This window comes from Sitodiplosis mosellana, unplaced genomic scaffold, assembly GCF_009176505.1.
Source record: "Sitodiplosis mosellana isolate CC-2019 unplaced genomic scaffold, AAFC_SMos_1.0 Smas_scaffold_6166, whole genome shotgun sequence".
In the NCBI taxonomy this organism is placed as follows: domain Eukaryota; kingdom Metazoa; phylum Arthropoda; class Insecta; order Diptera; family Cecidomyiidae; genus Sitodiplosis; species Sitodiplosis mosellana.
The window spans coordinates 1,528,659-1,600,747 of NW_022601407.1; the positions used below are offsets into that span (position 1 = coordinate 1,528,659).

Sequence of the window (72,089 nt, forward strand, 5' to 3'; positions counted from 1 at the left end):
GAGAGAGACGGGAAGAAAGGAGAGAGAAGAAGCAATACGCGCGCGAGGGCCAACGAGAATATTCTGATTTTCGTCTCCATCCATTCGAGTTGTACAGGCAAAATGAGATAAAAATGCAATAAAATCTGGAAAACATGCGTGGGTTGACGATGAATGAATCCAATCATTCAGTTTATGTTCCATTCTTTCTCGTTCAAATCTTTCATGTTCATCGCATCATTTTGAAATGCCGACTCGTATAAATTTGTTTCTTCATTTGCCATTCTTATTGATATTTTATATATGAATGGGTTTTCTTTTCTATATATTCTTCTCCACTCCCTATCAACGATGGGCCACATAAATTATATGGTTTTTGTCTATGGAATTATAACAAAAGCTCCCATCCAACGACAGAAAGAGAGCTTACAAAAAAGAAAAAAAATAAGTGGAAGGCAAACTTGCAATGAAATAACCAAAACTATCGGAAGTATAGTAACTACGATAAATATATTTATTAATGAAAAACAATGATTTTTCCCTTTTTATCTTTCTCTCTCTTTCTCCCATTCATATTTATCATATGTTTCATTTTAATTTCGCTTCGCATTTCGATTTTTGTGAAATGGTTATAGACACGGCGTGGGAATTGAAATCAACACCCGAATACTCCATATCGGAAATGAAATGAAACATATATATATATATATATATATCAAATACGCTAAATAATATAAACATCAAGCATTTCCCATCCTCTTTAAAGGATTTTCTTCCGCTCAGACTATCATCGAAGGGAATTCTTTCGTGGAAATGAAAGAACGAGGAGAACGGTTGCATTCTTGACAACTTGGACATTTTGATGTACACACACATATAAAAACGTATGGCGGATTGAAAAACGTCAGCAATGAACTAAACTATCACTTGGTGTAGCAAGTTCATTGAATATGTGAACGGGTGGCAATATTCGATGACTTCAAAATCATATGGAAAACCACACAAGTGTTCACAGTGCAAACTCACGATTTTTTCGAAATATTTCTTTGGAAAACAAATCGTGGATGAAGCCTAGGCTTTGCAGAGCCCGAATATCAACAATAAAAGAAAATAAATGAATATAATTCCCAAACAAATAATGTATATAAAATGTATGGCGTTTCCAATCTCACCACTGTTCACCACAATCAGTCAAAGCATTAATGTGAATGACGCATGACAAAGTGACTTTGACAGCACATGCATATGAATTGTTGTCATGTTTACAGTCGGAAATGTCAATGCAAAATCTCCAGTATCCAGTTTCACTCTACTTTAACTCAATTATTTTCAATTATCAGCCTTATTAAAAATAAATAAATATTAATAATTGATTTTTATTCAATCGACACGTGCAAATCTGTGTGTTCTGTAAAGTCTAATAAATATTTAAAGTTCAAATTAAATACTACATTTGTGATCCATTTTACTTCCTCCACGACTTATGCTGTTTCTCTTTTTGAATGAAAAATCATTTGGTCTTATACTTCATACTTCGAGTCAGTAGAATATTCATGTAAAGCTTTTGATCAATGGAAGTAAATAAACTAACGCTATTTGTTTATTCCCTCGGGAAGCGGCAAACATTCAAAAGCGTTCTGGTTTTTTTTTAATTGAAATGGTGGGAAGTCTATACGCCGACAAATTACATCGAATGAAAATGAAAAACATTTTAAAAATCATATTTCAAAAGTGGCCCCTGCATTTCACATTCCCAAGAAGAACTCTAAATAATGAATCTAAAATATTGAACACATCGTTAATGTAACGTTGATTGAGTTTGCAATAAGTACTTCAATAAGCATATATGGTATGCTGAGAGGGAGGAAAAAACGCCCACACAAAAGCCAAAACCGTATATAATTTCGTGGCAATCTAGTCTAGATGGTTTCATGGATGCTACTTTCTTTCGTGCGTTGTGCCAAGCAATTTTACAAAATGAAACGGCAGTACCTTGGGCAAAACTCCGATGGACATTAACTGCTCTTACAAAGATTAAGTGCATTAATTGTTTATTCAAGCAAACTCTATGGTATTTACTCTCTCTATGGTAAATGCGTTTACAAACTCTATGGTAAATGCGCTTATAGTCTTTAGATTTCAAACGGAGTCATTGCAATGATGCAATAAAAAAAATTACATCTCCAATTCAAATGAATTTTCATCGATACCGAATATTGCTCACAGAGAACGGAATTAGTACGATTTACATACACCAATGGTAATTTATCAAATTACAACCATTACTATTGGCGAAAGTTGTAATATTGTATGTATTGTAGGTGCTCTGCTGTGCAATATTACTATGGAAAACTCTCGGAAAAGCGCTACTGTGGGTAATCGGAAAATCAAGGAAAATTGAGACCAGTCTCAATCGATCGGGCGATAAATTTCATGTGAGGTAGCAACCCAGATGGTTTTTTGGCTTGAAAATCGCCCTTCGGGTTGCTACCCTACATGAAATTTTCCGCCCGATCGATTGAGACTGGTCTGAATTTTTCCCGATTTTCCGATTTCCCATAGTGGCGCTTTTCCGAGAGTTTTCCATGGTAATATTGCACAGCAGAGCACATACAATACATACAATATTACTACTTTCGCCAATAGTAATGGTTGTAATTTGATAAATTACCATTGGTGTATGTAAATCGTACTAATTCACTTTTCAGTGAGTGTCCAATGTCCATAGACATTTTGGGCTTTTTATAGATTCAAAATCACCGAAAACATATTGGTTCCATTTGATTTTTGTTGAGAATGAATGAAATGTAGGCAATGATCACTTGCAAATGTTATAATGATTGAACGAGATACAAAGAAAGAAAAACTGTATTTTGTGCAACTGATTATCACTAGACTAATGTGGTTCATTCCATAATTGGTGTTATGTATCAAACGGTATGTTTTCATAACAATGTAAAATATCATTCGTGATGATGTGATGATGATGATGATGGGGAGGAATAAATTAACGCAAGTTTATTTATTACATAAAAAGGAGGCATGTACAAAAGTTGAAATACTGGCGAAGAGAAATAAAAAAGTTATGAACACCCTGACAAATTCGATCCTGAATATGATGCATGTTTGTTCATTTTTGCTACATTCAAACTAAACAAATGTACAAAAGAGGAAAAGAGTGCTTGTTATTAATGATTCAAATATTCGAAAAGAGAATGACGTTCGAAATCATTCATTGCGAAAACTTGTGGGCTGTCCATTTAAAGTGGAGTGTTAAGAAACAAAACTTTTATGCGAGAGAGAAACGGTTCATCATCAACATGAGTTCATGGAAAATGAAATAAAAACTCGAAAACCATAATCTTTACTTGAGTCATAGACCAGTAATAACAAGTACATACTTGGATTATTTTATGATTTACAATGACTTTCACCGGACTCTTGCATGCAAAGAGCAAATGTTTTCTCTTTGAACTTATTTAGTTCATTTTGTTTTCCATCACAAATCCGAAACAAAAATGCATTTTTTAAAAACCGGATGAAATGAAAATTATAATGACAGGATATTCATATGCGTTAATTTTGACGGTCAAAGCTGGAATTACTTTTCCCCTAGGGTATGACAGAAAAAAAAATAAATTCTTTTTTTATCCTACAGTGTATTGTTTGGAGAATTTCATCATTTCAGAAGGGAAATAAAATGTAAAAAAATTGCGTATTTTGTGAATTCAACATAAAAGCCCATTTCATTACTTAACTTCAATCAATTTATTGAGGAGAAAACCATGATTGAGGTCAAAAATAGTCGCTTTATTTCTGGAATAAATGATGAGTACTCATCACACTTTCCAAATTCTACGAAGGAGAGTGAAGACACTGCCAGGTTCATAATTTATTGTGATTGACAGCAATGAGTGTTTTTTCTGCTATAAAAGCTCGAGAGGCATTGATATTCGATGGCATATTGATTACGTGGAAAAGTTGCGATTCTGATGTATAATACCATTCATCAATTTGTTATCATTCAATGATTGGAAGAAAAAAAAATGACTTATGGTAGCCAGCCAATGTTGAACCTCATTAGGAAATTCATCTTTGTGCTGTTATGGTGTCTTTTCTTTGAATTAAATAATGTAAATCAGTGTATTTGGATACGTAAAGTAGTTGAAATTTAATCGGATGATATCCGACTGTTTCTACAATGAGAAAAAAAACGAAATCCTCACAGTGTGCATAGTGGTAGTAATCGTGCAAAACGAGCTGTGATGAAAACGGAATGCGAAAATTTATATGGATTCCATTTAAGAAGAATTTCTCAGAAATGAGCTTTTTTGACGCGTCGTAAGGCATGAATCAAACGACCAGTGTAATTTGAATCGTTATCGGAATGAAACGCTCGGTTCAGTGTGTTTTTCTTTCTTCTTTTTTGCTGTGATAGTTTGTATGTCGCAATTGTTACCATAATAATATGATTTCGCTGTGAAAACTAACATTTTGTAGCATTATATGACCCCCTGAGCGCAACGCTCTGTTTGGTACCTTTTCTATAGAGGTTCATTTATCTCTTCGTGGGATTATGCTTGGAATAATGTGTGCATGTGTGTACATGATTACACAAGATGCCCCCCAAGCAATCATGTCATGTCAAAGTATTGTGTGAGTTACAAGCAACAAATAGCGCTTTTGGTAGCCATTCTTAGATACGATCCGGTTCATTTAAGCAACCATCTCTTTAAATGCACCACATGTACTACGAACAATAAACGCTTAAATGTGCACGAATCCATGGCATGGAATCCTGTTTGATTTTAGGTGTGCGCTAAATAAGCGGGTGTAAATTGCTGGTAAGTACCATACAGATTGTTGAATGCTGCAAATATATTTGCATAAAACACAAATATTATTCAGAACCCTCTGGCAGTTTTTTTTTAGCTAATTTTCAAACAACATGAAGAATATTGTGTTCGGTTCGTTTGCAAGTCAAATACATGGTCTGATAATGCTTAACCGCGTGGCTTAGAGTTTAAATAAAAAAAACATGAAATATTCAATAGTGCCAATGAACGCAAAATTCACGTGGCAAGAACGGTGTTGCAACAGGCGGTATTTCATTAATAAATAAAAGAGCAATCGAGTTAAGTAAAAACAAAAATCAAAATATAAAGAGACTGAATGGTTCGAAAAAGGGACAGCGGGAGAGAGAGAGATTGAGAAATGCAAACAATCTATGCTAATAAAACTTTTACTCTCCTACTGATGGAACTTATTCAATTAGCATTATGTCCATTTACAATACAAAAAGTGAAGTTTATTTTTGAACAATTAAAAAAAAAACATTTAATATTTAAGCAGATTGAAACGATTAGCGTGGATAAACTCATTGCATCGAGAACGATGAATTGTATTGTGTCGTTGAGAATAAAAATGGGATTGGCCGAAACTGCCCGTTTACATGTCAATCATTTAATGTGTTTCTGATAGAAAAAAAAAACGAGACAAATGTTTCAAGCAAATCTGAAGATCTTGAAATGTTTTAAAATATCCGTTTTCTATCTTCTTTCTACCAGGGACACAAAAATTATTTGCAAATAAACGTGCGGTTTCCGCTAATTACATTTTTATTCTCAACGATACAATTTAATTGACGAAATGGAATGTAATAGAAAAATTACACAATACCGCAGAATGGCAATTCTTTTCTTTCCACTGTGGAAGACTATTGAGTTCATATATTTATTTTGTAGAGTGCTGCTGCCAACGAACAAGCTGTTTCCAAGCTAATTTGTATGTGAGTGTGTATGCCTCTGGTTGTGTGACGTGGTAAAATGTTGACGCTTCGAAAGATGTGTGACTGATATTTGCTTAAAGATGCAGCACAAAAGGCTAGTATTCGCTTCATCAAATAAGCATTATTCCCATTTCTACGACAAAAGTCACTTTTTCGAATCGGCTGACATAACACCGCGGCACAAATGGAGAAGCGAATTAACACTTTGTTAACTCCGTGTTTAACTGTTTGTTTGTTTATAAATTGAAATCGAAGCCTGGAATTTGGATACGAAACCTGGTGAATTATATCGAATACATTGCACTACAATTACGCGACCGATGTAAATGTTATTCGTTTTGTCACTCATTGATTTAAAATGTAAATACAACCAACCAATGATTAAATCAGGACGGTTAAATGACTTAACTGACAAAATATTGGCTATTTTTTTCCTCTCTAACATTGTATATGCAAAAATCAATAGCACAGAGTTGTCATTTGAAGATTGTTTTGTCAATTACGTGGCAACAGCAAAGAAAAGGATCAATGGCCAATAGTAATTTGAGTAAAACCTATAAAAGTCATTTCGATTGATTTGGTCCAGTTTGAACAACCAAAAGTTTGGAAATGCTATGGAATTGGTGAATATGGTCAAAATTCATGTTCTGTTTCACATTCATGTAAGCGAAATAAGTGTGTCGTCACTGTCAACATTCGTTGGGATGATGGTTAATTGCCATATTTAATAGTTGCCTTCACGATGCATTGAATTACGCTTTCACATGGATTGCATAGATGACAACTCACTACAGACATGTTTCCTTTGCCGAACCTGTCTCAAAATTGATTGAAATAATTGTGTTGGTGTATGTGTTTGTGTATGTGTGTGTTTGCGTGTCTGTATGTATACGTGTGTACGTGTATGAGGTGTAGATAGTACGTTTATAGGTTTTTTTTCTGCAATTTATTCACCAATACGTAATTGTGAGCAGTGTCTTTTTTTGGTTTTGGTTTTTCCGTAGCTTCATTCCTTATATAATGTACTGTAAATGGGTGAATGGCCATGTTCAGGCCGATCTTGAGTAAATTTTCATTGTTCTTTTTCTGTTTTCATTATTTCATTGTTCCTTGACATGCTCGCTTAATTTAATCCGTTTTTTCCTTTATTTCAAACCATTTGAAGTATACCCTATATTTTTTTTTTAGAAAATAACATCAACTTGGGATTAAAATTCATTCATTCAATTCTTTTGTATCTGTCCTAAATATGTTCCTGTGTCCAATATCTTCATTTTCGGTTTCGGATTTGAGGCATCCCCGTTCGCGTCAGTACTTTTTATGTTTTACATTCGCCCGTCTTTTTTTTATTGTTTCTTTATGATTTATTCATATCCTTATTTGTGTATGTGTGTTTTTTTCCCTTGTTATTCTTTTATAGCTTTTACTTTATCAATGATATTCGCATTAATTTGCCCAGCAATACTCGGGCCCCTTCTTTGTTTTTTTTTTTTAAAGTTCTATCGTTTATATTCTCCATTTTTACTTCATTTTTACACGCTGAGATCAATTCAAATTAAAATTCATTGTTCCTTTTTTAAATATTTTTTTTTGTCTGTTGCTCTTATTCCACAACATTTTTTTTTGGTTTTGTTCTGTTTTCTTTGAGTTAGATTTTATTTTCAGTTGAGTTCCTTGTGGTTGTTATTTTATTTCATTTCATTGTCTGTTTGTTGCTTTTATATATTGATTCAAATTATTTTAATAGAACTTACGTATCTAATTTATATTAGATTCTAGCTAACGACCCCTCGCCCACCTTAGTAAAGCATCTGCCAGTACGTCCAAATGTGCTTTTGTCTGCAAATAAATAAATTCATAGTTTATGAGGAGAAACAACATTTTTATGTATTTTTTTTATGTTCTGTGAACATTGTTCACTCAACGAAATGGTACGTGCATTTTATCATGAATTTAGGTGGGACACAATCTAATTAATACACAATGAGTAATTAATACACAAGAATGCAAATGACAAACATTTTGGTGCACTGAATGTGAATCAAGCACATTGTTTGGAATTTTTGTAAAATAGTTCGTAGTACATTGTTTTTGTACTACTCTTCTTGTTATTTTAAATTTGTTCCATGTCCATTCAATGTGCTTGCATTTCAAATTAGCTCTATTATTAAATTTGATCTGAGTCTGAGGTCAAATTTAAAAAAAGAAGCGATTGTTTATTTATTCATTCTTATTGGTCTATTTGCGTGCAATGAATCCGTTGTTCAGAATTGGATCTCTTCAAATGACCGAATGGTTTTGAAAGTATAGAACAAAATGTGTTTGAAGCGTGAATCGTGGTTAAAACGTAAATTGATGAAATCTAGGGGCTAGGAACAAGTTGTGAGATTCACATAGATTCGCATATATTCATGCGCTCGTTGTACACTCACTGCGCTGCGAATGTCTCGTATACACAATCACACGAATTCACAAATATTCGTACGGATTCGTCTCAAGCGCTTGTGTTCTTACCCCCTAGGATAAAATGCCTGTACAGCTGCACACCGAAATGATATTATAAAAGGCCAAGGGCAAATCAGTCAGAATCTGACGAAGAAATATGCTGCTTTTATCATAGACGTATGAAGGTTTTTATTTTTGATTGCTTATTGTTAAAAGTATATTCATTGCCGACGAATAAATAATTCGAAAAAATGTTGTTCTTCTGATTTAATGTGATTTGAACAGAACTTCTACATGAAAACACAGCAACAAATGCTAATTTTTGTTTACTCATAATGAATATACAGATATTTTGATATGAACGAATGAATTAATCGATCGAAGCGGTGAGACGTTTCACCGCTTTGAAAAAGAAAAATAAATGCGTGAGTGTGTTTCTTTTTATAAAAGCTTCGAAATATACGCATTGGAATAAGTATATATCTTGAAACCGGCTGAAAATGGAGCTTCCAAACCTGATGATTGAATGTAAATGCGCATTATGTGAAAATACACGTTGGTATGTTACATTATTGTTTGGGTTTTCATGTGAAACATGAGTAGCACGATGAATGTACTTGAATGCGGGATTATTGTGATGTTTGTTCCTCAAATGTCTTAATTAGCTGAAAGAAACAATGCTACAGGAAAAAAGTGTGCACATCAATTAAATATATAAACAGATCCGATCCAAAAGCCGAACCGATTTGTACAAGGTCCAATCTGGTAGCAGCATAGTTAGTGCTGAACAAAAACATATCCATGTGTGGATTTAAGCCACCAATGGGAATATATGTAATCAGCAAGAACGAAGAAAAGAAGAAGAGTAACGATTTTCCATCAGTTTGTTCATTCATATTTTGCTTCGGTATTATTTATGAATGTGATAAACAAGTTTTTCTTCGTTCGGAGTTGTGTTTGCCGGTTGTGTGCGAAAGCGCGCTCAATCGCGAGAAGCACAAAGAACACTGCGTGTGTTATCCATGTGCAATAAACTAAGCGATTTTGCATTTACGTCATCGTTAAACAAGCCTCTGTTGTTCCATTAGATATGAATAGCTATATATACGTATCACAGTAAATATTCGCTATGGAAAAATATCTCCCTCGTCATATCTACAGTGGTGGCGTGAACGAGCAGCGTTTCGGTTTGTTCCGTTCCGTTCCGCTTTGTTCTCTTATTTTTGTCAACTACATTTAATTTCATTTAGTGCTCTTTCACATTATTATTATATGTTATTATACCTTTTCATGTTCGCCAAAACCACAATGATATTCCATATAAAAGGGTATATATAGTATATACATGTATACATATTTTAAAAAACATACGCATACCGTTACGCACATATTGACGCATAGTTAAAATAACACGTAACGCAATTCAGAGGAAAAACAAATCGGTACACAAACTCATGTTTGTTTCGGCTTTAAGATTGATTTTATTGGATTGTTGTACTACACACAATTTGCCATTTTACATTCTCTCTCTCTCTCTCTCTCTCTCTCTCTCTCTCTCGTGCGTCATTTGGTTGCTAATTTATATGAGCAGGCTCAATCAACCAAAATCAATTCATCGAACATGTAAATTGAACACTCACACCACGAGCATGTACGTACAGCAAATAGCGAAAGTTTTGGAATGTTGTGGGAAAATCACTTACCGTTTTGTAGAACATGCACGCCTGCCGTTCCTCGTCTTCGCCGTCAGGACAGTCGATGAAGCCGTCACACAAAACATGATCGTCTATACATCGATATCGGCCCTGTCGATCCGGTGTTGGGCATGCAAATCGCTCCATTCCATCCATCGCTGGCGGACATTCTGTGTGTATGTGTGTGTGTGTTGTTTGAGAAGGCAAAATCAAGATGATGAGAGCAAACATTACAAATTAAATCCATATTCAATATGAAACAGTTCGGATACACAACATAAAATATTAAAAACACATCTCGCGTTGTACTACTGTGTCCAAAAAGTAAGGTGACATTGCATTTAAAATTTAGCGCGCTGGGGAATTTGAAAAAATCCTTTTATTTTTAGGTTGGTAGGACTGTCTTTGACATCCCTGCCAAATTACACGTCAAAATATTCATTAGTGTTTGAGATACGCTTCGTTTTGTGGACTGCTAAAAGCAGAGTTTGACTTATCCGCCAGATATATGCTATGGCATAAAAAATATATGCGCATATTTTTTGGTACATTTGATTTTGTGACTAACTTACCATGTAAATTCATATGGATACCACGAATTTGGGACAAAAAATCGTGATATCCACATGAATTTACATGGTAAGTTAGTCACAAAATCAAATGTACCAAAAAATATGCGCATATTTTTTTTATGCCATAGCATATATCTGGCGGATAAGTCAAACTCTGGCTAAAAGTGAATTTCTCGTTTTTTGCGATGTCGAAATTTGTTGATCAGAGAATTTGCATTAAATTTTGTTTGCGGAATCAATTTTCTGCTGCGGATTCGTTGAGGATGGTGCAGAAAGCCTTTGGTGATGAGGCTATGTCGAAAAAAAATGTTTACAAGTGGTATAGTGAGTTCCAAGCAGGCCGTGAATGTGTCGAAGACGAAGAGCGTGCTGGGCGACCATCAACCTCAACCGACGAAGCTCACGTCCAAAAAATGAAAGATTTGGTGTTGGAAAACCGTCGATTAACGATTAGAGACCTTGCTGATGATATTGGCATATCGAAAGGCTCAGTCAATACCATTTTGAAGGATGTTTTGGGCCTCAAACGCGTCAAATCTCGACTGGTACCGAAATCATTGAATTTTTTGGAAAAAAGGTGTCGAGTTGACGTGTGTGAAACAATGCTTTCTGACTACATTGACAAGACGAAATGCATGATCACTGGAGACGAGACTTGGATCTATGCTTACGACCCCGAAACAACCGACCAATCGAGCGAATATCGTGCCAAAGGTGAGCCGAGACCAAAAAAACCGCGCCAAAGTCGCTCAAAAATCAAGGTCATGTTGACTGTTTTCTTCGATTATCGGGGTGTTGTGCATTATGAGTTCCTTCCCCCGGGTCAAACAGTCAACAAGGAATATTATTTGAGTGTTATGCGTCGTTTGCGTAACGCTATCCGCCAAAAGAGGCCGGAATTGTGGAAAGACAACTCTTGGTTTTTGCACCATGATAATGCATCGTCTCACAATGCGATCATTCTTCGTGAACATTTCGCCAAAAAACTCGACTCATATCGTTCCACAACCACCGTATTCACCTGATTTGGCACCGTGCGACTTCTGGCTGTTCAACAAGCTCAAAAGACCGCTCCGGGGACACCGTTTTGAGACGATAGAGCAGATTGAAGCCGCAGCGAAGACGGAGCTGAGGGCCATCCCTGAAGTCGACTTTTTCAACTGTTTCGAAGATTGGAAAATCCGTTGGCATAAGTGCATTGTATCGGGAGGGGATTACTTTGAAGGCGATGAAATTGATTTGGAAGAATAAATAAAGAATTTTCAAAATAAATGCAATGTCACCTTACTTTTTGGACACAGTAGTATCCCCCATACGAAACTCACAATCAAATATGCGATAAGAAATTGTGTCTTGGTTTGCATCGATTTCCCATGTGGATAGTGTGGACCAACAGAGAAACCCATCAAAAACGAGTCCTACTGAATCAGTACTCAATAATGATTTTCAACCAAGCAGATGTATATTGCAAACACATTTCCATACGTGTGTATTGAATTCCATTGTGTTTGTTGGAATTGAATTCAAATGGAAAAGCGGAAAATTTGCAAGTGCTCCGAACCGATGAATTGGCGGCGAAATGTGAAAACGTATGAACTGAAACGGAATGTTTCGTGTGTGTCGGCTAGCTCATTCTCATGGATAAATAATCAATTAATACCTATAAGTGGAGTGTTATTTTTAGATGCAAACGAAAAATACTTCAATTTGAAGTCGATGTATAGTCATTATTGAGGTTATTTTTGGGTCAAAACAAAGTCATTCCCCGAAAATACGACACGAACGTGCCCAAAAACAACACATACTATATGAAAACATTTACCGATTTTTTTTTCTGTTTCATTACCGTTTCTTCATTCTTGTTCTTATTGCGATTATATTTTGGCTTGACGTTCTCGTGTTTCCCACAACTTTTACGGTCTTCACTCACAATATTCACCGTTGGATATTGAGTGTAGATTTGTCAATGTTAGTGTGTTTTTCTGTGTTTGTGTGTGTATGGATGCAGATATTTGATATTTTTACATGGCGTATCAATTCGTTAATTTGTTCCACATGAGCACACAACGTGTGTGTGCCGGTCAGAACGAAAAAAACGCTTGATAACGGAATAAAGTATGCATGTTAATTGCGTGTTGTGGACAAAGAGGGAAGAACGCGTTTTTCAAGCAAAGGTAATTTTTTACGTCATTCAACTTAATAAGCGCACTTCATTAATTATTGAAATCAGCTGACGCGCAGCAATCAAAAGCACACATATATTGATTTATTTTTCGCTAAGAATAAGCTCAAACCGTCATTCTCCCTTTCTCTCTCTCTCTCTCTCTCTCTCTCTCTCCCTCTCTCTCTGTTTAATATTCCAAAACCATTAATCTTGGCATTACGAAGAAAGAACACATATCAAAATGAACACATTTCAATGTTATTTTTCAAGCTGATTGTTTTTAAGGGAAATTTCATACATGTGAACACAATGTTGTGACCGTTGGTTAGCCACCAATTAATATATCTATATATCCATCGTAAATAAATCATACATGAATGGGAAGTAGTACGTGGGTATTATTACGCTTTGAATAATTACTGATCCTTTGTGGAAATTTTGACCCATATGCAATATTAACTCTAGTTACTTGTCAACTCAGGTTGAACCCACATATGGGTTATTACACACAAATAAAATTGGATGATGCTTTTTACACTGTGGGTCCTAAAGTTTGAAGATTTCATGTAATAAATTGTTTATGTGTTCCCAAATGATGAGAAAATATGGCGGTGATTCTTCCAAATTGTTTCAAAATATGGATGACCAAAAAGTTTAATATCGATTCAATTGTAATTTTCTGTTTTTATTTGTTCTAAAGAACACAACACTTGCCATCTTCCACTTGTATTACTTTCACATTGAGAGGCGCTGAAAGAATTTTAAGACTCATAACACAAACGTAATACGAGTGGATACACCTTATAAAAAATGGTACCGATTTTGAGTGCTACGATTAATTGATTCGTGTCCGTGTTGTTCAATTCTATTCCGGAGCGAATGTATTTCAAATGATTTTTGTTTCAATACAATTGATGATTTCATAAATCCAGTCAAGGGAGTTTATAAATGGTCGTACGGTAGGCTATTTGGTTCCAATTTGAATCAATAGAATAATATGTGAAAATATCCAAAGGAGTATTTTGCTCTAGTGCCCAATTTGTCACCTGTTTTTAATAAAAACTTTTTATGGATATGTCAAAATAATACAGGTGGCAAAGTGTTCGATTAATTATGAATTCATTAGCTCTTGTGGTTGATATTTATAATATATTTCATGTGATTTTTTTGCCGTTTTTCAAAAAGGGATACACAAACATTTATTTCAGGCTATCGATGACATATTAAGACATCATGAGTATGTGCAGGGCAACAAAAAATATATAAATAAATATTTCGCTATTTCTGTATCATTATTTTTTGAGATTATTTCAAAGTTTTTAGCGTTGTTTCGTTTAATTTTCAATGGAAAACTTCAATTATTCTTCTAAAAAATCAGGATTTTGGATTTTTCTCAAAATTAAGTTTGAACATTTTTCCGTAAATACTTTGGCAAATTTTAGCTTTATCGAAAGAAAAAAATTCGCTGTTTCATCGCGCACAAATAAATAAATATTTTGGGCTCTTCACTTTTCCGTACACAACGTGTCAAGGGAAAGTATAGGAATTGGTCCCGAAAACTTTTTTCGCAAAATTAGCTTAGATCATCATAAAAACTCGTGAAACGCGTAGAAAACGTTTTGAGACACTTTTCTGTTCGTGTGACGTCGTTGTTGTCGTTGTCGTTGTCGTCGTCGTAGCTGTTTGTTAACACGATAACTCAAAAAATAATTGAGGTAATCAAAATCTGGAAATGCCAAAAGTTTTGTATCCTAAAAACTTAGTTTAAGTTCGAAGATGAGCCATTTTCGATTTGATCCTGGGGTACTAAGCCCTAAGAAAAACCTAAAAAAATAGACACTTTTGTATAGGAGGTACCTGTAAATCGACTCCGATTGGCTTCAAACTTTCTGGGATTTCATTTTTTGGGAGAAAAATAAGATTCTAAAAGTTTGAAATCAATCGGAATCGATTTACTGGTACCTCCCATACAAAATTTTTGAAATTTTGACTAAAATTACCGATTTTCGGACAATTTTGTATGGAAGGTACCGTGTTGATCGCATTTGCAGAAGTTTGATTTTTTGTCCTCAATTTTTGTCGAAATTTTCTTGGAAAAAATTGAGGGCCAAGAACCAAACTTCTGCAAATGCGATCAACATGAAACTTTCATAATCTTATTTTTTCTCCAAAAAATGAAACCTCAGAAAGTTTAAAGCCAATAAGAATCGGTTTACGGGTACCTCTCATACAAAATTGTCGAAGTTTTAGTTAAAGTGACCGATTTTTCACTTTATTTTTATTATTATATTTCAATATATCAAGGCAGTGAGCCTTTATTTCAAGAAAATTCACAAAAAATAACCAAAAGTAGCTACGGACAACGCAGGCCAACGGTACGGAAAAGTTCGGGATTACCAATGTAATTCTTTTTATTTATGAATAATTTTTGTTGCCCTGAGTCATACATGCATATATTTGTTGGCAAACTGATTGCAAATGACTGACGATATTTGTGTTAATCACGTTGGCGCTTTGCGGTTTTATTTTCTGTCTGTACTTATGGTGTCCTGATTCTTAATATTTTGTGTCACACACGAAGCTTCGAACACAATTTTCTGTCATTCTGATTCGCATTGACTTCTGAACGAGTTTGGAATAGAACACAGGCAACAGTATTTCATTTCGCTTCGTTTAAAAAAACGTGCACAAAATTCGGATCAATATTTTTCGAAAAATTATCCTTTCCCTTCCTTGTTCCCATCGATATTCCATGTACGAGTTGTATTTTGTTTCGTTTTGCTACAATATCATGCTACATGGAATGCCTTGGCAAAACGACACCCAACGACCATTGCTAAATTTGAATGATTTGATATTATGGCATGTGTAAACTTCCCACGGAAATGCGCACTAGTAGCGTCTATGTCGTCACTTATATGTGAAATCGGCTATTTATTAATACATTTGAATATGATAAGTTAACATCATTTGAGCAAACAAACGATTTAACATGGCGCTACGCAGCTTAGTATGTATTATCCATATCAGTTTTCGTCTGCGGATTTGTTGACGATACTCTTGTTGGCATAAATATGTGCATGTAAATGACATAGCTCAACTGTGGAAGAAAATGTCATTACTGTGTTCAACTATGCATTTCCATGGAAATTTTCTATAGAATATACAATATCATGATACACCGTGTGAATATGTTGCATTGGAGAAACGATTCACGTTGCTGTTCTATATTTGCATATCGGAAATTATCCATTGTCGATCTTGGCTACTATATAAATGCGGCACCAAAACCGGCCGGTTGAAACTATATTAGTTCGGTTTTCGTCTGAACATCGAAGAGAGAGCGCACACCCAAATTCGTCCGCAAAATTTGTGATTGAATAATAAATCAAACTGCAATAATCAGTCATCCAATCACCATAAACATTTGACGATGTTTGTGAATATTTTTTGGCCACCAAGTACAATTTGATCATGTCAGTCTTTCGATGCACAAAAAATAACAGAAGATTCCCCTTTGGTTTTATGTTATCCGATGGCTTTGTTATCCTTCTGTCTACTTTTTTTTCGTGCGTTGCCGTACTGTGGTATTCTCTATCTCTTGTCACATTCTACCAAGGAAGAGAGAGAGAGATATTTTGTTACTAAGTACCATATTGTATGAGATTTTGCGTGTGCATATTCCCCGATTTTCTATTCAATTCGTGAGAAATTTTTGCTCTCTTTCTTTTTTCTTTCCATGTTTTGTGTGCAATTTCTTTTCGTTGCCCACTGAAGTATTTTCTGGCTGGCTACCGCATATGTCGAGGCTACGACCGATTCAGCTTTGGCTGGATATTGTCGCGTACGGTATGTCTGAATAGCTATTCCCATTGTTGAATAAACAATTACATATCATGTTTAGTGTATATACTCTGGATTCTATACATGGAAAAGTCTTTTCCCATTTACGAATTCATACATAAACACACAGCTCCGTGTATATTCCACAATTCACACAGCCTTTGCTGTAGATCGTTTTTCGTCTTTGTATCTTGAATATCTATTGTCTTTTTTGTATGTACTTGGGGGGTTTTAAAGTTGCATGCATCTCTTTCTACTTTATAAATGTCTGTTATTATTTTTACGGGCGCTTTCTCCGTAAGACTGTCGTTATTCATTTCATTTTATGTATGAGTGTATGCATCTTTGTTTGTATATGTATGTGTGCATTTGTGTCATCATTCCGTGGTATGCGTATGTACTTTTCGACCAATTTCCGCGTGTAATATAATTCGTGTAGTGTGTACTTGATGATACCAACGCATCCGAAAAACTATAGTAATACAGCAAAATGAAGCGACTGGAAAAAACCAGTTTTGTATTTGTATGCGAAACAAAGTTTCGATGCATACTATCAAAGCATTGCATAGTGTACACACACATCCACGCATACAATCATAAGAATTGTACACATATATATTGGCGACAAATGTTGGCTTGCGAACGAAATAAGCTTTTGGTTCCCACAACATTTGGGCGCCTTTTGGTCCAGACATTTCTGGGTAGTTTGACATTTTGTTGGTTCTTTGACATCTGCATGGATTATACAAGGTGTGACTGTGTGCGTGTGTGTGTAATCGTGCATGCTGAATCTCGGTTAGTCCAGTGAAAAAATCACATCATTCGCTTTCGTGAATTATGGAATCAGCGACCGTGATTTGAGAATGGTCATCTTTATATATTATCTCTCACAAACCGGATATTAAAAAGTGTAACGGATGTAACCGTTTCTGACATGCTAAGACACAAACCCAGAACAACTTATAGGCATCAATTTGACATTGATATATTCAGAGAATGGCCATAATGGAACCATACATTCCGATAAATGTATTTGTATTTGTATTTATTCATTGGGATAGATAGATAGATAGATAGTTGGTTTGAATTATTTCTAAATTCAATTTCTAAAAATAGCTGCTATTATACTAATGAAGTTCATAATCATTAATTAACCGGTAGGAATTTTTCAACTACATTTGTTACATTGGCTACATCCTATTTTCATATACACACACTTGAGTCGAATGATTCATACAATACACAGGGAAGTTGAGCGAACGAAATAGCATAGAAAAATCCAACATACTATTGTCGTGTGGCATTTATAACGTCCATGTGAATGTATCTAGGTGAGACAGAGAGCGGAACAGAAGAAACAAGACCGCAGAGCTTTTCTTCGCTCCGCTCTGCGTTCTTGAGTTTTTAGTTACTTAATCTATTTTGTTGTTTCACAACAAACTATTTTTTGGCGCACTATATGAAATGTATTTCATCAAAGTAACTTTGAAGTAATACATTTATTTGCAAAATGAATGACAACATCTTGGTGGTAAATTCTTTTTTAAAATATACTGCCCTTGGTTTAAATTAAATAAATAATATGAGCATAGAATCTAAAATCACTTCAATTCTGTTCAAGACTCAAAAAAATACTATACGAAAAATTAATGTAATTTTTAAACAACATTTGATAATAAAAATTTGATTAGCGTTTCATGATACTATGCACTTATTTGTCGTTAGTGCACCTGTTTTAAATTAAATAAAAAATATGAGCATAAAATTCAAATTCACCGTAATTGGTTTCATCACTCAAAAAGTATTAAGAAAAAAAAGCAGATTAGTAGCTCTACATTTCATGTAGTGCTAAAAAAGGACAGCGTTTGGAATACCTTCATACGTGCTACAAAATTTTTTACGTGGCAAAGGTTTATTGAACTATAGCGTTCGGTGATCCTTAAACGTGTCCATGTCCGTGTCCACGTCCGGTATAACATATGCTAAATAAAAAAACAACAACACACATGTACACTACATGCAAGAGGGCAATAAATAAATCTGTTCTCTCTCTTCCTCGCTCTTCTTTGTTCGTCCTTCTTCTCTTTGCTTCCCTTTGCACTTTTCCACTTAAATATGTATGTTTGTTGTTTTTTTCTCTACTCTTTCTTCTTTGTCTTCAAAGCATGCGATTGGAATGAACGTAGCTGAATTGGATTCCGGTATACTGACATAGCGAATCTTATACATTGCCGAGTGCAAACGGGAAATGGTAGGGAAAGATAAATAAAATATATAAATTCACAATAGTTAGATGGTGTATGTGTCTTCTTTTTTTTCTTCTTCTTCACCGGAACCATATGAATTAGAGCAAATATATTGCAAAATCAAATCCAAAAGAACGCCCTGCAGAACGAAACGAAACCATATCGAAAATGGACATAAATATGGGATAAATATTCAAAATTGTTCGCTGTCACATATGTTTGAAAGAAAAAAATTATAATGATTTTTCCATTTAAGTAACAACAATGGAATGAAATACCTGAAAATCAAGAAAAAAAATTCAACAGGAAAGTCGGAAAATCAATGGAAAAAAAGAAAAAAAGATCAAAAGCAAAAAAAAAGGAAAAGTCGAAAATTAAATCACATTTCCAAAAACCGTTCTACTCTCATTACATCAACAGAATATTAATCTGGAGCAATATTCTTCAGCTTTGAATCTGGATCTACAGCGGTTCCGCCATCAATTTCAAAGAATCTGAATAATTGCAACGAAAGGCAGACAATTTTTCCGGTTTTCAATTGGATGCAAGATTGTGATATTGTACATATGCACATGTGTGTGTATGTTGCAAGTCAATAAGGAAATGACAACGAAAATATTTTATAGCAGCTCGTTTATTGGAATATCGATCGTGCGATACGTGCCAAAATCGACAATACCAACTAAAGCCGATTAAAACGATTACGATATATTTCAGATACACACAATAAATGTGGATGCACACAATGCTGTGCATCGCATCAAAGTCGTTAACCCCAATTTCTATCCATATCTCACTCTACCTCTACCTCTCCCTTTCTTTCTCTCTCTCTCTCTCTCTCTCTCTCTCTCTCTCTCTTTCGCTCTCGCTGACACACACTCATGCATACGATACATTACCACAACATGTCCGCCGCATTGCCATTCGCTTGGATTCTATACTGTGTTCGAAAAGCGATAACTCATTATTAGACTTGTAGCATATGAAAATTAGATTTACAAATTGCTAAATGAGCATTTAATCGCCGTGTCATTTTTCTGCGTGTATTAATTAATAAAGTTTCAATACTACTGATCTAATCTCGGTTTGATTAGTAAAGCTTTTTCGATGTCCAAGTACTTATTGATAAACTTGAATTTCATTATGTTTGTAAAACGACGCACCCAGAAGGAACGAATAACTTTTTCGCTCAGAAAAAAAAATATTTTCTCCATTCGAATTAACTAATTTCCTATTCGAATTTGCATTACGATCGTGGATTTGCTTTGCAAAATATTGCTATCAGACAATTATCGACAAACTATAATTTGAAGGAAAATGCTCTAACTAAATTGTTCAATTATTGACAATCAATTCTTCAAAACACCTCATGTGCCGGTGTAAACACATTTATGCCAGAGAATTCTTACTGAAACGATATAGTATCATTTCCGTTACAAATTCAATCCAGAGTGTCAAATATTACCGCCCCAAAGCAACAACTTCATTTGCCATGAGCCAGATGACTCTCACTTTATTCCCACAGTGGGTTTGCAACTCCATGGATTGATTGTTTGTATTGGGTCTGGGAATTAATCGTGTCGATTTTTCAAAAGATGGCGTAACTTTGCATGGTTGTATCGGGCAATACTTTTTTCTTTTTCACATGAGTGGTCTAGTGTCAAACTACAAAAATCATCATCTATCATTTCATCGAAGTTTGGATAAACATTTTTTTTGCGCCTTAAATATGTCAAATTTTGTACCGAAAAAGCAACATTTCCCGCAAGCATTAATTTTTTGCTTTCATTTGAAGAAAACTGCGGCTGAAGCGCATCGAATGTTGGTGGAAGCCTATGGTGAGCATGCTCCATCGGAACGTACATGTGAACGGTGGTTTTTACGGTTCAAAAGTGGTGATTTTAGCACGGAAGACAAGGAACGTCCCGGCCAGCCAAAAAAGTTTGAAGATGCGGAATTGGAGGCATTGCTCGATGAAGATTCGAGTCAAACTCAAGATGAGCTTGCCAGAGCATTGAATGTTGACCGAAGCACTGTTGGATATCGTTTAAGGGCCCTTGGTTTCATTCGCAAGTTGTCAAATTGGGTACCACATGAATTGACGCCAGCGCAAGCTGAAAGGCGTTTAGTGACTTGCGAAATGCTGCTCGCAAGGCACAAAAAAGAGGTTTTCTGTATCGAATTGTCACTGGTGACGAAAAATGGATTCATTACGATAACCCCAAGCGCAAAGCATCGTATGTTAAGCCCGGCCAACCAGCAACATCACAGCCAAAACAAGAAATTCACGGCGACAAGGTAATGCTGTCTATTTGGTGGGATGAGGAGGGAGTGGTGTATTATGAGCTGCTGAGAAGTGGTCAAACCATCGATGGGCCTTTCTACCGACAACAATTGATACGTTTGAAACAAGCAATCAAAGAAAAACGCACGAAATGGGAGACCAGAAAAGAGACATTGATTTTCCTACATGACAATGCTCGGCCACACATTGAGAAATCGGTCAAAAACTACTTGGAAAATAGCGGATGGGAAGTTTTGGCTCACGCCCCGTATAGCCCAGACCTGGCTCCTTCCGACTACCATTTGTTTCGATCGATGCAAAACCATATGGACGGAGAGCGGTTCTCTTCAGTTGAAGAAATCCAAAATTGGCTCGATGCATTTATAGCCTCAAAAGATGAGGAATTTTTTAAGGCAGGCATCCGTCAATTGCCCACATTGTGGCAGAAGGTCATCGCTTCCGATGGACAATATTTTGATTGAAATGTAATTTCATTTTGGTATTCAAATAAATGTTTGAAAATTTAAAAAAATCGACAAAACTAATTCCCAGACCCAATACATAGTTACTTATGGGATTATTTATTACTTATATAACATCATTCGTTTCATCGGTCCATTTCATTCGTTTGAAATTATCCTCTATCCTTCATTATCCGTTTCCAGCAATGATTATTATTATTATTGAATTGAGTATGAGTGGTTTGAATAGTTGCGTGAGCCCTGGGGTATAATTTGGTTGGAGCATTTTTACTGCTCACAAATTATTTAGCGTGAAAGTTTATTCAGTGCGTTTCGCATGTGTTTAGAAAAAATTCTAAAAGCGGATGCAATGGGGTGTCTCGTATATTCGTCTATTCACGCTTTTTGGACATGAAAGATTCAGCATGTTCAAGTGCGATTCATTCATATTTGCTTTATGCTCGTTTTGAAAGCTCATGTAAGAATGGTCTTTTTTATGCATCAGATTCATACTAACGATATGTCTTCACACTGAGTTAATTTAACATTCGATTTAGCGCGATGGTTATCGTCTCACTCGGTGGTATAAATACCAAAAATGAAATTCACACACATACACACACACACAGAGAGAGAGAGAGAGAGAGAGAGAGAGAGAGAGAAAGAGAAAGAGAAAAAAGAGAGAGAACGAGTACATAGAACTCACAATGTCGTGATTGATTCTGTATGCGTGCCTTCGCTCAATGAACCGTATAGCCAAAATGTGTATAAGTAATAGGGGTATGTATATTTGAGGCTCATTCGCTGTGGCACTTGCTGTGTATCTCGCTTTACCTTCAATTTGTGGTCGGTAAAATACAGATGGTTCGTAACAAAATCACAACACGACACTGATTACCGCATATTCTCACTTTCAAAGGAAACTCATTTGACTAATTTGTGAAATTGAAAGTGCCTCCGAACGAAAATTCAAATGCCCATCATGTCATGGAGACGTTTGGTAAAACTGGTACTCACACACATACACACACACAATACCGAATTCTCTACGTTGCGACCTTTATTCTATGGTATCCACTCTATCACTATGTATTTACTCGGTAAAACCACTATTCGTTAGATTCGTATGTATTTCAAATAAACCGGCGCTCGGATTCTCATTAATGCGTCATGAAGTTCAAAATGAAATGCTATCTGTTCGCCACCCGACAACACCCACATACATACACATAAAAAATCGACAAATTTGTACCACATTATTCATAAGTATGCTCGCAATGAAATAGATCCCATAAAAGCTGAGCCAGTAATACCGCATTGGTTTTTGGGAAACATTATGCAGAGTGCAACCAAACTCATCCAATCTTCGTCTCTTCTCTGGTTTTTATCTAAGAGCAGTAGCAGCCGGATCGCTTTGTTTTTCGATATCAGACTGGATAAACTGGCGGGTGAATCGGTTCGTTAGTTACACAATTGATCTAAACGCTTGTGATCACATTTAAATAAGACGACCGCTTTATGTGCAAGCACGCGTTCTTGTTTCCGCCTGGGAGAAAGCTTTCTCGCTTTCAAATACACATAAAAGCTTCGTTAAACACAATGTGAAATTTAAATTGCTGCAATTATTTTCAAGGAGCCTTTTCCAACTTAATTAATTGATATGTTTCTAACTAACGTCACTAACACACCATCACACATACACACGCGCAAATACTGGCAAAGCACGCAAGTCGCTCACAATACTCAACATGTATATATAATAAAACGAGTAGAATAGATTGGAGTTTTTTTTTCACAATGTTTCAAAGCACGTTCAAGTACAATTATTATGGACTGATTCGAATTGGGTTCGGTATGGTTTCTGTTTCTAATTCGTTTCTCTTTCCCCCTTTCCCTCTGTCGTTTTGTGTTTTGCCGTGCTGCAAATTAAATGTCGATTAAATGAGTTCTGTAAATTATACAGTGTTATCTTTGATTCATTCATGTTCAGACCTAAGAATAGCATAGAACCGCACTCATTCTACTGAAAATAAAAAAGAAAAAAAACACTCACACAACAATCACAAAACAGAGACAACAACAATTGTTTGTTCGCGTGGTAAAAGCGCAACTACATTCGCGAGTTGCAATACAATCTAATGAAAACAGAAAATGCATTGACCCGGGACCGACGGATTCAGGTACACTTTACCGCTAAACAAGCGCATAAACAAATCATTTTTGAAATAGAAGTAAAGAGCTTTGGAAATGGTAATTAACACTCCTCGATGACAACAGTAACACGAACAGAGAAAAAAAATTGACAAACAGACGGTGTATGGATGTAGAAAAGTAAATGTGAAACAAGAACAAACCAACAATAACATAATAAAATCGTTGTGTTAATCAAAAAAGTAACAAAAATGGTGGTTCACTGTCGTCGTGAGTGCTCGTACCGTTTGCGTTAGCAAAGCGGGTAGGGGATGGTATCATTTCTATGTTCAGGTTATTTAATCATTGTATCATTATATCTGTTAGCCACTTAAACATAACAAAAAAATATTTGAACGGGCAAAAGCGCGTGCGCACTGCGCACAGTGTGTGTCGTTGACTTTACCAAAAAATGATGTGAGCACCATTTTCATTGGATTTTCCAACATCTATTGTTTCTGACAATTTTGGTTGAAATTTTTTCCATTGTCGTAAATAACAGAACATAACTGAAATAAATCAAATTTTCAATTGCCTGTACCGAATTCAGTGTGCAAAAGATCTTTTTCTATTGTGTGTACATGAAGCGAGAAACAAAAACGTGAATGATTGTATCTTTGACCATTTTTGTTGATGTAAAGCTCCAACATGTGCCCTCATTCAGCCGTTTTGTCCGTTAGGCTACATTTCAACCCTGATAGTCGATTTTTTGGGCGTTGATTCAATCGGGTGCGCTATGTAGCGCGCGAGAGGTAAAAACACACGAAAAAAGCAGTGTGTGAGCATTGTTCATGGGCCATCCTTTGCGTTGACGTCAATTAAATTGGATGAGTGTGAGTCTCTTGGAACATTTCAATAATCAACGCACAGATGTAATAATCGACATTGTTTATGGCTTGGACTTTGCATATCAATATTTTTTATTTTATGCTGATCATCGTCGAAACCAACTAAACAGTGAGCTTGCGGTAATCAAAAACGTTTCGTTTAATTTTCATGTGCATGCATCTCGCTCGTTTCTTTCGTCATCAATCATTTTCGTGTTTCGGAAATTTTATTTTCACTCCCTTCTCATACTGGCACATTTGTGACGATGGGATGATTGTATGCATAATTGAAAGGAACAACAAAAACAAAAATTGCCTCGTCTACGGAAACTCTAACTGCTCTCAACTGTATAGTTTCCATTGTCTGTATGGAATTAATGGGTGGTAGATTGCTTTTTGAAGCCGATAACAATGTGTCAACGGTTGGCCATGGGAACTTGCCCGCCATTTTCGATGCAATGACTGACCGTGTCATGAAGAAAGATGAGAAATGACAATTCCATACATCGAATGGCTTAAAACTCACAGCAGAGTCCATGATAATTGCGTTTTATTATACCAATTTGTGTTAAGCAACGAAAAATCTGTTGGTCGATTGGTTTTTCATAGCTCAGCGCCTTGGATAGGAACAAAACGTCATAGACTGGACAGTCTCCGCTGCAGTGTGGCGTTGAATTCGATAAATGTATGCAATTATGCACACCATAATTGTTACTTTGGTCAAATTTATATCCTAAAGCGCATACGAAAAAGAAAACGAATCAGCGAGTTACGACCGTCGAGATGTTTTGATTCAAAGAGTAAATTGGAATGTGAATGTAGGGCGCTGATTGGTTGAAAGGCTAACGTAAATTCTAAAACATGATTCAGAACGGCAGCAAATATTCTCGCCGATTGATTGCAGAAACTAGGCGTAGAAAAGGTTAACTGCATTGACATTCTCTATAATTACACTGTACTGAAGAGCAAAGGGGAAAAAGTGCTAAATAATTGTTCCCAACTTTGACAGCAAATATGCGTTTCTGCCTCATAATGCCATTTGAGTTCCGCTATTTCCATTGATTTTTAAAAACATATGAAATGGTAGAGCGAAAAAGGGGAACGAGAGAAAAACGCGACACAATTTCATATGAAGTTGTCGCATGTACCGTCCGGATAGAGAACTCATGCCCTTTCTTCGTGTAATTTCTAATGAATACTGCTCAATGAAATTCCGCTGAATGGGAGTATAAAAAGAGAGAATGAATAAGTGAGCTAGTGCGCGCTTTGAATGTAGACCGAGCCATTCACTGTTTCCGTTGAAATCCATTTGAGTTACAATATTTTCCATACTGGCAGCAATATTAGGTACTTTTTTTGCATTTCTTCGAACTCAAATCCCAAATTTAGTCAATTTTATTTTCTTTTGTTATTTTTTTTGCTGATTTAATACATAATTACCGTTTCTTGATAGGTTCATTTCCGAATTTACATTGAAACGGAACCGATTAATAAAATAGTTTTGTAGGTTAACAAGGGTTTTTCTGGTTCGTTCCCAAAATACCACAATTCGGTATGGTATTTTTCTTTGGTTCCCGAAGTTTCGTTTAAAAATGGATCGGATAAAGTTAATTGCGTTTATATTGATTTTTCAAAAGCACATATTGCCGTAGAATCAATCGCTTTTGAAGCAATAATAACTCCTCATTCAGCCATTTAAACTTGAGTATACCAAAATACAATTATGAAGTACAGTAGTGTATCACAGATCCCAACATATTAAATGGAATAAAACGAACAAAACCGAGCAGTATAATTTTTCCATGCGTCGAAAAAAGCCGTTTAATTATTCGATTTTCGCAACATCAAAACCTATAAAGTCATTGCAATACATGCAAGCAGATTTCATAACATAACAACAGCAAGAGAGAGATAGAGAGAGAGAGAGAGAGAGAGAGAGAGAGAGAGAGAGAGAGAGAGACGGAACGCGAGAGTGAAAGATCAAATTTCTCATGTTCGATAACAAATTAGCTGTCATCCAATACTCCTGTACAAGGTAATAGCGATGAAATCTCTCTCGCTATCACTGCAAATCCCCACTAGGGCTTTGTACTTTTAACTTAACCCATAATTCATGAGTTATCAATGATAGTGAATGTTGTGGTTTAATGATTCAAAATGATGATAGCTATTTACACACTACAATTCAGAGAATCATTTCAGCATAGATATTCAATTTTCTGATGAGATTTCAGTAACTGAATGCAGTGACTGCGAACGTTGTTGTGAGTGAACAAGCGCTTTACATTCAAGCGCGGACATGCATATACATTGGTTTACACATAATCGGAGTGAGTGTGCGTGCGAAAGAAGAGAAGAGAGGAGAGACGAACGAAATGTGTTGCATCGAGCGATGTCCACTTGAAACAGTGTCAGTGTGGCGAATACTTACTATTTGTTTCTTGCAATTGTTGTTCCTTCTTCTTTTTCTTCTAACAAATTGGTTGGCAGCACAAACACAAGCAAAAAAAAATCACATTAAAAAAATAAACAAAACAATATTTGATTATTTTGTTATTGTGTTTAGTTATAGAATTTTATTTTTTTTACTTGAGTTTTTGCTGCCAATCAATTTGTTAGAAGAAAAAGAAGAAGGAACAACAATTCCAAGAAACAAAGAGTAAGTGTTCGCCACACTGACACTGTATCAAGAGACGTTCACTCTCATCGTTCAATGCGACATAATTCGTTCGTCTCTCCTCTCTTCTCTCCTTTCGCACGCACACTCACTCCGATTGTGTGTAAACCAATGTATTTGTATGTCCGCGCTTGAATGTAGAGCGGTGGTTTACTCACAGCGACGTTCGTAGTCACTGCATTCAGTTACTGAGATCTCATCAGAAAATTGAATATCTATGCTGAAATAATTCTCTGCTACAATTTTGATTAAATTCAAATGCGTACGGGGTTATCGTTGGTGTCATGACTGAAATTGATAAGCGCTATCAAAAATTTAATTATCATTTACTTTACTCAAGTGACATACATTGAACGATATAATTTCTGCTAAAGTGCAGCAGCTTGTGTGAAATCATTAGCTTTCCTTCCCATGGTTTATTTTTATTTGACAAAAAATCCACCTAAATTGATGAATATAACAGAGGAAATACATAATTCAATTCATTTATAGCTACTATGTACAATTGTACAAAGACATTGATTCTCTGATGAGGAAAATTGTTTAATGGGATTTTCAATCTATATGTAACACATGAATGGAAAGGTGACCTTTCCGTAGAAACAGCGTTGCAAGAACGAGTCATTTTTTTCAACGTTTTTTCACTATCCATTGGTGAGATAATTTGTCGCTTTGCATTCAATTACTTTCATAAAGTCGTGCTTTTCAGTGAAATTAATTTATTTCTGGCAGCCAAATAATGAAATTTACTGGAAAATTTATTGAAATTGAAATATGACAGAGAAAAAGCGGAGAAAGAAAAATGAGAAAATCTCATAATACATAAATGTCACATCTTGTTTGCACACTAATATAGAAAGAATCAATCTGTAGTTCTTTTTTACATTTTCATGTGAAGCAAGAGGAAGGTAGGTTTTTTCTGAGTTTATTACACTTTTTCTGTCAAGAACGAATGCTCACGACAGTAGCGTAGCCAAAGAGAGTTTCCGCCGAATTTTTCGAAATATCTGAAAATATTCTTGCTTCACCATACCATTCAAGACGTTTCCTTCAGGTACAAAGTTGTTTTGAATAGAACTTTCGACCTTCAGTCGAGTATGAAATGATAAAAAAAACGAAATATTTTGGCCGAATAATAGAATTCTGATTTGAGTTGTATTTTCGAGTACGCTTTACATAGAACACGATTATGCTGTTCAATGAACAATTTTCATCATCGCAGATTCTATTCAACTAGAGATAATCTAAAGGAAGAAATGTTTTTCGTCAAAAAAAAAATGTAAAAATCGTCTAAAAAAATAATTCATTTTGAATCTGAAGAAATTAGGGAAATCGTCAAAAAATTTACGAAAATCGTCTAAAGAATTTGCAAAAATCGTCTAAAAGGTGTCCATTTTTCTTTGGATGAAAATCGTCTGAAGAATTGATAAAACCATCTTATTTGAGTTCCCAATTTTTTTGGTAAAAATCATCTAAAGATATTAGAAAAACGTCTAAAGACATCTTTCGTATTTTTTTTGACGATTTTCATAATATCTTTGGACGTTTTTTGCAATTTCTTTAGATTCGAAATGAATTATTTCTTTTGACGATTTTAACATTTTTTGGACGTTTTTCAAATTTTTTTGACGATAGAAAGAAAAATTGGGCTTTCAGACGATTTCGACATTATTTTAGATGATTTTGACATAAAAAATTATATGGACACCTTTTAGACGATTTTTTCAATTCTTTTAACAAATTCTTCAGAAGTTTTTTTTTCACTTTTTTTAAGACGATATCCAAATGAAACATAATCTAAACCTTCCCGGAAAATATATCTAGCTACGCCACTGACGTACGCAGCAAAAATCACGTCAACACATTGGAGCTCGATGGAACATAAATCATCGTTAGTATGAAAGGTTATTTTGGTGACTTAACCCTTTGACGACCAAGATTGAACGGGTGGGAATTTTGCAATTCTGATTGCAGATTCGTGATCAGCGACCCCAAAAACCTTAAGAAAATTTTAATTAGAAGAAAAAAAAAATTTGGTCGGTCGACCCCATTTTTTCAGTCACTCCATAAGGTTACATGTAAAACTCAAAAATGAGACCAAAAATAGAGTGTTACTGGCAGAGCCATATCGTATGGCCTGAGTAATATCTTCGAACATGTTGAGTAGTTTTGGAAAGAGGAAGGTTGCCCGCATCTTTTCACCTAATATTCCGAAGTTCTAGCTCTAACCGTTTAAAAAATATAAGATTTTGAAAAGTGTGAAAAAAAGTTAAGATTTTTCAACTTTGGAGGCATATGTGGAGCGAGCTGGTGAAAAATGTCAATACTATATAATATTCTTTGGTACCTACATTCATTCTCTTTCCAAAAAGCCTATATTCATCAAAATCGGTTAACAAATGTGGAAATTATAAGCGAAAAACAAAATGGGACATATGTGTCCCAAAGGTCGTCAAAGGGTTAATCGCAATGCCGACGGGATTTTTTCGCCATATCTTTCGCTATGCTCAAAGCAAACCACATTATGAATACTTTATTTACTTTCTCGCACTTTTTCCACGGATGTTCTATTGGAAGTTCCATTTCGAACCGACTTTTTGCGTTTTTCTTTTCTTTGTCTTTCAGAAAGTATGAATTTGTCATTCGTACAATTTGGTGGAGTGAACCGAAGCAATGTGTCCGGCGGGCATACTTTCATCATTGTATAACGTGTGTGTACAGTTTACACTGTACACTCCGAACGCGGACCATCCGCCAGCTGTGATGTTTGGTATTCTTATCCAGTGTTGTCGAAGATAATCTTACTATGTAGATAATTCAGATAAGATAAGATAAGATATTATCGAGGGGAAAATCACTCTTTGAATTACTTTTTCTATTACTTTTTGGCACGCTATTACTTTAGTAAATTACGAAAGCAATTAGACGTTTATGTCAAAGTTTGACATTGTCAAACATTGGTTTTGAAATACCAAAAGATATAAAATTGAGCTTGAAGTAAGTTTTAGTTGAGTATTTCGAAGGTATAAAATAAATTCTATACCAATTTCTTTTGAGTCATGCCGCATTTGAAAAAAAAAACCAATCGAGCCCACAGCAAACTATATTTTTCCATTTTCATTTTATATCATTATTTATTTATCCAAGATTACTTCGGGTATGTGGTTTATGGCGAACAGACATAACCAAAATATGTCCAAGATGTCTCAATGACATCTACCTCAATTACTTTTTTCGTTTTCAAAGTGGCGAAACAAAAATGCTATCCAATTCCAATGTACTTGCCAGAAGAATTGATGTTCCAAATATTAAAATCGTATAGTCAATTTCGATTTACCGTTTAGGGCACAAGAAATTTGCCATTACAGGGCTAAATTGTGACTAATGATTCACTGAATCCGTCACTTCGCGTGTGAATCACAGATTCAAACAAATTTCGGGATCAAGATTCATTTTTTTCTGAATCATTTTCGATTTGTGATCCTACCTAAGGTAATTTATTGTCCAAAAATGAATCACTGATCCACTGAATCAAAATAAATTGAATCTTTCCGAAAAATGATTCAGTGAATCTAATTCATGAATCTTCGTTTTGAATCTGCCCACGCGTATTTGCATAAACTTTCATCGAATTTCAGGAAAAGCAGCAATGGCGATAACTCTTTCGGATGATACATGCAGGAAAAATATGCCATTTTGGCGAAAAATTTGAGTTTATCACCAATACAGTTGTTTTTCCAAAATCGTCAATAAAGTGAAATTGATACTACAAATGTTTCATCTTTTTTTCTTATCTAAAAATTCATAATAGATAAGATAATATCTTATCTTTTATCATTTAGATAAGATAATAACTTATCTTTATCTAGATAAATTATTTCTTCTTTCCGACAACACTGTTCTTATCTGACAAATATTGGCGGTCTATCTTAGAATTGCAAAACAATAAATTGATATACATACAAAGTACTATCCTCAAAATGATGGTTAAGCAAAAAACTTTAAATATAATTTCGAATAGGCATAATATTTTCTTCTCTCTCTCTCTCTCTCTCTCTCTCTCTCTCTCTCTCTCTCTCTCTCGTACGTCACTACTCAATAGAATACGTCGATTGCTATCACACTGAAAATATTGTGGCTTATCAATTGGTTTGAAGCCAATCGTTACTTTACTGTGAATCCATTCTCTAGCTAGCCAAGTAAATATCAGCGAAGCACGTAATTTGGACAATTTTAAATAGCTCAATCGAATCGACATATGAATTTTTTATGGGTAAGCAAACGCAGCCTTACAGACATCCGCACGAATGTAGACCATGATTGTCTATACTAAGAAAATTTCATAAATAAATATTTCAAAAAAATATTTTGATCTACGTCCTATTTTTCATTGTTATTTTATATAATTCATTGGTATGTGTGCTCAGGCGCACTCTACTCGCAGTTCAACCAAAGAACAGAAACATGATTTTTGTCGCACTTCCAACAAGTGACAAACATTTCAATACTTCAAAGACATTGAATTTGATTTACTCTTAAAGCAACTCAAAATAACATAAAGAAATGTGTATGGTTAGATATTGAGAACCAAATTTAATTGCCAATGATTGATGATTGGATTGACGACACGCAGAAAAATATCTGTGAAAATCTACACGATGATACCAATGAAAATTGCATTTATATGACTTAGAATATATCGTTTAATTTTTAATGTTTTAAAGGTGACGCAAACATTTGACAGATGCGTATATCGGGTAATAATAGTATTGACCGATTCATTGATTTATTTGAAATTATACGATATTTTATCGTTTTTACACGAATTGTCGCATAAATCCTATTTCGATTGTTATCATCGTGTAGTTTCTTACAGATATTATTTTATATGTACATACTTTTTTCCACCCATCCGTTATTATTAACCACATAAATACGAATAAATTTTATTACACGTTAGTTTAGCTTTTCTTCCGTTTGAGAAAAAAAAAACTGTTTCTGATGGTTGTGGTCTGCACATTTTAAATAGAATTTGATTATGATTTTTTTTTGACCATCAAACAAATAGCATTGTGAAAGTTCGTGACAGTTGATGAATAATATTTGTACAATGTTTCGGTTTCTTGATTATGTGTATACAAAAACGCGAGAATAGAATAAATTCACAGTCGTTGTGTTGGATCGAATGTGACAAAAATTGTGGCAAAACTATGTATTTGAGACACAATAGAACGAATAGTGAAGCGGGTTCTTCGAGATGGCAAGCGTAGTGAAAATATGCACATTTATACATACAGGAAAAAACAATTAACCCATTAACGCCGAAGGAAATTTTTTTTTCGAATTTTCCGATGAAAATTTGTGGGTATTCTATTTTTTGGCCAAATATGATTTTCCCAAAGTTTCATGTCATTCTGATCAAAAAAAAAAAGCGCGGAAAAATGTCGATGATGAATGAGCGGAAAAGGGATAGCTATATAGTAAACTATAGTGAACTATATAGCTGTCTCTTTTCATTTGACATTTTTCCGCGCAACTTTTCTGTATTACATTTTCGCTCCAAACTACTCATATATAGAATTCATAAATACGACAATTTCATGGAATTGAATGACGAACAAGTCGAAAAAATGCATGATCCACCAAAACCAAGGGTGGCGATTTCGTTGGAACTCTAAAATTCAAGCGAATTCGTTGATATATGAATGTGATATAGTAGTTGATAATTCACATAAATTGTACGTATTTGATTCTGAAATTCTGCTGTATTCTCACTCTCCAAGCAATCATAATGATGTTAATAGCTGCTAATACAGAGAAGATGTGAAGCACGCACTAGTCACCGATGTTTAATGTGAATAATTAATTACATGTGGCTTTGTGGCTCTCTACGGATGAAAAAAGAAGAAAACATTTTCATTTGACTGTAGCGCACATTCAAACGTAACAGCACGCAACGTTTTCATCATGCAATTCAGGTATTTCATTGGAAACAGTTAAAAATAAATTATAATTTTAAATTGGGCAACCGTCATTTTGACCTAAATAGATATAGCCTGGTGGTTCCACTTCATTTTAATAACAATATTGTCAATGGATCTAGCTCAACTTTGAAAATGATAATGGGATATTTCATGTGAACCAAATGACATTATTAGCGACGTGTTTATCATAAAAAAATCATCGAGGTGGCTTTTCACAAAAGCGTCTGTGTTAACGGGAGTAACTTTTTTGTTGTTGTTGATATGTTCAATAAGCTACGCAAAATGATTCCGTTGGTGGTTTTTGTGTCTAGCGTTGGTCAAACAGAAAGAAAAAACATTGTGTCTCGATTGCAATATTCAATTGTATGAAGTGCAGCTATGATTGAAACATTATTTCGACAAAAGAAGCTTTATCCACAATTTGTGCCTTACAAATGATAATATCATAAGGCGATGTGCATTGTGCACTCATCCAGAGTGTGTCGTCAAATGTCAAACGAATAATTTACGAAGTACCTTCTAGGGATGTCGCATTGTTGACTTCAAGCGACATGAACACACAGAAAAGAATCCCCGGAAATTTTAGGTGTTCGCCGTAAAATTTGACATTTATATATAAATTTCTATATACATTTTACCGGCAACACTTCAATTTTCCGGGCGATGACACATTTTCGAACATTTTATCAAATACTATATATATTTTACCGCTTGAAATGACAGATGGCGCTAATTTCTGTTGGAATATTTGAAATTATGTCATCGCCCGGAAAATTGAAGTGTTGCCGGTAAAATGTATATAGAAATTTATATATAAATGTCAAATTTTACGGCGAACACCTTAAATTTTCGGGGATTCTTTTCTGTGTGAAGAGTGTCCACTGTCCATCTGCCCATATCACTCGTTGTCATCAAATCACTCATCATAATTTCTTCGCTTTTGCCGTTCAATAAGACAAGAGATGGGGAAGAGATGTGTTTGTGACAATTGAATCATTGATTTGAACCGTTCTTCATACTACGTCTTGCTATATTGTGGCATTCTTAATCACATTTTGTCATTGTCCAAAACTATTGTACTATACTTGTTGGTTTGAAACAATTCCATTCAATCGAATTTCCATTTACATTGGCGTGAAAAATACCATGGATACAACCATGAAAATGTATTGTTCTACGATATACACACTACAGCCCATATTATCACGCAATTTGAGATCACAATCAAAGCTGTTGTCAACAAAAAACTTTGGGAAAAAAAATTTCTTTTTTGAAACAATTGCTGCTCAGTGTTCTTCGCGTTTGTGCAACAAACACACCAAAGTTTGTCGAACGATAAACGCAAATAGCTTTTTATAGACTGGAAAACGGACATATTTGGCAGTTATAGTATGGTATTATGGTAGAAGTTGTATTTCATTTACGTATGGAACTCGGTTGTTCTTTCTTTAGTTTCGATTAAACTTACACAACAAGATTTCGGGCAATATACAGCTTTTGTTAGTCGCTTTTCGTGCATTTAATTAGAAGTGTATTTGATGGCAGTAGAGAGTTTCCACTCGACAATATATGCATATATCACATTATATATTCATCGCAGAAATCAACCAAACGCCTGACTTATACGCATTGTCTGGTGGCTAGCAAATAGAGCATGTATATGTTGGGGTGTCAAAAAGCGACTAGTATGCACATGAATATCCGATTATCCGATAAATTCAATCGAAACCGCTTGCTATTCACCTGTACGTGTCTGTATTTTATCAATCATTTTCCACGTACAAGTCAAAATTGAATGTTTGATTGCTGTTGTAACTTATAATCCAACTGCGTTCTATTGAGTTAGATCTCATTACTCTGAGTAAAATTTTGATTCAACTGTCGTTAATTCGGCATTTGATGGTAAATTTATTTGCAAATCTTTCGAGTTATTCACCATTTGGTTGTGACACAATTTGCATTTAGACATTAGATAAGTGATCGATTGAATTGGAATATTACCAGTTTCTTTTTCATTCGTTTTTTGTCAGTGTTATGGGGGAGGTGGGTGTTGATAAGTATTACAACCTCGGCTTCGAAAATGAAGTGCAACAAACGTGGAAAGTGGCACTTACCTATCTGCGGTACGTCGTACTGTCTTTGACCACGCATTCCGCGAAACATGAATTTGGTAGGTAAGCCTTTGGCTATCGGTGGTTGGCTCATGTCATCATCCGCGATGCCCATGTGGTCGGCACTGTTGTCACTGTAATCATGGAAATTCCGTTCACCATACCCATCCATGTCTATATTTCCGTCATCTTCGTCATCCATGTGCGCTGCATTTGATGTTCTTTTACTCATATGCGGTCGAATCGCTTGATTGCTATGTTGATTTTGTTGCTGCTGTTTTTGTTGTTGCTGCTGTTGTGGCGGTTGTTTGCTTTGCTCGGTCTTGTTCTGAATCGTGATTGCTGGCTGAGATGCAGGTGCAGGTACGGTTTTCCAAGACCGTGTCTTTGAATAAGGAAACAATTAGCAAATTAGTTTACTCTTTTACACTTTCTGAAGCAATATGGAAGCCATTGCATTCATATTTTTAAAAGATTCACTTGTAAATTAAATCGTCAAAGGTAAAAAAGAACGTCGGTTTATTTAAAGTGCAAACCTGTTTTTGCCATCGATATTTAGAAGCGTCCGGGTCCGTCACCGATGAGCGCGCCAATGAGTCGCTACGAAAGGACATTGAAAGTGGTAATGTTGATGATGGTGATGAGCTAGATCTGGATCCAGATACGCCCACTGACGATGAAGATGACAACGACGATGGAAATAGTTCGTGATATTTTAGAGTGTTTGATAATGGATTTCGTGTTGCACGCATACTCAGGTCAGTGTTTGGAATTCTTTTTGTATTAATTACCGAATCGATAACTACTGTATCGCGATTTATGTTGTTCCGTTCGTTCAACGGCCGATGGTATGCATCTCTGATCATGTGTAATGAAACACTTGTGCTGACCAGCACACTCAAACATATCAACACTTGTACACTTTCACGAATCATCATTTATGCACTAAATTAATTGCTAACTTTAATTAGATTCACTTGGATTACCTTAAATTTTAAATTAATTCCTCTTTTGGTGCATTTATAGTAAAAACAACTTTTTTTCCACATACACACGCACGCACACATTTACACTAATCACCGGTGCAATTTGAATTTCCTTCTCTTCTTTTGTTGCAACTATTGTTGATCTGATGTCGTCGATGTTTCTGCTTCCCAATAAATTAATTTCAACAATTGGATTCTATGTTCAAATTCAACCATCCGAAGACAGCAATGAGCTGTATTTATCGTAATACATTACGACTTATCTCTAAGTATAGCGTTTATAGACGAAGAAAATCAATTGAACTGTGATTTTTGTATTTTAATATTCCACTCACACCGACACAAACATATAATATTAAACGTATTGAACTATGTTATTTTGTTGCTTCTGTGTTTGTGTGTTTGCTGTTGTTGAAATTTAAAATGTTGTACAATTACTTTACTTTGCTTAAATAGTAGTCAGTCGGAATAAAATCACGATGTCAGTCACTCGAAGTTTCCTTTTTTTCTAAAATTTTATTATAGTAAGCTGCTTTATTGCTGTTTTCGTGTCAATCGCAACGATATCTCAAATTTTTATATTATCTACTTGATCCAAACGTCATTCAAAAGATATTTCAGTGTTGATTTTTTTTAATATTCAGGATTAGCGGTATGGTTTTGAAGAACCTGTTGATGAAAAAAATGACAATATTTTCTTTAAAATAAACGCAGTTTATGATATTTCATTCTGTTTGCCCGTTCAACTTAATAATATGGCCAACGATTAAGAAGCAAAAGTGGCAATTCACTACAATGCCATCTGACCATAGGAAGATGAACTTGATGAATAAACCACACTTTGCATTTGATATTACTATATATTGAACATCAGCAACTTCATGTATATGGATCAGAGAAAATATCTTATATAGACCAGTGAAAATTTGCATTGATGTCGTTATTTCATTTTACTATGTGGTGATGACGATGTTTTTAGCATCTCTTATAGCGATCTTACATCATTGACATTCCTAACGTAATAGAAATTGAGCGATTCCAGTCCATATTATGAATAATTGTTTCCGATAACATTGTATTTTGCACGACAAGTGCAAAATAATAATTTCAACGTTTAAAACATTTATCAATTTCTAGCTTAATATCTTCAATCCGTTCAATTCTAAACATACAACCGGGATGTGATTCGCATGCTTGTGTGTTTGCTTCTTGAATACTGAACGTAAAGTTGGAAGCGTTTTTTTCATTTCGAACATTTTTTTACAAACAAAGCTTTGCAGTGGTTCCGTGTTTGAAGGAAAAAACGATGTAAAAACCAGGTTTTTTAATGGTCAACTTATTATGCGATACTCTTTAGTTTCTTTAATCGATTTGTTTCAAATGCGCATAGCGTATGAATCGTCAATAGCAATGCTCTTTTGTGTAGATGTATCTGGTTTTTTGTGTTCTCTTTTGCGCCCGGTCTTTTTCGGCCCAATACCTTTTTTGTTGGCTCGCACGGTTTAGTTTATGGTGGTTGTTGCAAAAAATTTCCTTTTTACTTGGGTGCTATATATATATTCTTCACTATTTTTTTTTTTGGTTCGGTTTTCAACGAAAACCAAAATAAATAAATGAATGGCATAAAGTGGATATATCACGGGCACAAATACATATGTCTATCGACTCGCAATGGCATGACTGAGTCTTTTAGATCATTTCCTTTTTCATTTTCTCGTTTGGCAGTCTCGTTTTTCGGGGGCCCTTTCTCTATTTTCTCTGACATTTTGGCAAACAACTTTATTCGGCTTTCCGTCTCTTTTGATATTTGTTTTCTTGTTTTTTTTTTTAATTTGATCTCACTTCCACTTGGGTTGCTGTGTTGGGTTTGGCGTTTCTTTTCTCTCTTCTTGTGCTCTTTTAAAACATTTTGCCAACTTAAGCTTTTTGTAATTTTGTTACATTTTATTTTGTGGGTTTGGGAACGTGTTAAAGCTCACTGCTCTGCGTTAAACGCAAGCAATCACATTTTTGTCTCGTTCATCGAATTCGACAGCATACGTTCGGTAATAGTATCAATGCTTCAATGCTTTCATATTTATTTTTGAACAAATCGAAATTTTGATTCGATATTGTTTTTAAGTCACCAAACTTTGTATACGAAGAAGAAGAAGAAAGACGAAAAATGCCGACAAACTATTACCAATGCATTTTCAGAAGCGGTTTATTCCATTTTTCGTGAATGATTGACACATTTTGCCAAGTTTGAACGAAAAAAAAAACCATTTTGAAAAACAATTGACATGAAGGGAGTGTCTTTGTGAAATGTATGTTGTGCCATGTATGCGTTATAACATTTCATCAAAATCTATGGCATGCACTTGGTTTCCGTATTATGATTTGTTTGCTTTCGTTTTTGCTACAAAAGCAATGCAGTCTGAATTGAATTGCACTTCATCCATTTGGGCAATATTTAGCTTCTGAAAAGCTTTGTTCATATTTACCTTTTGTAGATGTCTTTCCTGGTTTCTTGTTGAAAACCAACTGATAGCTGTTGTAATTGAAGAGTCGCTGTTCGAACTGTACGATGCCAAACTGAATTGTTAATTTTGACTGGAGGTTAGTTTTAGTTCTTGTTGTTGTTGTATTTTTTCAAAGCACTACTTTGTTTCTCTTTCTCTTTCTTTCTTTTTGTGTCGTGCTTTATGATTGACACTGCAGATGTAAAACACTGAATTATTTATAAACGATATTTGAATAAAGGTTTTGTTTCAAAAAGAAAAGTGTGTCGGCGGCTTTCGTGAATTTTGGAATTGCAGTTCGTCGTTGGTATATGTGTGTGCATACGTTGTTGAAGTGGGCCAATGAAGTAGCCACACTCACACATTTCCAGTATCATTTAGTCGTTACAGCCCGAAAAATCGCAATTCTCTCTCTTTTCCGCTTTCTGCCTTTATTTTCGTTCTCTTTATTGTTTATTGCCTATTCAGTAGTACCCTTGCATCCGGAAAAGCACACTGCTGTGAATATGTGACATGATTTGATGGATTCACTTGTTGTCATATATAATAACACTATGCCCATTCACTAACAGTTTTATCACTTTCAATCTAGCTCTGTTCAAGCTGGTATGGATTATTGCCGTTATATTTTTTGTTTCGTTTTTTCTTCTCCTTCTTTATTGCATTAGTAAATTAAATGCGCATCATTGGTATCCATTATTACTGTATTTGGTTTTTTTTTTTTGAAGCTTAGATTAAAACGTTTTCATCATCCACATTTAACTGATTAGTTGAACCGTTTGCAATAGTTGATTCGGCGTTTTCACAATGCTATTTATTTTTGTTCCGTAATTCTTTTTATAAATTCAACAAACTAATTTTAGTTGATATAAACATTCGTGAATGGCTTGCTCGACCTAAGCACACTGTGTATGTGTTCTTCTTTTTTTATGGTTTGTCAAACGTACAACGTACAAATTGTATTCCTGATATTTATGGGTTGGTTATTCAATGTCGATTATCTGGAAAGGTATTAAATTACAATAAAGTGGTTATAATTGATTTGATTAAGAATGGGAATTCAATCCTAATGTGGATTCAACGTATATTTTTGTGTCACAATGATAAACTATGAAAGATGAATTGAAAACTGAAATTATCGTGCAACATTCTCACAATTAAATCACTTGTTATTTCCTTGATTTGTTTCGTTATGATTTTCACCTTCCGATTGCAAATTAAAATAAAAACTTCATTGTAATGAACTTGATAATTCCGATTTTCAATCCGTATTTCAACACTCATGCTCATCACATTTTCACACTATATGCTCCAAACATTTTGATAATGTTTTTGATATTAAAATTTGGTTTTGTAATTATGATAAAGCAACTGGTTAAATAGCTTGAGCCAAGTGGTACGTAACTCTTATTTCATCGCCGTGTAGTTAGCTTTTAGTTTCAGATCAAATTGACCACAATTAGACCACTTCGGTCAATGATAGACCATTTGACAAACTGACAATGGTATATTTTCTCTCATGAGGTCACTCAGTTTGATCTTGTACTACTGTTCACAATTCATCACACAATTCAATTGATTAAATCTGGTCCCTTTGGTTTATAGACATCACAATTCATTTGAAGAACAATTGATCGAAAAGCTTCTGATCCGACTGATTTTTTCTGTTGTTCTATCCATTTTTCTGTCAAAAGATGATTGAATATCAACAATTTGTTCATTAAAAGGTTTAACCTTTGGCAAATAATTTATTGACATTCAACCACTTTATCGAGTTTAAAATTGAGCGTTTTTCAAAAACAAAAAATCAGGATATTATGTTCTTTTTTATTGTCTCGACAAAGTCGATGAGTGAGTTCATTGAATTCCTGTTAACACTTTATTTTTATTTTTTTAATTCAGTTATTTCCTCGTTTTTTATGTGTTGCTTTTTCCCATGAGCAATAATTACATACCCTCCTAAAGCTGTTTATTTCCGTCTTTCACCACCGTTTTCGCCTTTTCTTTTTAAAAGTAGGTATGCGTGCGGCCCTGTTATGTCAGACAATCTGTCTTGTCGAATACTTTTTTTTCGATTTCTTTTTTTTTCTTTTTTTTTTACCGACGGCAAAAATATTCCCAACCGTTTTACTATCGCTTCGCTAGAGGGATGAAACGCGAATGAATTTACGATGGTGTACAAAAAACGTCTAGCATTGATCGAAATCAGATGTAAGTTGAAGCAATAACGTACCGAAATTTGAAGTCGAGCGAATGTACTGTGTGTTACTTTAAACAACACATGCGCAATGCTGTGGCAAGTCATACAATTTTGTTGCCGTATGTACCGTGTGCGACTGGATGTACATATCGTTTGCGTCTTGCGTTTCATCTATCGAAAAAGAAAATACACACAGCTTTGGATTTTGCAATTTCGAAACGCAATTTTTACCCCAATTTCTTCGGTGCTCTGGTTGTTCTGTCTTTTTGCTTTCTATCTATCTATCTCTCTTCCTCTCTCTCTCTCTCTCTCTCTCTCTCTCTCTCTCTCTCTCTCAATATCAGAATTGTTGTCTCTATCGAACGTACACACAGTTCTCAAGACTTCCCCTCCATCCAAGAAACGCAGAAAAAAAAGAGTGGTTAAATTGACAACAATGATTTCGGAAAGTATCTGCTACTAAGAGAGCCGCATCATACTTGCTGAACCCATCTCGCGTTTAATTTCACCATCAACATCACAGTGAAGATGTCGATCCGACCCAATCCGATCCAATCTGAGTTTAGCTATGACGCTTTTGTTCTAATCACCTCTATGTTCTTGGCTCGTGGCACCAGGCAAAAAAGACCGCAAAATACGTTGTGCGTTCGCTGTAGCGGTCGTTGAAAATGATGACGTTGGTAAAAAAGAGAGTAAAATAGAGTATAATGTAATCTACAACAAAATGTTTCTACCCGAAATTATTTATTTGTAATCAATAAAAAAAACACATTTTGGGAATTTCATTCATATTAGCTGATGTAATTTGATTTTCTAGCCATTCCTTTTGAAATTATTTCTCAAACGTGATTCTTCTGTTGGAACAATTATACTGAGGGGGTGGAAAAATAGATAAAGACTCTACAGCCGCTGAAATTTAGTATGTAAAAATTGATTCAATAAATAAAATTATTTCATTTTCTTGGCCAGTTTTACATTTGAACTCAAATCTATTCTTTTCTGAAGAAAAATGGTTGATTTTTAGAATAATTAATGAGAATTACCTTCGGTTGTTTTTCAGAAAAGTGGATTGGATGCGATATATTTTCAGTTTTCAATGATTCCCAGAGTAGAACGTGAATTTTGCGTTGGCCATTTTCTAGATAGACCAATTCATCCGGAAAATGTTGACAATACAAAATTATAAACAGCAAAGCGCTAAATAGAAATAGAGAAAGTATTGAAATATCTTTTTTATGTGCAGAGATCCTCAGTCATAGTCATAGTCATAGACCACAGAGGCAAAGAGGCAGAGAGATAGAGAGAGAATAATAGTTGAAGCGCTTATGCTTTTAAGCACATTAGCTAGGAATACGGAGACCAATAAGAATGTTCAGCTGCAAAAAAAGCTGTTTAGCAATCGCGTATACAATGACGTCGATGGGTCTGATGCGGTGCAATAATCCACATCGTGTTGACATCAATGTGCGTATACATGAAAGCGCTACAAGCGTCCGAAGTGGTGGGGATATGTCGTCGTTGTCGTTGTCATTGTCGTTGTCGTTGTCGTTGTCGTCGACGACAATACCTTTGCACATCTGTCTGCTACATGCGGCCCGTTCACATTTTCCTAACCACCGAGTTGTGTGTTGATACACAATCAATTTTTTTCTCATTGGTAACGTTGCACGGAGGGAAAAAACGCAGTTATTTTTTCGATTGTCGCATCTACATTCGTACATGTTTCGATCCGCTCATTTTGCTGCTCTTCGACATCGACTGTGTTTGTGTGTGTACATGTACTTGTGCGTGAAAGCAAGAGAGAAATAGAATGAGGCATAATGTATTAGTTGATTTTCATAATTATCGTTGAACTAACTGGCTGCCAGAGCTGTGGTTTCATTTAATATCTGTTTTTTTTTATTCAAATGAAACCCATTTTTGCCCAGTTGCTGTATGAATCATTTTATTTTACGTACAAATACGTAGACGATAACAAAGCAGAAATTAGTTTACCAGTAAATTAACTACTAACTCCTAAATTTGACTGGCAAATCTACAATTTCCTCGTGTCGATGGTAACGTGGTAAATGCTCTAGACATATCGTACGCACACTATTTTAAATAATATTTTCTATATGTACGTATATCTTTGTACGCCTAAGTGGCCGCAAAACGGTGTACCAAAATACGGGGTTGGAAAAAGGTTAATTCGCATTTTTCTGATAGTATCTTGAATTGTGTAGCCCCAATGAAACCACATTTGTGGTTACATTATCCCGAAGCGGTTTACCGAGAAAAAAGAATAAAAAATTATTTTAGGTAACGGTTAACAAATTTATGCGTGTTCCGTTCATAAATCAGCAATATTTCGCACCTTCGTCAAAATTGAACGGAAAAAAGTATACGTATTACATTCTCCGTTTACAAATATGTGCCCATGAAATGACAATCAAATACAGAAAAATCCACTTTATGATTTTGAGCTGAATAACGACGATGACGATGACGATGACGACGACGACGACGAGGACAACAACAATAGCAAAAGTGGCAACGGAATCGTTGAATGAATGGCAAATGTACATTCGCAGAACATGCAGATCGAATCTAGATCCCATTTACAGTTGAGAGTCGCACGGTCAGTTCGGTGAGACGTGTAATATTATGTTCGGGGTATTGTTTGCATGTATGTGGTTCTATATGGAAAATGGTGTGTGCGTATTCGTGTCCGTACACAATGAAAGTCGCATTCTCTGATTGTAGTAGGTGTGCCAGACGCCTACGCATCAAACGATAAATGACGTAAAAGTCGAAAGTTAACGCGCTTTTCTCCACTTGTTTTCGTTGTCGTCGTCGTCGTCGTCGTTGCCGTCGTTGATATTTCGAGTTGCGTCTCCCCAATCGGAACGCAACGCGAATCGCTCCTTGATTCAGATTTGCTCGTTTTCTCAATTCAGTTTTGGCATGCTGACAATTCTGTGGACAGATTCATTGCTCCGTTCGATTTGCATTTGATAAACGAATTGGCAGCGCTTCATTTTGCCTGTATACATGAAATTTAACATGATAATAACCATAATGCTTGCCATTGAGGATGACCTAATGCTATATGTGTGTGTGTGTGTGTCTGTGCGTGTTCCATGTTTGCTCACACATTTCTGGCATACTCGTGCACTTCTTATCAATGGATAGTTTAGAATACTATATCATAGTCACAAATTGGGCATTTATACATTTTAATGCAAACTTCCTACACGAAATGGCAAGGAAATGTTCGTTTTGTTTTTCATTCGGTACACACTTTTTCTCTTTTTCAGTATTATATATTGAAAATACAAACAAACATTACTTTCGATATTTAAAATATAATTTCGAACATTCATTTAACCCTCATTAATATACAACCGCCTTTAGACGGGCAACATTTGAACGCCTGCATAACATAAACCGTACTACATCAGATCACATTGCTTCAAAAAAGCATTTTCATTTATTAAAGATTTACATCAAGCGGTGTGTTAAACAAGAATGTGCGCAAAAATAAAAAATCGACAAAATCAATTATTCCATTTCAAAATTGGACATATTTTTGACACTTTCAAAGAATGGAGTCTGATTTATGTCTATCGCATTTCCTGACTAAACCATTATTATGATTTTTTTTTTTTAAATTATCTATGGCCAAAAATCAACCAAGTACCAGGACTCGCAGCGCTGGGAAAAATTAATGCACTAGAGGGTTAAATACACGATCCGACAGCAAAAACCAAAAAAAAACATTGATTCGTATGGACACTGAATTTACAGAATGTGAAAAGAGCGAAACTAGTGAAAATATTCATGAAATAACATGTAATCACAAAGTTTCTATCTTAATTGCATTGAAAAACACAACAACAACGCCTGAAAGTAGTCAAAATTGCAAGTTTCAATCATTTAAACATGAATGAACATGTAAAGCACGTACATATTTCTGTGACGTAAAAAGTTCCATGCTATCGGATCGTGGTTAAATATGTTATACAAAAGCTGAAATCAATTGAAAAAAATTAAATGCTTTTGTCTACATAAATAAAAAAGTAGCGCGATGCGTAGCTAAAACGTATTAGCTATTTCAACAAATTCAACCCTGTGATGTACAATTTTTTGTTTTTGAATCATTTTGATATGTTTTGTGCCACGATAAATAGAGAAAGACCTCATACTTAGATTTTTGAAAAATTGCGTATTTGTCGAGGAAATCGGAAAAGAGTCAAAAGTTTCAAATCACTATGAAAGTTTGAAAAAAATAAATTTCATAAAACTAATGATGCAGAAAGTTAAATTGATGTGTTTTGGTCCCATGAGTCCTAATTTGACAATTGAAAAGAATGTACAAACCCACAAGATAAGAGGAGGAAAAATGTGGAATTCTGCTATAATTTCGCATTTTTTTTACAGCAGTACATGAACAGAAAAAACTTTCTATTCAGCTGAAATTGTAGCCTGTAAACTATCAAATGAAAGCCAGTTCAATTCCCTACATTTGTTTCCAACAAGAATGCAAAAATATTCAGTGGTTTCATAGCTATAGCGTCTGGCGTACCTGGTTACTTTATGAACCGATATGTGATAAAGGGTTAAATAACATGAATCGTTTGCTTCACGCAAAATTCTTCTTAGGGTGAGAACAGACTTTGCAAGCAAAATGCTTACAGCAAGTCACTCATATCAACATTTTTCTTGCGAATTTTGTATTTTTACGCTTAAAACTACCAACCATTTCAAATAAACAATTACGCCCATGGGAATACCAAAAGGCACCCGCGCATACTCTTGTATTGAATACATATAAAATACGAATTGTGAAATTGTAGAGCGCTGTCTATAAATGACGGCAAAATTCAGTACTTATTGGTATGATTTCGCAACATTTCACAATATTTCAAAATCACTTACGGCTACTTACAGCTGATTCTGCCGTCATTTATGGACGGCGCCCTACGATTGTTCAAAATCTGACAATAAGCGTGTGGCAATAAAGGTGTATTAGACATAAATATGAATGCGCGAAATTGATTTATCTTTGATTACATTCCATGAAAAGGTCCACTTGCGATCTCTAGCGAAATGAGATTCCTCTAAATCATTCCAATCATCCAGCGACAACTGATTGGCTTTTTTTCGTATCCATTACAAAACTGATTCATCGTTCGCCATTTCAATGGCAAGTGCTATGAAATATTAACAATTTAAAATTGAATTTTTCAAATGTTTCTGCGTTTTGTTCCAGTTGAATCAAGTTCATTTCGATTTAGACGGGGAAACCGACGATTTCATCACGACAAAAAGAAAACAATTGTTTTCATCCCCCGTTGGAACGTTTAAGGAATGTTTTCATTCAGTTTAACGTGAAATTTTACACGATGAAAATTTTTATTTTGATTTCGTATAGCTCATCAAATCAGTTTTATTGTATATTTGGAAATCATAAAATAGCGAAAGCAAAAGTAAAACGGAATACAAATGGGAACAAATAATGATGAGCACATAGCTGAATGCTAACACGACACATACACACAAGTGAATGAGTCAGTTTTTGAATTCTGACCAAAAACGCTGAAACGGTGAATGAAAAATAAAGCGACAACGACGACGACGACGACGACGACGAAGATGAGAAAAGAGCGAAAGGCGGAAGAAGGAGAAAAAAAAGCACAGTCATCGATTCAAATTAAATGACGAATAAAATATCAAAAATCTAGTGCGATAGAATCGTTTTCGATGGAAATTCCGTATTTGATGCACCAAAGAGCTCGCTGGTGAAACGTATCAGAGTTTGAATAAAGAGAATTCTTTCCATGGCGTGGTCATCATTCATATTGTAGGAGAAAAAAAACAAAAACAAAATGCGCGCGAAATGAAAGTATAACAAACACAGAAGCATACGCACGCTATAGATATTTGGTATCACGATGATATACAGAACGAGAGATAGAGAGGGAAAGAGACGATGGAGAGGCAAAAGACCACATGGATAGAAAAGGAGATGAGAGCAATTCATATAACTTAAATGCTGAATCCACCCCCGAAGTCTGGACCTGTTGGCGCCAAACTATCTATCCGTTTCGGCGTTATATGTAGCGCGCTATATGCAGTGTGATGCGTTGTTCGTCCTCTCTCACTCACTGCTTTCGCATTCACCGTGTCTTTGCGTTCTAGTACAAAAGTATGCACCACATGCATGCTTGGCGACCACTGCCAACATCTAACTAATGAATGAAGATTTTACAGATAAAGCCACATGAGCGAACAAACAAAAAATCTATCGCAGTTGCCTTGAATTGTACATTTTGAAGAAGAAAAAAAACCGGTAGATGAAACCATTCGTTTAGGCATGTACATCAATTTGAATGAAATAAAACGTAACATCATCGGTGACATATATATATTTAAACCAGAAATATCATTTCTTTCTCGTGTATGAGTTCATTTTTTCTTGCAACAGAAAAAGAACTGATTAAACAAACATTTCTGGCAATATCGTATCAAATATGTACAGAAATGATACATCCTGGCCCAAAGAAATTGAGTTAACCACAACCCCCCCCCACCCCCGTATAGATACGCTCCCACATATAAATATTCTATCAACAAACAGAGTAATCATTACTGGAATTTAACGATAATATTATAATTTTTTTGAGTACGTTTTTGGAATTGTTCTATCGTTATCGGGTGCTTTGCTTGAACACTAATGTTTGGACGTTTTTTTTTTCATCTGTGGAAAACCAATTTTTCATGGAGGATTATGACACCAATTCCGACAAGAAGTGTTATGAGAGAGCAATTGATATGTGAAATGCAAAGACAAATAACAATATAATTACTATGTTTAAGGTTTATTTTTCATTGATTTTCAGTTTGTTGGCTCCGTTTTTTGGTCTCGATGAGAAAACAAAAGCGAAATGTGCAATTTACTCATGAAAATTTTACACGATTTTGAAATAACGATGCCATAAATAAGTATTGACTTATTTACATCCGTGATGTGGATTCTACGACAGACGAAAACGTGCGTTATATAGTTTTTTATTCAACAATCATTCAGTTTGTTGTTTTAGTTTTTATTGCGGAAAGAGTGTAGGAGAATGTTTTAATGATAAGTTTTTGCAAATCGAGATGAATAAAGTCAATCCAAAAATGAAGATGGAGATGAGAAAAATGCGGCAAGACGTGCAATGAAAAGTAAACAAAAAGCCATCCACAAAATATATAGGATATGAATCATCAGTCTCGATCACTTTTATTGGTGTATGATATTTATGCAATGTGGCTTCCTACGCAAGAACAAAACAAGTACGAATTAAAAATTGGACGCGTGGAGAGAAAAATGTAAGTATGAAAAAACAATGGAATGGTAGTGATTATCGACTACAGCAAATTCATGCGGAAATATCGATTGGAATTAAATACACTTATCAATCGCAAATCGATGACACTGAATTTAAGCCCCAAATAAATAAAATGCAGTGCGATCAGTGGATTGCACCTTTTCAAACGATTCACACATATGAGATTTAATTCCCATTTGGATGTTGGCAGACAGTTGGTCTCCGTTCGGATCAGGTTCGAAGCATCATCATGGATGTGCGTCTGTATGTACGTGTGGTAGGAAAAGATTTGCTATCGTTATGAGATTAAAGTTATCATTTAAAATAGCACATCTGAATGAGCACGATTTCATCCATGTCCGGTATGTTATCGGATCGATTATTAATTGAAATATTTGCTATTGAAAAAATACAAATCGAAGGTGTACGTAGAGTACCTGAAGTTTAATGGGGAGAGTAGATCTAAAGTGTGTGAAGATACGTATCCATCATATATCGATGCATACGCCATTTAACGATACATTAACGTATCTCAATATAATCTTCGAAGCAGAAATAGAAGGAGAAGAAGCAAAAAAACACATGACGTTCTCGTGTTCGATTCCATGATTCTAACAAACATTGGCAACAACATCAAATCGAGAAAGAGAGAGAGAAAAAAAGAGAACACCATAAAATATCAAATAACTCTCACAGTGGCGGCATAAATAATTGTCAAAGCGCTTTCGTTGGCGCTTTTTCAACATTATTTTCTCTTCAATAGTTGTGAGCAAAATTCACTTGGATATTTGTAGTTTTTCGCAATAAAAATCGTATTTTTAAATCAAAATAATGCTCTACCCACCCCGTTCAACGAAAAACCGAAATGATAGAAAGACGAGAAGAAAAAAATGAAACACACAAAAATTTTGCGGAATAGTGGAGAGCGTGTGTGGGTGTAACGGCAGTAGCAATAGCAACAACAGCGACGGCGACAATGAAACTGATGATTTCTTCGAAGCACTTACAATGTTACGACCATTGACGACTTCAAGATGTTGTTTCTCTCTTTTTTTCTATCCAAGTTATAGAAATATCTCAATTGAATCGCGTCGCTCGAGAGAAAAGAGGAGAGAAAAAAACTTCGACCGCGAACAAAAAAAAAGAGGAAAGCTCGTATACACACAGAGAAATACACACATTCAACCCATCGTGATTCATTCGGGAGAGAAAATTGACCAAAACTTGGTAGGAGTTCAATGCAAATGTAACGGATTGCGCTTTTTTTGTCATTGTCGTTGTATCCAATCGATTGCAAACTATGTGTGTGCTTTTGATTCATATTCAGATTCAGACTCTTTATTGCAACATCGTCATTGGAATGGCAAATAACAACGTTTCTGTGATGAATCAGATCAAATCTTGATATTTGTGATTCATACGAAGAGTTGTTCACGCGTGAGTGTGTATGTCTGTATGTTCGCTTTTCACATGCCTGTCGTCTTTTTTTGACAAGTGGCGATGGGCTTTAGAGCAGCGAAACATAGTCTATACTACTAATCGAATTTGTATCACATGTTTGCAAGAAAAAAAGAGACCTAGGCTTATGTGTGAATTTGTCTCTTTCTCTCTCGCTCTTTTTTCGTCCATTTGCCAAATCGAACTCTCACACTCACACATCATGTTACGTCATACATTTGGATGATCCGATCTATTAATGACAAAATAGTGCTGGATTACTCGTTCGCTGTATTTCTGACGCCATCCATTACGTTTGCTTTTGTTCTACACGCCGGATTTGTGTGTTTGCACCGATTCACATTCATGAATGATTTCTTTCTACTCATGGTTGGAGCATACGAGCTTTTCGCATCCTTTACTCAAACGTCTTTTTTTTCATCCGCGTTTCATCCTTTTCTCATTCATTGTATATTCTACTAAGATTCGAACTAACAAGTAAACCGTCCCAACTGTCACACGTTGATTTTAAAGTTGAATATACAGATTGATGGAGAATGAAAAAAAATAATTTTGACAAAAGAGCAGCGGCCTCTTTTGGGTCATAGTGACGATATGGCCCCTTCGCATTGTAAACTTCGTCTGATGGTTTTTACATAAAAATGCAATTTTCTCATACTAGAAATGGTTTGAGGACAAAAATATGTCGACATGAAATGTTCAAGATACTCCAGAGAATCAAATGACACCTTGGGTGGAGTTGCCCTCCACCCCTGAAATGAAATGGAGGGTCAAAAAAAGTGAAAAAATAGCGAAAAATGACCAATGCATCCCCAAAATAGGGTCAAACCCCCCTTAATCCTCCAAACAAATTATATTTTTGGATTCCTAGAGAAAAATTAACCCCTAGGTTCAGAACATTTCCCATAAAAAAAAATCATCCCTTATGTCCTAATTTAAGGCCGGAATGTTGAACAAATCGCACCCCAAACCTTCTAATGTATTCCGGTCTTGGTTTAGAGCATAAGGGATGATTTTTTTGATGGGAAATGTTCTAAACCTAAAAGTAATTTTTCACGAGGAATCCAAAAATGTAATTTGTTCGGGGGTGAAGGTTTTTTTTGACCCGATATACAGAAAAAATTAGTTTTTTTTTTTCAAAATTATTGTATGAAGACTCCCAAAAGAAGAGCTCGGAGGGGGTGACCCATGGGTTAAATAGATAGCCCAGAAAAAATTAGCTATAGTTGATCATACATTTTTATGCTGGAAGACTGGGTGCGGAGGGCCGTTGGGAAAATACATATTTCCACTAATTTGGGTATGGGGAATCCAAATTTTTGGGTTTCAGGTCAAAAAGTGTAACCCCTGGGCAGAAGACCTTCCCAACCCCCCAGGGGGTGGAAAATGGAAGGACAGCTGCCCCAAAAAATTCTCCTCATCATCCTCTGAACAACTTTGACATATATCGTTTTTTGATCAGACGAAGTTTAGGAAAGGGGGTGGGTCTATCCCCACTATGCCCCAAAAGAGGCCGCTGCCCTTTTGTCAAAATTATTTTTTTTCCATCCCCAATCGATCTGTATATTCAATTTTAAAATCCATTTGTGACAGTTGGGACGGTTTACTTGTAAGATTTTTCGGTCCATTTTTTGGTGCTCTTTTGTTGTGAACACAATACCAGAAAAAAAGAAAAAAAAGATACGAAATAATTGTGAACAATGACAAATGACAACGGGCCGTTCTTATTCTTGATCGTGCCATACGTTTACCTACAGTAAAGTTCTTTTTTTTAAATGCGATTATGAATTCCGTTTGATACTTGAATATGAGTAACGGTACGAAATTCTTTGTCATTTTTTGTCACCTTTGTTTTTTATGATTTTTGTCAACTCAAAACGAAATGCATCCCATCGTATCGATATATTTTATTATTTTTTCTATGTTATTGCCTGACGAGATTTCGTTCACCTTCAATAACCGACATTCGCATTGGTTCCTAGAAATACTTTGGCCGTCCCCCAGTGCCGAGTTAATGTTTTGTGGTGCCCTGAGGCAAAATTTTTTTGGTGCCCTTTGAATTTTTTTAAAAATCAGTTGCAATTTTAACACTGTTTCAAATGTTTCACTTAAATATTAGTACAAAGTTCAACACTCTTCATGTTTTATATTCACCATTGAGCATGTAAATTTTCAACAGCGAAGTGGCAATACACACCACAAAATCCCAATGTGACTTCTTAATTCGCTATTCGCGACATTACGACAAGACTCGAATGGGAAGTTATGTTAAAATAAACGAAAAATGTAGTTTTATAACTAAATTAAACTTAAACAAATTGAACATCGATCAAATCTCAAAAGGCTTGTAATAAAATTACATCCTTCTATGAAAATGGTCTTGATGCAAACGAATTGATTTCTGAATGCGAAATCGTCAAACAATATTTCTTCGGAAGTTCCGGTACTCTCGTTTCGCACACTTCAATCCATTCGAAAATCCATGAAGAACAACTTCAAGCCGTTTTCCCGAATATTGACGTTATGCTGCGAATTTTTACATCGTTGTTCATTAATGAATTTAATTAAAAACGTGCCAGATGAACTTCTTTTTCGAAGGTAAAATACATAGAAGATACATTGCGGACGGATAAGGAACTGAATGCATTCGCCTTGATGTCGATTGAAAACGAAGTTTTGGATTCTTTAGATATGGATGAAATAATAAAAGAATTTGTTTTGTTGAAGAACCGAAGAAAAATAAAGTGGTTATCTAGATTCAATTGAATATAAGTTAATTAATTCTAGATTTTAATTTTATATGCAACATACAGCAAAAAAAAAACAGTAGGTATCATTGCTGTGCGCAAATTTCCTGTATTTATTTATTTTTAATGCGAGCGGTAGCGAGCGAGATTTTTTTTCAAAAACAGCACTTTATGAGGCACCATAAACAGCTTTTCAGAGCATGATTATTTTTCTTAGGGCACCAAAACATCAACAATTTTTTCATTTTCTCTCTTTGTGGTGCCCCCAAATGCGTGGTGCCCTGAGGCAATTGCCTCAATCGTCTCTACAGTTAACGCGACACTGCCATCCCCGCTTTTTGTATTGCAATTTGAAACGTCATACGATCGATACTTTAAACCCCATTTGACAGCACAAATCATTTTTCACAGCATATTCTTTTCAATTTGATCATGCTTAATTATATTCCAAAGCCGTTCTAACTAGATATTTCATCAATGAAGATATAATTGGCTTCTTGAGGCTTTCAATGCTACAAATGCACGAAAGAAGTGAGAATAGCAATGAAAGCCTAGGCGTTCAGTATTTAAAATGTATATAAAAATTATGAAAGCCTCATCGAACGACTGTAGCCTTTCATCAAAGCGTATCGCGTTCACCCGGGTAAAGCAGAATTCCACATTTTTCCTCCTCTTATCTTGTGGGTTTGTACATTCTTTTCAATTGTCAAACTAGGACTCGTAGCACCAAAACACATTAATTTAACCCTCTAATGCATTAATTTTTCCCAGGGCTGGGAGTAATGGTACTTGGTTGATTTTTGGCCATAGATAATTAAAAAAATATTCATAATCCTGGATTCCTCATGGTTTAGTCAGAAAATGCGATTGACATAAATCAGAGAACAATCAAATCCATTGTTTAAAAGTGTCGAAAATGTGTCTAATTTCGAGTTCGAATAATTTATTTTGTCAAATTTTTGTTTTTGCACACATTTTTGTTTATAACTTTACAATCACACTACATGGACAAATATTGCCAAAGACAAAAATAAAGAGAGAACATTGACGAATAAAAATTCTTTTAAAGCAATGTGATCCGATGTACGGTTTACGTTCTACAGGCGTTCAAATGTTGCCCGTCTAGAGGCGGTTGTATGCACTAGAGGGTTAACTTTCTGCATCATTAGTTTTATGAAATTTATTTTTTTCAAGATTTTATAGTGATTTGACACTTTTGACTCTTTTCCGATTTTCTCGACAAATACGCAATTTTTCAAAAATCTAAGTATGAAGTCTTTCTCTATTTATCATGGCACAAAATATATATCAAAATGATTCAAGAACAAAAAATTGTGCATAAAAGGGTTAGCTTTGATCAAAGTCAACCTGAATCAAAACTCACAAATATAAATTCAGCGCTGCACCGTGATTCAAAAAAATTCATATGGGACGCAGAAAATTCCAGATGGGGCTCAGGCCCAAATGCTTTTATGGACGGTACGGCGTTGATATATAAATAGATAAATAGATAGAGATAACCAATCGCTTCTATTAACCCTCTAATGCATTAATTTTTCCCAGGGCTAGGAGTACTGGTACTTGGTTGATTTTTGGCCATAGATATTCAAAAAAATATTCATAATCCTGGATCCCTCGTGGTTCAGTCAGGAAATGCGATTGGCATAAATCAAAGAACAATCAAATCCATTGTTTAAAAGTGTCAAAAATGTGTCTAATTTGAAGTTCGAATAATTTATTTCGTCAAATTTGTGTTTTTACACACATTTTTGTTTATAACTTTACAATCACACTACATAGACAAATATTGCCAAAGACGAAAATAAAGAAAAAACATTGACAAATAAAATTTTTCTTTAACACCATGATTGTTCTTGGGGCACCCAGGGCCCCCAGCGAACTTTAAAGTTGAATAAAAGTACTAAACAGTGTATAAACCAACCGGAGTTAAGTCTCATTGTATAGATTGAACATTTCTCTACACGAATGAAAAAAAAACATATGCATATGTGTGAGTATGTGTAAAATACAGCCTGCCCCAAAACATGTTACGCTGTTGTTCTTGGGGGACTACAGGTCCCCATGGCTATTTTATATTATAACTGGACTATGATAAGAGATATCGACTTGGTGTCTATGCCGAAGTTGTAGTACTCAAGCTGCCCTACAACTTTGGTGAAGATACCAAGTCGTTATCTTTTATCAGTTTCGCGGAATACGCGAGAAACCGCAGAAAACCGCGAAAAACGCGTTTTTTTCCTTATCATTTTTCACGGAACTGATAAAAGATAACGAGATGGTGTCTAAGGCAAAGTTGTAGTTCTGGTCGAGTACTACAATTATTCTGATTCATTATTCCGTTATCTTGATAAGAGATAAAACGCGTTTTTTCCCTTATCATTTTTTCACGGAACTGATAAGAGATAACGAAATAATAAATCAGAATAATTGTAGTACTCGACCAGAACTACAACTTTGCCTTAGACACCATCTCGTTTATCTTATCAGTTCCGTGAAAAATGATAAGGAAAAAACGCGTTTTTTCGCGGTTTTCTGCGTATTCCGCTAAACTGATAAAAGATAACGACTTGGTGTCTTCGGCAAAGTTGTAGAACAGCTTGAGTACTACAACTTCACCATAGACATCAAGTCATTATTTCTTATCAGTTACGCGAAAAACGCGAGTTTTTGATAATCATTTTTCGCGAAACTGATAAGAGATAACACTTGGTGTCTGTGGCAAAGTTGTAGTACTCGACCTTCTCTACATTTCTGTCGAAGAGGCAAGTCTCTCACTTCTTATCGGCTTCACTGAAACGAGGTGGGGAAATTTCGCGATTTTCGCCGAACTGATAAGAGATAAGCAATATTTGTTGCAACAAAATTATAGCAAACCTCGAGTATTACAACTTTGCTTCAGACGCTAATTTGTTATCTCTTATAACGGTCCAGATTTCATATGAAATACATATGGGGCCCTGGAGGCCCCCAAGAACAGCAATATGTTGCAAATATGAAGAACAGTCATAGTGTTAAAGCAATGTGATCCGATGTATGGTTAACGTTCTACAGGCGTTCAAATGTTGCTCGTCTTGAGGCGGTTGTATGCATTAGAGGGTTAAGCGTTATCTAAATATACGTGATGAAAAAAAAATGATGCCATCACCACCTTTTCGAAAATATCCGAACGCTGTGCGAATTTAATGCAATAATATTGAATATATCGACCATTCCACACGATATCGACCAAGAATTGGATCGAGCATCTCAGAATTGGCTGAAAATTTGCACGGAGTCTTGTTTTCGGAAGAAAATGAGAAAACCAAAATTTTAGTACGGTAAGTGGCCTACATTCTCGAGTGAGTGTAATTTTTTCGGAAAAGTCAAAAATTCAAAAAAATTAGTTTTCTGCAACTAAAATCCAACTAAGAAGGTGGTAAGAATGGTACCATTGGAAAGTGAATTAATGGAGCTACAAAAACCGCTAAGTCACCCATGCCCATCAACTCTATTGAGGGCCCGGAAAATGGGTTCAGAGTATAAAAAGTGTTTTTGTATGAAATAAAATACATACACTGAGCCAATTCTGAGATGGTCGATCCAATTCTTAGTCGATTTCGTGTGGAATGGTCGATATGGGAAGCGAACGCTATGTATCGCCACCACCATCACCACCGCCACTGTCATCGTATACAATATAAATAAATATTATTATTTTTATTTGCCAATAAATTTTGGGCGCCCACACATGAAGTGATTTCGAATCCGTTGCTCCATCATTAGCAATATACAAGCGTTCGATTGGTTGTCGTCATCGCTCCTAAATTTCACATATGAACATATCGAAACAATCGGGATGAGGGGGAGAGAGAGATAGATACAGAAAGAGAGAATCGAAAATGTATTCACTGGCACCAGAAGGATGTTGATTCCTTCACTTTATTGCAATTTAATTTTTATGTGATGTAACAATTGTAATTCTTTTTTCCATTACCGCTGGCTTTCTTCTGAACTTTGTCTTCTCTCACTCTATCCCAATTTCTCTCTTTCATTCTCCTTCTCACTGGTTTAATTTGAATCATGGGCCACCCTTATGTGTTACTCGAATTCCTTTGAGAAAAATATCCGATCCACATAAACTGTAATAAATATTATGCGTGAGCGTGATTTTTGCTCGAACGCTATTGTTATTGGATTGAATCTCTTTTCTCCAATCGCATTCAATTTTTCTTATGAAATCTCTCTTTTCAGTGGTGCATGCAATCGGGTGACATTTTCAAACCGGTTTTGTATGTTTTCTTCTTCATCTTCTCATTTTAGCTGCTTATAGTGGTCGATGTGCATATAAAAGATCATATTTTTTTGCTCATCCAAAAAGGAATATTGCTTTGGTTCGGTTCGGTTCGGTTCAGTTGAGCTTAGTCAACGTATGTGTGAGATTTTCTACTCAGTGTTCATTTTTGTGCTTAGTTATATATTTAGAACGTTGCTTTACTCCTTTACTCGCTTATTGCCCATGCCTGCCCAAATGCTGCCATACATATTGTAACATAACACATTTATGTGTATTATTTAATATATTTTACTGTACCATTACATTACATTCAGTTTGCCATCGCTATTTTCTGCGTTTAAGTTGTTTTTTTGTGTCGCTGTTTGCAGGATTTCCTTTTGTTTTGTCTGGGATCCGTTTCAAGTTTTTTAACAATTACATATCGCTGGATATGCGCATTTAATATTTCAACTCAGATTCTATGTGTGTTGTGGGCGATTGCAAAAAACTATTTCGACGCCAGAACCAACATGAATGATTGTATTCTTTTAAAAACTTAACCTATATTTTTACGCCCACTTCGCATGTTAAATCCACAAATCAAGTGTATCTCGATTCATCTTTCCTTGAAATTCGTCATTCCAGTTCTGCTTGCTTTTTAGTCACTATTATTTTTTTTCTGTTTTTATTTCTTCTGCTTCTTTCTGTTATTGAAACGCAAAGCACAAAAATATATTCAATGCCATATCTTTGATCTAAGTAAACGATTTTTTGTTTGGCATCCCACGATTGTTTCCAAGTATGTGCCACCAGTCATGCAACCTATGGCTGTGTTTACAAACCGCATGCGGTTAGCGAAATCTGTCAATCAAGATTTTCATACAGAACCATATTAGATTAATCGGTTGGTTTGTACCGTTTTCCTCACATATTATACTAATACACATTCTTTATTGTAACACGAGTTTGGCTCCATCTCAATCCTCGAAGAGATTGTGAATCTGCCAAAATTTTTCAAGTGACAAAATTGCCATATCAAATTCGGTATACAAAGCGCTTGCTTTTTCAGTAAAGACAGTAAAGAGTAAACCTTCACGGCATAAGAACACGTAAAAGCTTTCACACTTCAAAATACCAACTGCACAAACCTAATCAAATATATTATAGATGACGTAGTGGATAGTTAACCCTCTAATGCATTAATTTTTCCCAGAGCTGGGAGTACTGGTACTTGGTTGATTTTTGGCCACAGATAATTAAAAAAATATTCATGATCCCTCGTGGTTCAGTCAGGAAATGCGATTGACATAAATCAGAGAACAATCAAATCCATTGTTTAAAAGTGTCAAAAATGTGTCTAATTTCGAGTTCGAATAATTTATTCTGTCAAATTCTTGTTTTCACACTACATACACAAATATTGCCAAAGACAAAAATAAAGAGAAAACATTAACGAATAAAATTTTTATTTGAAGCAATGTGATCCGATGTACGATTTACGTTCTACAGGCGTTCAAATGTTGCCCGTCTAGAGGCGGTTGTATGCATTAGAGGGTTAATGTATAACAAAGCAAACAAAAAATGAGCGGCAACCAAATGAATTAGTTTCATAATGAAGCTAACGGGAAAACGCAAAGGAAGTTGCCCACTTTTCCAAGAAACATAGAAAAAATGTCCAAGCGCGTTGCATCAAAGAGTTTTCCTCTTGTGTGGTTTTTGCTAGAACGGTGAAAGCATACACATACAAACACACCACACACAAGGTATGCGCGCGTATTTTCGGTATTTGACTTCATTTCTCTCTTTCTGTATCACTAATTAACGAAGTTTAATCTTAACAAATTGCTTATTGTTATTTGCCTTTGTCTTATTGCGTGCCAAAAGTGTTCTCGCTCGTGTAGTAATCAAGTCATTTCCAAAACTTATTGTTCACTAACATCATGTCGTTGCGCTAATAAAAGTGAACTAAGCTCATTTTAATTACTGCACGTAATGTTTTGGAGCGTGCCACCCGTGCCATTTCCTATTAATTTATATCTACACGAACATTGAAATATAGTGACTGAGGAACACCATTGTTTATTTTTCACTTTCAGTTTATGACGCCAATTCACCAATTCAATTCGCCATCATTCCGTTCGATTTTTCGCTCCATCTCTCACACCCCTCTAATACATGGAAAAACGCTCGTAAACAGACACGCACACGCAAACAAATATACAATACATTCACATTTGGAAGATCTTGATTAGCTAGCATCTGCATTTCCAATTAGCCGGCTAAATGAAATGGCATTTTGTTGTTCACTTGGAAAAACCGGCAATAAAACGCAAACGCACCAAACGAAAACAATATAACAACGGAAAAAAGACAATTTTATTGAGTGTCGGAAAAATTTGGATTTATAAGGAATTCGTTATTTCCATGCACAGTCGTGCTGTTTCGAACTACACTAATCAGTTCTCAAGAGGAATGCAATTTGACTCAGAGGCCAAATCAACCGAATGCGAGCACGAAGCAACAGTTGTCTTGGGAGGGAGATGATTACCAATTCGATATAAGTTGAAATTGCAGGTTTTATTTTAACCATAGTTGTCGCTTTAACATTTCGAAGAGTATAGTTTCAAAGCTTTTTCCCGTACTTATTTCCTCTGGCTCTTGGTTTAAGTAATCATTTTTGAATGGTTTCGCTTTTCGCGTAAACTTATTTTAACTTCCGGTGAAGTGTATGATTTGTATGCAAGCCATCGGCTGCATTTTTTTCATATGGATTTTTCCGCTACCCAGCGAATGTCAAACCGATTGCTTTGTATAATATGTTATAATATGAGTTCTCGTTATCGTTACTCACCACAGTGAGATCGGTGGAGGTCGTTTGCCACCGCTCACTCTCTTGTCAAATAATCTTCTGTTTCATGTTTTCCAAGGTGTGTGTGTGTGTGACAAACGAGGAGCCCGAGTTCGTCTTTGATAAATTTAATTGACATAAAAATGGAAGTCAAATGCGCGGATATCATTCTAATCCCTGCAATATGTGATAGATAGAAAGGTGGAGCGCGAGACTCACACAGAGAGGGGGAGAAAGGAAGAGGGAAAGTTGTTCTGCATTATGTTCAATACATTATGCTGAAAGTTGAAACTTCTCAACACCATTCTCTTGCTGTGAATAAATTTCCATAAAAAAGCACTAACACTCACTAGCATTGCATTTACTAACAAGCCAAGACCATGTGGTTGTGGGAACCTGGGGTGCGGATGAACGGCATCGTACATTTCGTTAATACCGATGCGGTTTTATACAAGTTATCAACACCTTTGCATATGATTTTCGAATATATTGTAAGTTGGGACGGATCGATTTTTAAAAACATAGCCGACATGCCCGGGACATGCCTCAGTCGAAAGAGAGCCTTGATTTAAGTAAATTTTGTTCCACAACTTGAGTCTAATAGTAGACTTGACGTAGCCCAGAACGATTTTTTAGCAACTTTTCTTGATTTTTTCTCTGGAGAAAATATGGCGCTGATCCGGATCTCGTCATTTATCTTTTTCCGTCGGTCAAGATAATGTGAATGACTGAAAGTCCCAGTCAATCTCACTTCAAGTCATCTGCATTCATAGATTTTGAAAATCGATCGACCCTATTTGAAGTGCAAACTTTTTACTATTTAAGACAATAATGAAATAAAAAAATGGCGTTTATTATTCACACAGTAAATGAAGAATGCAGAAACCGAGAAAATGTATTGTTTACTCAAATCGTAAATTCTTTATGCATCATAGTGATGGAAAGTGAAAGAATGAAACCTCACCAGATGGAAATGAAACGATGACGACGACGTCAACAACAACAGCAAAAGATGAAAAAACACAAATGTTATAGATTATGCTACGCTGGATATTATCATATCGTGCTGACAGAAGATGTTATGGGTGCATCTAAAAGTGGTAATGGAAATAGCCTTTTTCGTGTTCAGGTTTTGTTATGCGCTAAATCCATCACGCTGAATAAATTCATGCGATAGATTTATGTGATAAATGTGATGCGCTCGCTTTGCGGTCAACGAAGTCTGTTGCTCTTCATTTGTTCACGCATGAACGTTCATGCTTTGCAGTGAACGCATCGCTAAGCGGTAGTGAAGAGCAACAGACCTCGTTCACTGCAAAGCGAGCGCATCACATTTATCGCATAAATCTATCGCATGAATTTATTCAGCGTGATGGATTTAGCGCATAACAAAGCCTGCTCGTGTTTTCCCATTGACACAAACAAAATTTATTAGAGCAAACGAAAAGTTTTCAGCTCTCTCGCCAGTTCTGAGAATATATGTTTGTGTATGTGTATGTGTTTCGTCATCTAATTTGATCTCGAAATTGTCGCTAATTTTTACACGCTCAGATATTGACATGCCGAACATTTAGATCGCAAGGAATGTGTTAATGATGGACTCATTTTGGTTTTTGAATACTTGGTTCCTTTGCAATTGGTTTTATTTCGATAACTGGTCGAGAATCAGGACAATATTTATGGAAAAAGTAAATGAGAAATACAAAACGCAGCAGAAACTCCAACGGCAACGCCAAAGCAATGGCAATGACAACACAACATTTTCGGAAAAACAAAAACCGAAACGAAAAAGGTCCGGGTGTGTGTCGTAATATCAGAATGTACTATGAGGAAATTACGAGTGGTCGAATTCTCAGGCATGATGAAAAAAGGTTGAAACATGTTGATTTTCCATATAGCTAGAAAATCTGGGTTTATTTCAACGAAAACGTATACTCGTGTTTATGTAATTGTTCCAATATTAATTAACAAATCATTTTCTAACTAGTTTGTTGAGGAGCTACAAAATAACAACAGAAAATGCACTCACTTGATACCTTATCGTTGATTATTTATAAAAAAAAATTATGTATCTCTATAGACCCAAAAAAGTAGTTGACAAAGTCTTATTTCGACAAATTGGATTTTTTTTACATGTATACCCTGCAATATATTCTGAGTTCTTCTTATTCGTTCCATTCATTTATTTTGATATAGCCGTTTCATCATGTCTTGAGCGCTTTTCCAATGCAGATTAACCAATATTTGTTTTCTGGTGATGTCATTCGTTTCGTATACGTAATGAAAGAAAGTAAATCCAGAAACGCAACAGTTCCTATGTTGAGTCCAATTTATTCAGGTGGTTTCACGTTCCAAACCAATAATTCATGTTGACGTAATTCGCTAACTTTTAGCTAAATTAACATCAATCAAAAATAAAACTATCGCAATAAAGTGACGAAAATAGAATTACGTTGATATTAGTTTCAAAGTGTGAGAAAACAAAGTTTGTTTTAAAATGTTTTCTATGCTATAAAAGTTCTAGTTTCACATGTACGGTGAAATTCGAAAGAAAATCCCATTGGGCTAGACCATTTGAAAAGACTGTTTAAAAAAATCGCATGAAATTCGTCAATGAAATTCTATCTATTTAATCTGTTCATCGCCAATTGTTCGGGCTAAAACTCCTCCGAAATAATTTTGCGTATTGTTCAACTGAATTACAGGGCCAAATCCAAATCAAAAACATTGTTGCGACTTAAACTACTTAGCTGTGACGTTGATTCAACGATTACTGACGCATCAAAATAAACTCTGTGTGTGGATTAACATTCTCTGACGTCTGTATAAACCCTGCTATCTAACCTCGACGTGTGGTGCGCGGACCGTGATGGAGAAGCACTTCATTAAAAATGTTCATGAATTATAAATATACATTTCGTGCAAATGAAAAAAAAACCGTCCGTAAGTCCGATGTTTTAAAACACCGTGAGCCAGAGAAATGTTGCTGGAGGAGGGAGAGGGGATAGAGGTGTTCGTTGTTCGAGAGAGCGGTGAATGCATTTTGTTGGGTAGGTGTACCACCAGCATATGTGCACAATTTCGACTTAATTTCCGTTTTATGTTTATAAAACAGATTCCGATAAAGGTCGTCGTTTTAATTATTTTTCATGTATTATAAAAACCAGTCATCAACCGTGTCAACCCACATTTGTTACTTACAGACCGCGCTAAATGGCTCATATTTGCCGTTTGCGTACTTGATTTTTTTCTTCAACTTTTCCTCCGTTTCGTAGGTTGTTTACATAAAATCATTGTTGTTCTAGATGTTTGGGCAATATGGCATTTTTTTTCTACATAGTGAAGTATGTTTCTATGAAGGAAAAAACGAGCAACAACATTATGATTTATTAAGAAATTCACAAAAGCACTGGTCATTGTTAGCTCGCTTTCATAATTTCTTGGTCATAGGATATTGTCGACGCTGAGACCGCTGCCAGACAATGAAAGCCTTTAAAACAATGAGAATTTTGTTATTTTTGGATTCAACATCATAAAAAATCTATAGACGATATTTACTTTGATGTTTAGTTTTTTTTTTAAGTGTTTCAAGGCAATTTAAGAATTATTAAGTTTCATTTAAAAGAACATTTAATTGGTTTTTATTCCTCTGCTCTGTCTATTCGATTTGATCGTTACCTATTAATGATTACAACACAGATGTATTGATTATATTAATGGCAAGCAAAGTGCCTGAGCGACAGATTGATATGGAATGCTTTCAATGGCTGCAACCTTGAATGCCGACGCGTACTGTTGCCAAGCATTATATGTATTTCGACTTTCTCCCAAATAAAATCTCACTTTCTTCCTTCCATTCTCTCCGCACTTCGCTGATACATCTGGTCTGGTGTTTTAGCTAATTACCGGTTATTTTAAGTTCGGATAGTTTTTTCAATAAAATATTTAGATTTCCTGAGTCAAAGGCTTTTTCCAGATCAATGCTTATTTGTCATGACTCTCAAAATAGCCTCAGCGCAGAAATATCATTTCTGCTTTAGCGTATGCAGATCTGAACAAGAATTGCAAAACAGTATCAGTGACCTAGAAGCGGCTTGTACAAACTTTGGCATGATCATTAGTAGCTTAAAAACACAAGTTATGCATGTTGATAAGAGTTGAAAGACGATTAATTGCGTTTTGAATGGTAGCGTGCTTGAACAAGTGTCAGAGTTTAAATATTTGGTTTGTTCTTTTTGCGGAAGATGGAAAATTCGACAAAGAATTTGAACATCGCAGAGGGAATGGTAATAAGGTAGTTGCACACCTTGGATCGCATGTGTTTAATAGCGTGAATTGTGTGAAGAGACTAAATTGATGATTTATTGGTCAATCTTCAGACCAATTGTCTTGTATGGAAGTGAGAGCTGATTCTAATAATTTAATCCACGATCTTGAGGTATCTTATATGAAACTGTTACGTATTATTTCTGGAGTGTCACGTAGAGACCAGTGGGAGAACAGAATTAGGAATGTGAGAATTAGAGAGGATTTGAATGTTGATTCGATTGATGTGGCTGCAAGAAAGTCTAGATTGAGATGATTTGGTCATGTACAACGTATGAATGAGTCTCATTTACTCAAGTTAGTTTTGAATGCTGAAGCTAATGGTCCGAGAAGTAGAGGTAGGCCCAGAAGACTGTATTTGGATTCGGTTGAGTGTGATTTGAATGAAAGAGGATATGATTGGAATAGGGAAACTCAAGACCTGGCTCTCGACAGAGTGTTTTGGAAAAGGAATATTGTTAGAGAAGAAGTGAGGCCATAATTACAACACAGACCACACGCCACAAGGCATTAATGGTCTTTGAACGCTTGTTGTTTGTTGTTATTGTTGTTGTCTAACCTTCAATTTGATTTTGAATTTCAGTTTTTCTGTTCGTAAAAAATAGTGCCAAAATCACGATATTAGCATGAGATTTTATAATAATAATAATTATTGAATGATTGGAACAGTGACCAATCGATATTCACATGAATATTGAGGACTTTGTGTCCTTTTTGAGAGTTACCACTCCCTTTGGATTGAACGCGTGTGATCTTGAAATGCAGTCATAGCTGGTAGCAACTCAAAAAATATGATACGAAATCTATAAATATTTTAAACTTCCAATAAAAACTAATTCAAATTTACTTTTAAATAAAAATGCTCATTGCAGTTGAAAACATTTGTTTTCCAAGTGACAATATAGAATTAATAATAGTGAAAGGCGAAAAAATTATAAAATTTTCACAATGTGATTGAAAAATGAACAAGAACTTTGCATTGATTGCCGTGCTCAATCGACTCGAGTATATAAATCTAAATAAAAATGCGCACACGTTGTTTCTATGTGCTGCATACCAAAAAGCATGCGCGCCATTTATTGTAACCAAATACACAAGACAAGTTGATAAATTGAACCGAGAAGCACCACTGACTCTGTCTCAATGTAATATTCGATTAGTTGAAGATAATTTTGATTGAAATGCGACTCCGTTGTTATCCCTTTTTCCAGCGACATTGTATAGCTTCGATGTGAGCCACCGCTGTAATTTAATTTATATAATATCGCAGACGGTAAAAAGACGGATTTCATTTTTTTCTTTCGAATTGGAGATTGTTTCTTTTCATATTCCATGACCTCGTTCATCGTGATGAATCTTGAAACCACTTGAAAAATGTTCCTTTGTTTTCTAAATGTTCCCTATCTTCGTGTTGCACGTAAACCATTGTTAAATTTCATCCACATTTTATCAAAAAGTGGACTTTGACTTTATAGGACTTAATGGAACAGTGATGCATAGCAACGAAGACAAAGAAAATTCTCTCGTTATGCAAAATGAAGGTGAATGAAAAAGGTAACGCGGCTTTGACACAAAGCTAATTTATTCGATCAATGTAATGTGTGTTTGTGACAACTGAAATGAAAATTCAGCAGTTTTTGATGCGTCGTTTTTTTCTCATCGTCAAATTCTTTACATTTTCCCAATATATCAGATAGGATATCATTTCATAGGCGGAAGATAGCAAAAAAGTAATCGTAGAAAGCTCTTCCTTTCGTGCATCTATTCATGTTTTTCGGCTTTTGCTCTTACTTAGCATGTAAAAAATCTTCCACAAAAAAGCTGTTTATTGAAAATTGACTGAAAGTTTCGCAAGATTTTCGATTTTGTTTATCGTTAATACTTTACCAAGCATTTTGAAATAATCAAAACATTTCAATGTAAAGTTTCTTTGGTGAACGTTTCAAAAATCGATCGATGTTGGGCAAATGAAAGACAAGAAGTGAACATGGCCCGGGTGTATCGCAACAGAGACGCATTTTATTGCGTGTGTAAAGAATAAACGGATGGAGTTTCATAAGCGATGGGAAGAAGGGAAAAAAACCGATGACGTCAGAACATTTGTTCGACTGTGCCGTGCCGTGTCGACTTCCCCCCAACGGCAAACCACCACCAACAAAAACAACAATAACATTGGCAGGCATAATGCGTGCATTCACGCGTATCATGTAAAATGAAATGTGAAATAATTATATTCATTCCTTTTGGGCTAATTTTACAGTAGAGCAGGAGGCTAGTTTACAGTAAGAAGAGCAAACGATGTAAACTGAGTGAGCGGATGTGAAATGTTGCTTTTGAGCTCACCGTACAAATGAGCAGCGATTGTATTTCATTCGCTCATTTCCTCGTTGCGAACAGACGTGTGCAAGGTTAAAAATTCTAGAGGGGGGTAAAATGATTTTGCCAGATGGGGGTCTGAAAATTTTTAAATGGGTGTCAAAAAAATGAAGACCTAAAAAAAGGTCCTCACTTTTGAAAATCGATTCTATCTAGTGTAAAATTTTCCAAATCGCTCGATGGGGGTCTCACATTTTAAAATCCTAGGGAAGGGGGTGGGCGTAAAAATGTATTTTTCCAAATAAAAAAATGCCTTACAAAATTAGTGATATCAGATGAAAAACATCTAGACGAGGTTAAAATGGAGTGACGCTCCTGTGCGTGGATTTACCACTCAAAATGACTGATATCATTTTGAGTGACGCTAGGACGCTGTATTATCACTGGGTACGAAGTTCAAAAGTGTTAATACAGCGTCTTAGCGTCACTCAAAATGATATCAGTCATTTTGAGTGGTAAATCCACGCACAGGAGCGTCACTCCATTTTAACCTCTAGAGGTTTTCATCTGATATTATTATACTCATAGAAATTTGAAGAAGAATTTGATTTTACGACAAAGGAAAACGCCACCTGCACAAACAAACTTCGTTTTCGCTAAACATATGACGTAAATTGGAAATGAGTTTGATGTGAATGAACAAGTCGCTTCTCTTCAAACATGAAATTCACATAATCACTTTTCCATCGACTTCCATTCGGGTTGTAGCCGAATAACAATGAATTAAATTTAACGATTCAGTTTGTTACAACCGTGACGATAAAGGAATATCTTTTATCCTGTCATACAAAATACCTCAAGAATATTCTGCCTTTGAACAACATTGACTTCTTTTAATCAACATAATAGTTATGTTCATCGATCTGATGACTGTTAAAATACCAAATACAGTATTTCGATCAGTTTTTTCTTCAAAATTAAATATTATTTCAATCATTCAATCACGTAATCATCAAACGTGTGTATTGTAAACAATAAACATACAACAGGTGAGCAAAATAATGGGTGGGACCGTTCTAAATACCTTTGAATAATAACATTGGTGTAACGTTATCAACAGTATTGTATTTTTAAAATGTATAGCGAGGAGCCCATAAACAACATCACTGAAAATGAATACCAACACGCCTCGGAATAATTGGAACGAAAACAAAAACGTAAACGTGAACTCAAACACCCAGGATGATGAAACGTCTTGACCATTTTCATAAATGGTTGCTATATTATTATAATACCATATAAGCAGAATATGTATAAGAACGTCTTTCACCTGCCAAGCATGAATCGTGATTATTATTAATTCAACATTTCGAGATAGATAAATTTAATGAAATATTGAAGAATTGTCTCTCTTTTCACTCATTGTTTAAATGATGTGTTTTTGTGGGCGATGAGTGAATGACGATGCAGCGCGTCTGTCTTTTCAAATTAAAAATCTCAACAAACGAAATGGCGAAATGAAACATGGTGCTGTCTATTGTGATATGCCTCTCTCCATATAATGTCGGTATACACTACCGTGCAAAAGTTTGGAACCACTAGGTATTTTTCATACAAATTGACCATTTTTGGTGGACTCATTAACATATTTCGGAAACACCTGCACTCTTGATATTTTGTGCATAGTTTCTACAACGTTTCAATAGTAAATCACAGAGGTTTCATCAAAAAATATTCATGAATTTCAAAAATATAGCAATTTGAATTTGTACTGTGTGAAAAATGATTAAATTTGTATGAAGATTAAAACAGATCAAATTCAAATTGATATATTTTTTAAATACGTGAATTTTACTATTGGAACGTTGTAGAAACTATGCACAAAATATCAAGAGTGCAGGTGTTTCCGAAATATGTTAATGAGTCCACCAAAAATGGTCAATTTGTATGAAAAATACCTAGTGGTTCCAAACTTTTGCACGATAGTGTATTTCATTTTCATTTAAATTGATTCACTGTATTTCGTCATTCCTAATCACAATTGCAATTGTGATGAGCCATGGCTTCGCTTCGTTTGCACTACCATGCGAAACAACTTTCCAATCCAATTTACAATGAAGAAAAAACGGGAACCATTAGCACATTAAATGCGTATTTTTATATGGCAAAAAATATAGAGTCAGTCGTCCATAAATCGAAACGTAATTCGATAGTATGATGGTGTTTTGGTGTGAGTTCTTAGTTTAGATATACATCATTTATATTCATTTGAACTCGGGCTACAACTATTCTCAAACAGTATGCCTAAACTCACCATAGGGGAAAAAATCGTCCGACAACGCACGAAGAACATTTACAACAGGGAGACCTAAATCATCAAATATTCGCACAGATTAGAACTTTTTGAGCAGCAGCAGCAAAAACAACAGCACCAGTCCGAATGAAAAGAAAAATCGTAAGAAGAAAAGCAGTTGTTAGCGAAGAGAAGGCGAAAATGAGAGCGCATGAAATAGAACTTGAAATGTATCAACGATTTACAAAAACATATTTTGGGGCGAAATACAAAGAGACGAAAACAAGAGAAACCGGAGCCGCATACAGAAAAAGCCCAAGAGAAAAACGGAAAATATGAAGCATGAAACGGCAAAAGTGTCGAACTGACAAATGTGCACATTCATATCATTTAACTGTAGACATATTACAATTTTTGGTATAAAAAAGAATATACATGAAGAAAATTTCTAGTTACACTCAACGTGCACACACAAAGACAAAATCTTTCACACACACATACATATACACAATAGCAGCCGATTCGAGCGACAAACCGAATAGAAGCTGTTTATCTTTATAACAAAAAACGTCACCATTTGTTTTCTTCTTTCAACGCTGCATACACTTAATTTGCTTCACAACCAATGTTCCGTTCTTAATTTTTGCATGACGCATGGACATAAAAGTCATGCGTTTTGAGTCGTTGTTCAACGGGAAAAATTAAATAGTAGCAAAATGCAAAATCGGATATAGGTATGCTATCCCAAAAGGGTGGCAAACTAAACGTTTATTCAAAATGTAAAAAATGAAAACAAAAAAAGGAAAAACTGAAAATATAATAAAGTATCGAATCTAAAACCACTGCCTACGCAAACACATACAACAACAACTTCGACCAAAAACGTTGTTGAGAATCTCAAATTTTTCGTGGGGCCCATATCGAAATAAGATCCGATCTTCGAAATGTTATTATGTTATCCGACCCAACACAGTAAAACTAAACACGAACAAAACACACACACATACATGTCCTGGCCACCGCTGAACACAGTGTGAAATCGTCGTTATTACACCCGTCGACTGTTGAAACATTCCAAAAACCTGAATGAATCTGGTGTACGTTCGCTTTTATCGTACTGTTTCATTCAAAGAGCGTGATTACGCATCCAGCAAAACAAGAAAAACCATCTAAAAACGAACAAACCGAATGAAATGTTCGGATTGGTGACGCTTTGAATTCAAATCAGTTGGTATTATTTATGTGTGTATGAATGTACGCGCGTATTTGCGCTGAATGGTTTGCGTGCGTAGCTTGATGTTTGTGTAGCTTGTCATAAATATAATTTGATTATGGTTTGTTACTACTACCGTTATTATTGTGTTGATTGTTGCCTCGTCGCCATAGGACATGTTCGCATATACAGAGCACGTTTTCATTCGTTAATCTTGTCGCTTTAGTTTCCTTTTTCGCATTACATACCTCTATTTTATTTCCATTTATTTTAGCATTGTATCAATTTTTGGTATGCTTTCGATCGGTCACATACTTTATATTTTTACTTTTCCGCACACGAAGTGTGTGAGAAAAGTATAGCGATCGACGTGATAAAAAGTGTGCTAATTTTTGTTGTGTCCACGATAACTTTCGAACCGCTCAAGCGATTTTGCTCAAATTTGGCCAGGGGTCACAATTAGTAAATATCTTGGATGTATCAAAAGTTGGGCCAAATTGGACCAGTTCATCTGGTACTTTTGGGACATCATGAAAAATCACCCAAGGGTCCCCCCTTGGATTATGTCGAAAAAAAAATGTCTTTTTTCATCAACCTAGAGTGGATTGTTGTATCGTTCTCACATAGTTTTATAATATTAGGCAGTGTTAAATGGTTTATAACACGATGGCCGACCATGATGGCCCAAAAACCACGATTTTTGGTTGTGTCCACGATAACTTTCGATCCCGAGGGGCAAATCACTCTTTTTGCAATTACTTCCCAAAAGTTGCAATTACTCCATTTTTCAACAATTACTGGTCGGTTGCAATTACTTGTATATGGAAAGTAATTGTAAATTTTAAGGTAATTGCTGAAAAAAAGAGTAATTGCAACTTTTGGGAAGTAATTGCAAAAAGAGTGATTTGCCCCTCGTTCGAACCGCTTAAACGATTTTGCTCAAATTTGGCCAGGAGTCACTATTAGTAAATACCTTGGATGTATCAAAAGTTGGGCCAAATTGGACTAGTTCATCTGGTAATTTTCGGATGTCATAGAATTTCACCCAAGGGGGGACCCTTGGATTTTTTTGAAAAAAAAATTTTGACGGATTTTTGATTTGTTTTAACACGATTTTATCATGTTAATCCGTGTTAAATGATTTATAACACGATGGCCGACCATGATTGACTTTTTTTCAATTTTTTTGAATTTTTTTTCAACTTTTTTCATTTTAAAGCCAAGTACACAGCTCCTCGTGAAATGAAAAAATTTCCCCGGTGAAATTTTTACAGGGTATATTTGTATGGTGGTTTGTATTTTCGAATTGCAAGCATAATGATTTTGATGTATGAAGCAGTTAACTCCCTCCAATATCAACACAACACATGAACAAATTTGAATTTTGAATTCATACTTGAATTTATTTTGATCTTTCTTATTTTTTCACGGCCGTGAAAAAAATTTCGCGTACATTTTGCACGCGAAATATTTTTCACGAGCGTGAAAAAAATTTGTTCAGACAAAACACATAGAAGAATGAACTCAAAAACCAAATTTGTTCATGTGTCGTGTTGATATTGGGATGAGTTAGCTGATTTATACATCAAAAATCATTATGCTTGCAATTCGAAAATAAAAAACACCATAAAATTATCACCTGTGAAAATTTCACCGGAGAAATTTTTTCATTTCACGAGGAACTGTGTACTTAGCTTAAAATGCATTTTCTGGTTTTTTATATCATTTTCTTATCGTTAGCCGTGTTAAATGATTGGTCAACCATGGTCTTCTTTTTAATTTTTATTTTCAACTTTTTTTCATTTAAAAATATACTTTATGGGTCATTTTATATGATTACTTTGGCTCTCTCTCGGTCAGCTGTCATTAAATATGATGGTGTTATAATATGCTGGCCATTATCTTTTATCTCATTTTTTTCATTCAAATGTATTTTATTGACCTGTAAGCATATAAAACGTGCGGAAAAGTCCGTTTTACGCTCGTAAAACTTTTTATTTTAGTTCCTTTTCCGATTTATTATTTTGATTCCGGTGCTTTTTTTTGCTGTTTTGTGTGATGTCGTAAAATAGTTGTGTCGCTTTTGCCATTTTCAAAAATGCCGGCATTTTGATTTTCCACCCTTATTAATTGTTATATTATTATAGGCAAGGGAAAGTGTTTGTTGAAAGTTGAATGTTAAGCAAGGCTTGAAAAACCAATTTTCACTCATTTTTCACTTTCTCAAGAACGTTTTTTCGAACAAAGCGACATCTTATGTCGTATCAAATTACCTTGTGTGCCTTAGTAGGATTTGAAAACTGTTCGC

General features: G+C 35.3%; 1 protein-coding gene across 1 annotated transcript; it reads right to left on the reverse strand.

Moving 5' to 3' along the window:
* Positions 1-7,420: 7,420 nt before the first annotated feature.
* On the reverse strand, positions 7,421-40,962 carry LOC129575096 (probable serine/threonine-protein kinase fhkB). The gene is made up of 6 exons (XM_055458023.1): positions 40,708-40,962; positions 38,735-39,753; positions 35,802-36,920; positions 35,269-35,650; positions 9,916-10,076; positions 7,421-7,606 (listed from the first exon to the last, which is right to left on the reverse strand). The coding sequence occupies exons 3-6, from the start codon at positions 36,201-36,203 to the stop codon at positions 7,547-7,549; spliced, it is 1,005 nt and encodes a 334-aa protein (XP_055313998.1). The 5' UTR covers positions 36,204-36,920; positions 38,735-39,753; positions 40,708-40,962; the 3' UTR covers positions 7,421-7,546.
* Between the last annotated feature and the right edge of the window lie 31,127 nt (positions 40,963-72,089).

What these genes read in the sequence shown, in the direction of transcription:
- LOC129575096 (XM_055458023.1), bottom strand. Translation starts at nt 36,203, where the DNA reads ATGATGATTCGTGAAAGTGTACAAGTGTTGATATGTTTGAGTGTGCTG. An exon ending in GTACGACGTACCGCAGATAG is followed by an intron (nt 10,077 to 35,268) that starts GTAAGTGCCACT and finishes ACATACACACAG; the next exon opens with AATGTCCGCCAGCGATGGAT. An exon ending in CGTGCATGTTCTACAAAACG is followed by an intron (nt 7,607 to 9,915) that starts GTAAGTGATTTT and finishes ATTTATTTGCAG; the next exon opens with ACAAAAGCACATTTGGACGT.